General features: G+C 48.6%; 1 protein-coding gene across 1 annotated transcript; it reads left to right on the forward strand.

The window, feature by feature from the left end:
• The first annotated feature begins 26507 nt into the window (after positions 1 to 26507).
• On the forward strand, positions 26508 to 57374 carry LOC144179686 (homeobox protein BarH-like 1). The gene is made up of 3 exons (XM_077708134.1): positions 26508 to 26556; positions 31245 to 31651; positions 56426 to 57374. The coding sequence occupies exons 1-3, from the start codon at positions 26508 to 26510 to the stop codon at positions 56633 to 56635; spliced, it is 666 nt and encodes a 221-aa protein (XP_077564260.1). The 3' UTR covers positions 56636 to 57374.
• The last annotated feature ends 14715 nt before the right edge of the window (positions 57375 to 72089 follow it).

The following is a 72089-nucleotide window of genomic DNA, read 5'->3' on the forward strand; positions in this document are numbered from 1 at the left end:
TTATTGTTGCAAGCTGTAACTAAACAAAACGAAAATCTGGAATGGGTTGCGCGCCGCGTTTCGGCTGCCTCCGGTGATTGACGCGTTTCTCCCGGAGGTACGCAAAGAGGGAGGGGCGCCGCTGGCGGTTGGCCGAGAGCGACCAAAACATCTGCGCCGGCCGTATTAGGTGGGCATAGCAGGCGATTTTAGATTATCGCCGTTGTTGGAGACACGTCCAGTAGTCTGTCGCGAAATATTTACTGGCATAATTCGTTCCTTTCAACCATGCATGGCACTTAGCTTGCGCAAATCAAAACACAGTGACGAGCGGTTGCGCGTGGTTGATGCCGCTGGCTGGCGCTTGTTCGGAACCGCTGAATAGTCATGTTGATCACCGTGAAGAGTGAAAGCGAGCGGGTCGTGAAGTACCAACCCGTGCGGCTGAGGGACGAACAGGTTGTTCCGAGGGAGAAACTGCGCGGCTCGAGGTACGAACAGTGAAAGTTGCTCCCTTTTGCTACTTTTTTTTTTCTCGGGCTGCACAAGTGTGAAGATACATGCAGAGAGAGAGGGAGAGAGAAAGATACGTGTGTGTGTGTGTGTGTGTGTGTGTGAGAGAGAGAGAGAGAGAGTATGTGTGTCTGTGTGCGTACGTGCGTGCGTGCGTGCAGGCGCTCGGGCGCGCGTGTGTTTGTGTGTGTGTGTGTGTGTGTGTGTTTAAAACCTGATTCAAACAAAGTAACGTAATTTGGTTAAAGTCAAGTAAATAGTTTGTCCCCAAATATTGTGAACCTGTCCCGGTATTTAGCAAAAACCAATATGAATTAATTGAAATCGGACTCCAGGACGAAGGAAAAAGATGTTTGCGTTATATTCAACTTGAGACAAAGCGTGTCAAAACACTTTTAGTGGTCATCCTACAGAAGCTCGTCAACAGACAAATGTCAACAAAAATGAGGTAGACTTTCTATATACAACCGTCAACAGACAAATGTCAACGTGAATTAAGTAGACTTTCTACATACAACAGTCAACAGACGGGTGTCAACATACATTCAGTAGACTTTTTACAGACGACTGTCAATAGAATGTAAGAGTATGTAGGATAGCAATAAAGTTGGTAGGATGTCAACAGAACGTCTACAGAATGTAAAAAAGCATTTTTGTAAGGGTAATGCCAGGAAAAAAGGCCTCCCAGGCGAGACTTTTTTTATTGCACAACTAACCAAACGCCGCAGTGACAAGTTAACTTGGCTTCATTGCGCAGCTTCTCCAGACATTCGCGGAGCCATACTGTTACTATGCATTCCAGCACAACGCTTGTGCAATATATTAAAGAAACTCCTCCGCGACTATTAAAGCGAAGCTCTCTATATCTCACGGATGACGTATGCCGCGTTCGAAACGCCCTTGACGAAAGCCAACTTTCTCTGACCATGATGGCGATGATGATGATGATTGCCCAAGAAATAAACGCTTCCCGTGGTCGCAATCGAACCTGGGCCCCTCGCGTTATGAAGCCGACGTCTTTCCGATTGCGCCATTTCGGCACGGTGGAAGAAGTATAGGTTTTGAAAGGGGTGAATGGACGTACAAAATTATAGAAAAATTACGCACTTTGCGCTTAACGACGACGATGGTGAAAGGTCAAAGTCAAAGCCACTGCGATCAAAAGACCAGACTCCGTGCGAGTAAAAGTCAAAGCTCAACGAGCCAAGGTCCAAACTGCGTGCGTGTCAAGGTCCAAATTCAGACGACAAGCAGCAAGGAATCCCTCACGAGAAAGCTTCGCGTTCAACCATCGTCGTCGTCCAAGTCATCCTCAGGGCGACGTCGCCACCTACGATTCCGTTTCTTCTCTTCTTTTTGAGCCATTCAATAAAAGTGTTTGACTATTAATCTTTAAAGGACGCTGCGACACTTTTATCCAAATTTTCTTGAAATCTTAAATTCTTGCAGAACGTAGTCACCCAACACACCCAGTACTTAGATTAGGAGGTCGCAAAGTACTTCAGCCAAAAATTACTGCTCTTTGTTCACCAGACAACTTGGAAACTCGCTCAAAAGATTTTGCTCTCTTTCCCGGTCTTGACGTTCTTCGACGGCTCGAATTACATCATCAAGGCCATGCAGCAGCTGCTGGCCGGTTTTCCTTCAGTTGCAGCAACGAACGCTTTTCGATAGCAACTTTAAAAATAAATTCACAAAAATAAAGCAGAAATGGAAGGCGCATCTGTTGCGACGAGAAAATCACGCAGTGCCGCTTCGTGCTGGCGATAACTATAGCTTTCGCAGTGGTTCCAGACGCGAAGGAAGAAGTGAAATCGCTTATCGCAAGTGTTGCAGGGTCCCTTTAAAGGGACACTGAAGTGATATGTAAACATTGCGGGATTACTAGCGCAAATTGTAGTCCGGAGTCCCCAGGCCATGTTTCGACCACTCTAGGCGCGTTTACGCGATTTTATTTAGTAGAAAAACTAATTCGAAAATGCTGTCCTCCTCTCTTTACGCTCGCCCATTTTCTGTGGCGTTTTCGTGTGACGTCAGGAGGGGATGAGCTGGCAATTGGCTGCGCCACGGCTGCGCTACTGCACGGCTCCCCGGCCGACAGAGTCAGTCGGCCCAGCGTTTCGTCCGCCGGCCGCCGGCGGGTCGTCGCAATCAAGGAGGTTACAAAATTGCTTGGTCGCAATTCGTTCGCTTAGTTGAAACGAAGCCAGGACACGTTTGTGAATGGAGGAATGTGCCTTTCTTTACTTGGTTTGTTTGTACACTGTATCTAGCTCCAAGTCAAGGTCGCTTCACACAAGCACTGCACAAGCGCACATGCGACGCTTCGCTGACTGGTACGCTAGTAGGAAAATATAAGGCCTCTTGAAGGCGGGAGAAGAGTCAGCGAAGTCAATATAGGTACTAAGGAAATAAAATCAACTGATATTTTTACCGTACAGCGTAAAACTAGGGCGCGGGAAGCACTTTTTTGCGCTGGGCGAACAAGCACAGCGGTCAGCAGCACGACTACGCATCTGCGAACGCTTTTCCGTCTACGGAATGCAATTGCTAGACGTGAGCTACTGTGGAAACTCGGGCGACGCTTACTGCACGATCGCAGTACAACAAATAGTCACCTAAGCTGCTTGAAATGCCAAAACTAAATAAAAGTGTAAACCGGTTGTACAATATATACCCTATATTAGCCAAACCTCCGCGTCCCGCTCCGTGGCTCAGTGTTCTGGGGCGCTGGGTATGTCACCGCAAAAGTTTTGCAAGTCACGAGTTCGAATCCCCGCGGGTACGTGCTTTTTTTTTTTTGTAAGTTAACTTTTTTGTTTTCCGCCGATGTTTTCTATATTGAGTTTACCTTTTTTTGGGCCGCAACGTTCATGGCTACACGAACTAGTTCACAAAACGCGTGCAGGCTGGCACTGGCGCGCTAGCGAGTTCTCGTTGGCGTGCTGTTGCCATAAGCACCGACTGCTTGCAGGCAGTGGGCACAGGCCAGAATGAACAGACCCTTGGCCTGGTGCGAACACGCTTTTTACGATACAGGCATGAGGGAGGCAAGCTCCAAATATGGGGGAAAAGCGCATGGCATTTGAGCGTCTGCGGGGACGCGGAGGGCGTTCATGCACTGCGTAGGTCTCGGCTAGTGAATGCTACGACTACAAGCCGTCCTGGGAGGCTTATCTTGTGCATTTTACAGCCGACAACATGGCAGAAGCGCGGTACGATGATTACTGAGATATTGAGAATGCCCATCTAACAACGCCATTGGTTATGTTTTACAGAACCGAAACCGAAACTTGTTTGGTTGCTCACCTTGGGCATCGTCCAATCACGGTGCCCGCTCCTCCCAAAGTCACAGCTTTAGTTGGTGCGGCCGCCGCAAACCGCGCATGGTAGTTTTTCTTCTTTCGCGCTTTGTAAAATAATTACCGATTTGTCAACCGGATAAACGATGAAAAGTGTGCTAATTTGAGCCAGTCTACGCAGTGCAAGCAAAAACGGGAGCTTGACAAATTCACTTCAGTGTCCCTTTAATGTACCTGCCAGCCGTCGCCCGTGAGTGTCTACCAACCGCAAGGCTGCGGTAGCGCCATCCGCCACCGGGGGATGTCGGCACTGTACGCATGCTCACTCAGACTGTCGCTTGTTTCAGTTGTGGTAGATCAAGCCTACCAAGAAATGCGGGCGCCAAGTTCCCCCACCACCGTGCACTTCCTCCTTCTTGCCGTTACGCAAACCGGCGACCCGTTCCCCATCGGAGCACGGGGCTCCGTTAGAGCGCACGTTCCGGTGGCATCCGTTGTTTCTGATACGCCCATGCAACTGCGCTGCCGCCCACATTCGATTGTTGCATAGGGAAGGAGGCCTCCGCGTAATCCACCCTATTATGTCCGCCGGTGCCGCCCTTGGTGCAACAATGGTAGCGCGTGACCTTAATGGAGGTCAAGAGGAAGTGTGCAGCAGAGCGACGCCAAAATTGTCCATGCTGAGCGAAGCCACCTGCTTGGAAACAAAGGCCAGCAATATTTCTCGGCCAAACGCGTGCGTCAGTGCGTGTGCGCTTGCTCGAGCGCATCTTATTTCTTTCTCTCTTGCTTTCTGTTCATGTGTGCTGCATGTGTGTTGCGGTATGTGTGTGCGTGCGGGCCTCTATGGGAATGCAGCGTGGATGCAAATTTCAATGCGTTCTTGGTGCGAAGAAAAGAAGTTCAAGTTGAAACACATAACGGCTTCCACCATCAGCGTGTGCGAACTGGAGTAACTAAACTTTCGCATGTCAGTCACCGCCGAAAAAATAACCTGCCTTTATGTAGAGACACAGAAAAATACTGATTCGAAATTCTGCTTCCAGTCCACGTGTGTATTCGCCGAGCGCCAGTGTATTAACCCCTGTCGTATTGATGAAAACATTGCAAGGAATGCGCCTCCAGTTACCGGAGGTTGACCAAACCTGTTCATATGCGTCCAGGCCACTGGCACCCGTATATCTTACTGAATTAGCCGCAATGCATGATGGGCTGGCCTCAATACCACCTTTTGTCCAGGCGGGGCCGTACTCTCGACTACTCATTCGTACTGATTCTACGCAAGCCATTCCCGACATTCGTCGCGTGGCACAATCGACATCGTTCTCAGGTGCCATCCACCACTTGGCAAGAAGCACGGCACTGCAGATACGCATCCAATGAGTGCCCCGTTGAGCTGTACCTGGAAGATGCGAGGCAGCCTTCGCTGGTCGCCCGTCGACCGTCATGCGACCACTACCACCTTTACCCAAACACGTTTCCGGGAACCCAGCACGACAAAAGGAAAATCTTCGACGCACCGCAAATGCTCTCATACGCCCGTGTGGTTGAAATCTCCCTGGTGTCTTAACTCGCCAAGAGGAGGTCGCGCTGCGGACACTCCGCGTCGGGGTGGCCCTTACACCATCCGTGCCTGCCTCCTGGCCATTGCAGTGCCGCGGCCCACACGGCTCTACCTGCCCATTCTGCGACTCCGCCATACGCGATGTGAATGTGCGGCATCTGCTGTGGATTTGCCCGGGACTGCATCAAGTTCGCCTGCGGCAGATTCGTGCAACCGGTATTTACCTTTGAGAGTAGAGGGCAGCGCAATGAACGGGACGAAGCGGAGACGAGACAAACTCGTCCCGTTCACTGCGCTGCCCTCTGCTCTCGAAGTTACCGTATTTTCGCTCGTATAACCCGCCCCTGCATGTAATCCGCAACCCCACTTTCAGCCCGCCGCAAAAAATTACACCATCTTCCCGTGGGGAACCCTGATGAGGATGCGAAGCATCGTGGCGGTTCCGTGTGGTTCCATTGTGTTGCCGTTATGTTGAGTGATCTGGTTTTTACTAGCGCCAGAGGGAATTCCGCGTCCGGGTCCACACCGGTGGCAAAGGCACGCAAGTGCTGTTGTGTTACGGTGAGTAGGCGGTGGTTCTCGAGGCGCCGAAACTCGTCCATCATGTTCTTGTCGATGTTGTCTCTGTGGTAGAATCGGTAGTCTCCGTCAGCTTTGGTGAGGTAAAGGTTGTTGACATTGGTGCACCGGCTGAGAGCAACGTAGACGCCCTCCTCTTCGCACCTTTGTCTTCTTCTCCTTCTTCTTGTTTAGTGGTTCCCCTACGGGAAGATGACGACGGTGGTTGAACGCGAACCTATCTCGTGATGGATTCTTTGGTTAACCAATCCCTAGGGGCATCCTGCCACAATCAGCATCAGAGGCGCTGCGGACGGGGCTGGTTGAGCTGCAAGGCGCGTGGCGCTTCCCGCCACAGCTTTCCCACGGGAAATTCAGCATCCCCCTCTAAAGTTTGCAGTTCGTCGTTTCCGTTGACGTTCAGCTTCGCGTGCCTTCGTTGTATCAGTAGCTTCTTGACGTAGTTTGAATGAGTCAAGGACATAAGGCGCGTTCGTAGCGCTTGCTCCTGTCCCGGATTTGTAGCGTAGTGGGAAGAGCACCGCGTACCTCCCGTTGCGGCCAGAGAGTCGTGGGATCGAAACCGGGCGCCGCTAACTATTTCTTTTTTTATAGTGTAGTATCGCGGAGCTTTGGGTGTAAGGAGGAGAGTTGCGCATGCGCAGTGAGCGTGTGGACGGCGCCGCCGCCAACGACGCAGGACAAGGCGAGCCTAAGAAATGCTCTGCATTTAAAATAAAAAAAAAGTAATCCTCGCGTATTGGCCGCGCATTTGATGTTGCACCAAAGCTGCTGCTCAAGCAACACACCGCGTACTATATAGACAGGAAAAGCGTATATTTAGCAAGTAGAATACACTGACTGCAAGGCGAAAGTCACAATTCACCATCTTCCTTGTCCTTGTGTTTTGCGCAATCGCTGCCATGGAAGGCTTAGTCTGTGTTACCGCGTAGGAGCTTCACGGCCCAACGCGCGTTGCCGTGAAGCTGCACCAAAAGAGAAACCCCACGTATTATCCGCACCCCTACTTTACAACTGAAATTTTTGCGTTTTTGGTGTGGGTTATACGCGCGAAAATACCGTATGTACCTACCGGCTCAAGATCGATTCAACTCTTCTGAGGCATTTACCTTGGCCGCCCTCCTGAGCTACAACGCTGGGTGCATGGACCGTTTCACAGAGAGCGCCTGAACTTCATACACAAAATTAACTTCTTCGTTTATTTGTGATCGCGTTCATCTGTTATCATTCAAGAAGATAGCCGTCGTTGCTCTATTGCCGGGCGGGAGATATCAGTAGTACCTCACTCGAAGAAGTCGCCTAATGGATTCTATCTCTGGAGAGCTTGGGAGGGGTGCACACGAGCCATTAACTGGCTACGTAATCTTCATAGCTTAACAAGTAGACTTCTTTATATTGCAAATAGTAAATGCGTGTAATACGTTGCCCCTCGTATTTTCCTCATTCATCATGTGGATTCATTTCCCGAGTTGAAGCCAGTAAACGCCATTTTACATCCAAAGCAGTTCTGCAGAACTACTTTCTTCTGCCAATTTAGCTACGCAGATTGTCACGTGCACATTGAGATTTGATGTTTACCGTTTACACCTTTGGATAAGGTTGCAACAGTACGAGTTACGCAGCATCTTTAGTAAAACTGTCAGATATTCTTACATTTGCGCAGTATGTTCTTTGTGTTCATATTCGATATAGTGTCAAATGTTTTATACCTTGCAATCGAAAGAGGTTACAACAACCCGGGGTCGCTATACTTGTTATAAAAAAAAATAATGCACCGCGATGTGACTTGCGGTCGCATTGATAAAACATTTGAAGACATCTCAGTAAATTCTACCCTACCTGGCAGCATACGCTGTAGTGTATCACAACTGCTTTTGTGGTATGCACTACAATGGTATGCAACAGTATGCACTGCATAGCCGTTGGCTGGGGAAAAGGAAGAGGAGGAATAAGCATTTAATTGAGCAGTCAATGTTGTTGGGCTGACCGCCAGGTGGTCCCCACCTGGCGGTCAACGCAACAACAATTGCTCCTTAGCACTGGGAAGCACTGGGTCTTGGCGGCCTGAATCGCGCGGTCTACCAGACGTAGAAAAAATAATTTTTAATGCACTGTGAGCAAAGGAGGGGGGACAGAAGCGTGTATTTTCCATTGCGTATACAAAAAAAAAAACGCATAAGCAGGTATGCCGTGTGCAACCAACTTCGCCTGCACTCTGACCGCGCCTTCACTGACAATGTCTTCACTGGCGTTGCTGTACTCACGTTGGTAATGTCGGCATGAAAAAGCCCTCAGCTTCATCGAGGCGGTGCCGAGTAAGTCGTCAGCAGCAGACATGAAAGGAGGAGAGTTTTGTTGTCATGCGCCATCAGGAAAGGTTTAGTGATGGGTAAAAAGAAGGAAATTAAAGACTAAAAGCGGCAGTACCGCTGACGTAAGCCATGAGCAAGCATTGTGGGGATGTCCTTTCCGCCTCCGTGTCTTACGAAAGCCCCCAATAAAGCTGTAGAAAAAAAGCAAGAGAAGCTCCGAACGGTGCAGACGAAAGGTTCATGAGTACGCAGGTGATTCCCCTCTTGACGCTGTGTTGTGAATCCTCCCCGGCCCCTTACAGAATAATTGCCGGGCTGCGGCAATTTTAGCGACACACCGATGCTTCCGGACACTCTTTCTGTCCTTGACAGTGAACTGAAGGGAAATGTTCCAGTGAGCAGTGACGATAATTTGCTTGCTCTATGAGCTTTCCCCTTTGTTTACTGCTGTTATCAAGTTGTGAAAGAAACGCGCGAAAACTCCGCGAAGTTTAAATCAATTCGGAGCGCTTAATTGCAGCATGCCTCACTGCCTTAAAACCTTTAACAGACTATTTCACCGAAATTGTGGCATTTTGTGGCAGATTTGAATGAACGCCGGATATAAGAAAACGTCAGTTATCCTGAGGGCAAGAGACAAGAGGCAGAGCCAAATATATGGGCAGCATACAGCGTGGCGTCCGGAAAAAGAGATACGTCAGCCCACCATCGGTCACCTTATCAAAAAGAGAGATATAATTCCTATAGTAATAATAACTGAGCACGCATGCGCAACGTGGAACCCATGCACGGTGGTAATCCCACGTGTTTCAAGAAATTTCTGTTGTTTCAGATAAGCAGCGTTTAAATCAGTTAGTTGCTCTTCGTCCTGTGTTGTTCTTTCTGGTTCCTGTTCCTGACTGATTATAGGGTTTAACGCGCCGACGCAACACAGGCGATGAGGCGCGCCGTAGTGGAGGGCTCCGGATTAGTTTTGTCCACCTGGGGATCTTTAACGCGCACCGAAATCTCGTACACACGGGCGTTTTTGCTTTTCGCCTCCATCAGAAAAGCGGCCGCCGCGGCCGGGAATCGACCCCGCGACTTCGTGCTCAGCAGCGCAACGCCTTAGCCACTGAGCCACCGCGGCGGGTTGGTTCCTGTTCCAACTGTTCAAAGTTTAAGCACGTTCCACTCCAGCTATGCAGCCCCAACTAGCCCCTACTACTGATGCCCTGTTAACAGCCAATGACCACTTGCCGTTGGGAGTGTGGACCCCCCCCCCCCCCCCACACACACACACACACACTCAGTCGCTCGCTCGCTCCCTCCCTCCCTCCCTGCCTCCCTCACCCACCCACCCACCCACCCACTCTCTCTCTCTCTCTCCCTCCCTCCCTCACCAATCACACCCCCCCCCCCCCCCCACCAACCCACTCACCCACCCACCCACTCAGACAAAGAAGGTTTGCATCCCATCCCAGACAAAGAAGGTTTGCAGCGACGGATTTGAATTTAAAGGGATATTATTCTTAAATGCATATCTTCAAACCGTCCAACACTTTTGTCTGTCTTGAAGGCAAAAAATGGAAACGCCCGCGCTCCAAAATTTTAGCGCACGTCAATTATGCCCATGTAGTCTAAATTTCTAAATTACCGTCGCCCTCCCCTCGACGCCCCTCACAGGCCAGGTGTAGCTTAGGCGGGTTAAACCCAAAATAAGAAGATAAGATTTTACCCCTATCCTCTCATTCAACAACCCCCACCCCTTCTACACCTAATACACTTGCGGTGTCGCTGGTTATCAACTCAAAAAGGTTCAAAAAGACAAAAAAAAAAAAGAGCTACTTTATGCACATTAGCTAGGTCGTTTCCAGTTTGCCACGTCATAGCTACCTTAATTGCACCCTACAGCCGACTGAAATCACGTCAAGCATGTGCAGCTTGATCGAAAGAAAACGGCTCACCCCTAGCTAATTGGGCATGCGCTGAACAAGCTTCCTTTTGCAGCCCTTCGAAAGCCTTGCATCTAGCCCTCGGTATGCTCCTTTATCATGTGTGTGGATCTTGGGGCTGCACAGAAAAAAGAAAAACGAAACGGTAACTAGCTGTTGGTCATGTTCCCCAAATTGTTTCTGGGCACGCATCACGTCTTCCGCGCATATTACTTCAGCTTTAAAGCGTATGTGTAACCACGTTCGCATGCGAATTAGCGGCTGGGAGGCCGGGGAGAACTGGCGGAGGCAGAGGGGGGAGGGGTAGATAAAGTAAGGCCAGCGCCGTCGCCGGTCCAGGGTTTTCCTCGGGGGAATAAATCTTCGGTTGCCTCTGCGATGGGACAGCTGGCAGAGTTCAGCTCCTTGCCTCACCTTCTCCCACCGGTTGCTTAACGACGGAAGGAAAGCACCGCGAACAAAGAGGCCCGTGTGTGGGAAAAAGAGGGCCAGAAACAAAGAAGTGTGTGGGGGGGACTCCGCGCAGTTCATTGAGCTTATCTTCTGGAGATCAGTGAACGGGTTCCGGGAGAAATGGCTTTGAGTGCGAACAACATAGCCAACGAAGACGCATCGGTACACACCGCGTTTTGTCCGAAGGAAGCTCCTCTGAAGTTGCACTGCTATAGCAAAGAGGACCACGTGGGGCTAAGTTTCGTGGCTTGTTTGTTTTACTGCCAGGGTGTGCCTTGCAAAATTTCATGACCGCCACCCCCCTCCCTTATAGCGAAGGTATAGGAAAAGTTTTACGTCCCATAAGGTATATACAAATCTTTATCGAGGGCAATTGGGAACAAGTTGCTCAATTGTAACTTGACGGGCCCGAAAACCCATACAGCAGCAGGACAGCGGGCTAAAACAATCGTATTAAACGTAAAAAAAGGAGAAAAAAAAGAGAAAAACACAACATTGGAAAATCCAAAGGCATACAGACAGCGGTAGGTATCAAGCACAAGGTCACGGACAGCACTGTGTCCGTGTTTCTCTTGACCGTCTTTCGTTTCCGTACGTTCCAGCTGAAGGTTTTACAGCGATCATGAACCAACTCTCCCAATCCCAAGCAATAAAAAATAAGGGAGCGATAATACTTTCAAAGAGCAGGTCACCCAAAAAAGACAAAAAAAAAAGAATGACAGACACATAACGGTGATACAGTCACCGACAACGCTGTAGTGGATGGTAGAGCAAGTAAAAATAATGAAAACTACGTGATGAAACAACCAAGAAATCACCAGAAGTGACGAAACGCACTTCGAACCTCACGTTTGATATAAGCGTGGTACTCCTGCTGTATTAACGGGCGGAGGAAGGGGGGGGGGGGGGTGCGCATTATGTAGCATTGGAACCGACAGAACTGTGAAGGCGTGCAGTTTCAGAACCATGAGTACACGCTTTCTCAGCAGCCTTAATTGTGCCTACCGATAAGGCGTAATGCGAAAATGCACACGCAACCGACATCGCATGAAAGTCGGGCATCTTTTGTTTTCATTTTTTCATCTTCAGAATAGTGAGAGCCACTTCATTCCGAATTCGATTCTAGACGTTTTTTTTTTGTTTTTTTTTTGTTTTTTCATGTAGAGGGAAAATTTTCATTTTCATGGGTCCCCTATGTTTAGGTGCCCGGAATCGCTTTCGCATGCTGGGCGAGGTCTTCCCGCAAGTTCTTCTCTGCGAGCACTAAAACTATGCTTAAAGGAGCCATGAAGAGAAAATACAACTTCGTTTAATTTGAAAGAACGAGGATTCAGTATCTCACTCAGCTCCATTAGAGCCACAAAAGATGTTTTTTAACAAAAAAAAAGCAAGAAGTATTTAAAAACTTTCAAATTTTGCGCCACAGTGACGTGTTATGAGCAAGAATGACGTCATACGGGCCAACAATAACACATAATTTTTAAGTGCGTTAACTGCACGTTAGCATTCAAGTGATGCGGTAAAATGGAACTAGAGGCCCCATTACAGACGTCCAGTCATGTGTCGTCGCGACAGCTCTCTTAGGCGGCCGCCGAACGTACAAACAAGGTTCCGTGACGTCATAGAAAAGTTGCGGGAAATTGGCTAGGGGGTCGCGACTGCTTCAAACGTTTTCTTCAATATCTACGTTATTTGTTCGAAGATTGCGATGATATTGGTATCATTGTTATCGGGACTAAGCAGTCTTTCTAATAAACCCAACTTGTATTTTGTCTTCATGGCTCCTTTAAGTGTACTCCGCACATAACTGGGAAGCGAAAATTCATATTTGGCTCAGTCGATAAAAAAAAAAGTCTTTCGCTAAATTTCAATGACACCATTTCAAGCAAAGATAAGTTTTAAATGGACATGCGTTAACAAGACAAATTTATATATCTACATCCATTCCATTCTTTCCACTTCACTTACAGAAGGTCAGAAACAGTGGCACTCTACGTAGCTGTAGCTGACTGCATGTTTGTGAGAGCAATGTTTTGGAAGCGGCTGGGGCCTTCTTTATTGAGCCAAGTCTATCATTGGAATCAAGCTGGAATTCGAAAAGTGCTCTTACTGCATTCGAGAAACATTTCATCTACAGAAAGGGCAATGTTTTAGCAGTTATGTTGTTGGTACCACAAAGAGAACATTAGCGAGTGTTAAAAATTGCTGAATTAAATTACAAAGAAACCATTTCACCCAACATTACATCTATGGCATTGCATACACTTAACAATACTCGAGAAGGTTCAAGAGAGCTAAATTCAGTTTTAAGGACAGCATTCCGCTCAACGTTGTCGTTCAGGTCATAAATACATGTTGCAGGGAAGTAATTTGAAGTTCATTCATGTCGGTTTTGTTAAGCACATGCCGCGCGCATTCTATGTTGTAGCCATTTCACCATTTGGCTACAAAAGAACCTTTCGAAAGCATAATCGTTGTCTTCTTCCTGTTATTTGTGATAATTACTGGCAATTGAACTCGACACGTAACAAACGACATCATGCGTTTCCGCTTGCACGCCATAGTCCGTTTTACAGTGAGCTGGTTCTTAGTTAAGCACAGTGTGGTGAAATATGAAGAAATTGCCACGAATTTTAAAGTGTATACATTTATTAGTTCATCAATGTCGATGTCAGAGTAGTGATGGGGGTCTAGAACAGCCTATTTCTAACTGAGCTCTTGGTTCCAGCACAGGTAATCAGACGCGAATGTCACGTTAATGTGTTAGCCCTGTTCAGCTATAACTGCGTAGTCCGCAGTGCGCATTTAGACGCAAGGACACTCGTGTAGGGCGACCCGGATCTTCGTAGACGTATTTGGTATCGCGACGCGGCAGAAAGGAGCCACCATGGGCGTCAGAGGATGCGAATCTCACACTACAACACCACAAGCTACGCTGCTTCCTCCCAAGACGAAAAAAAAAAAAGCCGTGAAGCCTCTGGAAGGGGGTTTCCTTGCCGTCACCGCAATACCGGGAAGATACCGAAGGTAGCATGTCCGCAAGCCAACGCTGACCACTCTTTTCCCGGCACCTCAGCAGCGGTCACCCAGCATTGTCCTCAGCGACTGCCCTCGAGGGGAGAGATTGGTTACCTGCACGCATACAGATGTCGAACGCTTCGTTAACCTTAACCCCCTTCGCTCTGTCCGAGGCGTCGTCCGTGCGCGTCCTAAGAATCACCCAGATGCGTAATGGCTCGAAACGGGGGATCCCCTGCTTGATTGCAGCTGTCGGCTCTCCGCACTCAAACGCAGTTGCCGCCTGCGAACGCCTTTACCGTCCACCCCTCACTACCGTCCGTCCTCCTCGGCGCTTTTCACCACACATGCAATCATTGACAGCCTTTCCGATAAAGCGTACGTTCTTCGAGGGAAGCCGGACGTCGCCAGCCGAGAGGCGCGTTTTTTGGCTCGCTCTTTTCCCCCGCCGCCGCCCTCGCGGTCACTCCCTCTGGCAGCGCCTGGCAGAGCCTTTCAAGAGGTCGATGCGGCACCGCGCCGTGGCGGTTGCTTCCAGGCCGGCGGTCTGTTATATCCACATGGCAATGAACCCGCAAATGCCGGCCGGGAATACCGGACTGCGGTATGCACCAACTTCAGGACTCGGGGCTGCACCGGGGAGGATCGATGACCGCCGGAGGAGACCACCGGCTACCGCGGTCAAGGCGGGTGCTCTGATTCACGCAGCGTGCGTCACGCAAACAAGGAGAACGCGCCCTCAGCTTTCCGGGCACAGCGTTACGAGGAAGACTGGCACGAAGCCGGTAGCATTTTTTACTTAATGAACAATTCAAGCAATAAATTTTCTTCACAGAGGAAAAGAGTGCGTTCTCAGTGAACCGTGACCTGAACGAATATCAACGAAACACCAAGAGATAGTTTGCCTTCATTGTAGCTAAGCGGTTATTGGGATTGGTGCTGCTCAAAAGGCAACAGAAAAAATATCGCATATTGAATAGTGTTTTTTATTTATAGATATCGTGTTTGCAGCAATGTTTTTTTACACCGGGAAGCATGGATTGTGAACCTTTTGTGTCTCCGAGCTCCTTTGGTAATTAATGCGCGGACATTCGCTATATAGAAGATAATGAATAAACCTTGGAAAAACTATGTTTTACTATATAAATTCAATTTAAGGGCGCTCAAATCTGGGGCAACCCAAATGACGTCCCAGAATCGTATCCAAAATGCAGAAACTTTGAGGTGAACAGGAACTTGAATATCGGTTTCGTTCGTTCACTAGTTGAAGTAATTTTGCTAAGCCAATAAAGGCCCAAGCATTATTTCACTGATACAAAAACACCCGTCAGAAATATTTTGAAAATCTGCAATGACCCAGCGAGGAGTGCTTAATGAGGGAGTATATAATGTGTTCACACACACGAACTGTAGATGTATATTATATATTGTAACGTGGCGGCATATGACACGAACCATGGGGCGATGAAGCGATGTATTTACACGACTATTTACAGGCAGCCATTCTGAGCCCGGGCTCGCTGCGCCCCGCACCCATCTTCTTCCTTGTCGTCCTTAGTGGTGGACGATGCCGGCGCGGGTATTGTCCCGTCCCGTGGCATCACCTCCCCGGTCGATGAAGACCGTCCCGGTCGACGCAGAGGCAAATTGGCGATTGAATGCGGATGAGATGAAAAATGCAGTGACGAATCACTTGCCGCCACGGATGAGGATGACGACGTTGATGATGCCGGGCCCAGCAAGAGCAATGGCATCAGCCGTGACGAAGCACCGAAGGTCCTCGAGCCACGTCGGACGGAAGGGCGGGGGAACACATCGTCGGCGTGTCTGGGTCGGCTCGTCTCGGCTGGTCTTCGTTCGGGTCTTGCGGGCTGGGGACACGGGGCGGGGGAAATCGTCTTGGTCTGGTCTCGTCTGGGCTGGGGCGGCCCGGCGCAGCTTCGTTGTCCTTGGCGGCTGCGTCCACGCCGATGCGATGCGATGCTGGGGCCAGGATGGGGATGACGAACCCGCACACTCCACCAAATGTAACGTGGCGGCATATGACACGAACCATGGGGCGATGAAGCGATGTATTTACACGACTATTTACAGGCAGCCATTCTGAGCCCGGGCTCGCTGCGCCCCGCACCCATCTTCTTCCTTGTCGTCCTTAGTGGTGGACGATGCCGGCGCGGGTATTGTCCCGTCCCGTGGCATCACCAGCTATTCCAACGATAGGACCCACCAATTCGTGCCTGGTTACCAGCAGCGTGACGTTTCCGGCAGTTCCCTGACCACCCGTTTTGGCCGTTCCCCGTCCCCACAACGTCGCCAGTCTCGTTCGCCTCAACCCCGCCGCCCCTCTCCGCCTGCTTCTTACGCCGCTACCTCCCCGGGAAACTAGCTCATGCAGCTCCCGGAGGTGATGCTGCATTTCCGACCTGGCCCGAAAATCCTCTCTTCACTAATACGACGAAACACAATCTCTTGGAAATTGATATTGATGGTATTCGTGTGGACGCCCTGATAGACACCGGTGCGAACATTTCAGTTATGAGCTCGCCCCTTCGCCGCCGCCTGCACAAAGTTATGACGCCTGCTCCCTCCAACATTGTACGAGTCGCCGACGGCCGGACACCCACCGTAGCAGGTCTCTGCACAGCTCGAGTTGGCATCGCAGGACACAAAATACCAGTTCAATTCACCGTCTTGGACGCATGCCCTCATGACATTATTCTGGGCCTCGACTTTCTTACTGACCACGCCGCCCTCATAGACTGCGCCTCCGGCATCCTCCGTCTTGACCTGCCGATTGCGCCTGTTGCCGACATTGAACCTTATCACCGTCTATGCTCTGCCGAACACCTACGATTAGCTCCAAAAGCCATAACCTACGTTCCTTTGTCCCCGTGCCCACCTGTCCCGGACGGCGAGTACATGGTTTCCCCTCTTACTGACGTTCTCCTACAGCACAACGTGGCGCTTCCTCATACAGTCGTCACGGTCGCACAAAATCAAATAAGTTTGCCGTTTTTGAATATTGGTCGTTCCTACCAAGTTCTTCCACAGGGAATGTCACTGGCCACTGTTTGTCCGCTCGATGGATGCCAGCTCTCTTCTGTGTCCCCTGATGTCTCAAGTCCTCCCGACGGTCCGAAAGATCATCCACCGACATCCGATGACTTAACAAAGATGATGTCGTCGGACCTTTCCGCCTCACAAGCTCGCCAACTGCACGAGCTACTGGCATCCTACCGGGACATCTTTGATTTGGACGACCGTCCGTTAGGCCAGACTTCGGAGGTAACGCATCGCATCAACACCGGCGATGCGGCCCCTATACACCGGCGACCATATCGGGTGTCTCAAACGGAACGGGCAGTCATTCAAACCGAGGTAGAGAAAATGCTGAACAAGGACGTCATTGAACCTTCTTCAAGTCCGTGGGCATCACCAGTCGTCTTGGTGAAAAAGAAAGATGGTTCGTGGCGCTTCTGCGTTGACTACCGGCATTTGAATAAAATCACTAAGAAGGACGTTTACCCGCTCCCTCGAATAGATGATGCCCTCGATTGCCTTCACGGTGCGTCCTATTTCTCGTCGATCGACCTACGATCTGGCTATTGGCAGATTGCTGTTGACGCCATGGATCGCGAAAAGACCGCTTTCGTTACGCCGGACGGCTTGTACCAATTCAAGGTCATGCCGTTCGGTCTTTGTAATGCACCTGCGACCTTCGAAAGGATGATCGACTCACTTTTGCGCGGTTTCAAGTGGTCGACGTGCATCTGCTACTTGGATGACGTCATCGTGTTTGCCCCAACATTCGAGACACATCTTCAACGTCTGTCGGACATCCTTGCGGTCTTCCGCCGTGCCGGGCTCCAGCTCAACGCGTCCAAATGCCATTTCGGCGGCCAACAACTTAAGATCCTGGGACATGTAGTGGACGCTGCTGGTGTGCGACCTGACCCTGACAAGGTGCGCGCCGTCAAAGAGTTTCCTGTCCCTCGATCTGCGAAGGACGTTCGCAGCTTTGTTGGCCTATGCTCTTACTTCCGCCGCTTCATCGAGAACTTCGCTGACATAGCCCGCCCGCTCACGGATCTTCTGAAGACCGATACCTCGTTCTCGTGGGGCTCCGCACAAGCCACGGCTTTTTCCTCGCTCATTAACCGTCTGACCAGTTGTCCGATTTTGGCCCATTTCGATGATACGGCACCGACAGAAGTTCGTACTGATGCAAGTGGGCATGGCATAGGAGCTGTCTTGATCCAGCGACAACCAGGTGGTACCAGAGTGATAGCGTATGCCAGTCGCCTTTTGAACCACGCCGAACGCAACTATTCTATCACTGAGCGTGAATGCCTCGCACTTGTATGGGCTGTCAGCAAGTTCCGTCCGTACTTGTACGGCAAAACATTCGCTGTAGTTACGGATCACCATGCGTTATGCTGGCTTTCCACTCTGAAGGACCCCACTGGACGACTTGGTCGTTGGGCATTACGGCTACAGGAATACGACTATTCGGTCGTCTACAAGTCTGGTCGCATGCACAGGGACGCGGACTGCCTGTCTCGTCACCCTGTTGACCCCCCTGACCCTCGAGACAATGACGACGACCCCGGCGTATTCGCTCTGTCGGATTTGCTCAACATTGCAGACCATCAGCGCCGTGATCCGTCGCTTTACAAGATCATCCAACGCCTCAGCTCCAAGCCGGCCGACCCTTCTACGCGTGAATTTATGCTTCGTGATGGCATCTTGTTCCGCCGAAACTTTCGCGAGGACGGTCCTGACGAGCTACTTGCACTGCCTCAGCATCTCCGCTCTGACGTCCTCCGCGAGCTTCACGACGCGCCCACAGCTGGTCACCTTGGCGTGGCTCGGACTTACGACCGCGTGCGTCGGCGCTTTTACTGGCCGGGCCTATACCGGTCCGTGAGGCGATACGTCACGGCTTGTGATCTATGCCAACGCCGAAAAACACCTCGTTTGCTTCCAGCCGGCACCCTTCAACCAATTGATGTTCCCACAGAACCATTCTACCGTGTAGGAGTGGACCTTCTCGGCCCTTTCCCCTTGTCCCGGTCGGGCAACAAGTGGATTGCTGTCGCCACGGATTATGCTACGCGTTACGCTATCACGCGTGCCCTCCCCACCAGCTGTGCCACAGACGTAGCCGACTTCCTCCTACATGATGTAATCTTGCACCACGGGGCCCCTCGTCAACTGCTTACGGACCGTGGGCGGTACTTCTTGTCCCAAGTTATTGATAACCTCCTCCGTTCCTGCCGTACGAAGCACAACCTTACAACCGCCTATCATCCGCAAACAAACGGACTGACTGAACGCTTCAACAAGACGCTCACGGATATGCTGGCCATGTACGTGTCCGCCGACCACCGCGACTGGGACGTACCACTACCCTACGTTACGTTTGCGTATAATTCTTCTCGCCTCGACGCTGCCGGCTACTCCCCTTTCTTTCTTCTTTTTGGGCGAGAGCCTGCCTTACCATTGGACACCGTGTTGCCTAACTCGGGGACATTCACAACCGAATACGCACGAGACGCGGTAGCGCACGCTGATTTGGCCCGACAGGTTGCCCGCGCCAGGATATCTACTGCACAAACTGCCCAGAAAGACCGCTATGACCAGCACCATCGCGATGTGTACTTCGCCCCTGGCACTTTGGTACTCCTGTGGACCCCATCACGCCACGTCGGCCTGTCTGAAAAACTGCTGTGTTGTTTCACGGGCCCTTACCGCATCCTACGCATGGTAACTCCCGTGACCTACGAAATTGGACCCCTCACGCCTTCGCCGTCATCTCATTCAACGTCGCAACTTGTGCACGTCTCCCGTCTGAAGCCGTACCACTCCCGCGATCCAGGCTGCCTCTAACCTTGTTCCATTGTTTGCACCGGGTCGGCGCTCTCGCCGCCGGAGGTTATGTCACGGGCCTTGGCAGATTGGCAATCCAAGTGCTAAGCTATGGCCAACCTCTCCTTCAGGGATATGCGCCACTGCCAAGCTGGTACTCAGCCTTGGGTGACGACGACGACGCTGCTTGCCTTGCGGACGTGCGCGCTGTTCCGGGGACATTCGATCTGCTTTGCCCACCGGCTTGTATTTGACTGTAATACATTTTATTACGAGCAGTGCCTTCATTGCCACGTCACAATATGTAATTCAGAGAAAGGAACACATACTGTACTTAGGCAGAGGCTGGGGGACATAAACTGCGGCGAACAGTCCAGAAAATGGTCCCAATTATGGCATATCTTCTGTGCACATTTACACTCAACCCTCAAAAGCATGTCAATTCTTCGGGCCTGCATTCAGCACCCACTTCCCAGATAATTACGCGATGCACCTTTCAGGCGACCGCCTTACATGGCCCGTTCTGCGATAATGTATCGCCGGCGCTGTCGGCCTTGTCGAAGTGGATATACGATGGTACCGAAAATCCCATTGGCTGATTGGCCTAGTGGATTGGCCAGAAACAGTACAGCTGCCATCACAAGCTCGCGGCCGGTTCACCAATTATCATTTGGATGCGACGGCAACATACTCACCCCACATTCTCACGTATCCACTCACAAAGAGGCCAGTGACCATTACAGTTTCCGTCAGGCGCTCATGGTAAATTAACTGATTTTCATTGGCTTCGGCATCAAGACCCGACATTCTCGCAGGCTCACTCGGGAGAATCGGTCAATGGCGATGACCACCGCCTCCAGAAATTCACGGTCGCTTCCAATGGACCTACCCATCACCTGAAGCACACATATAAAGCTGTGGCCGCCTATAACACACATATGTATTTGTAAGTGTCTATCTGAGTTGTTTCTTGAATTTGATAGCTATCAAAATTTAGGGAGAATGCGCAGTAGACATAGCCACTTTCTGCGGTGTTACTGGCCACTGATCTGGCCAACTATAAGGAGGAATTCGCAATCCCGATAGCGAGCTGCAACACTCGCTTTTGCTTTATTACGCCGTTGGCGCGGCGGTGGTTTACTATACAGCCCTTTACAATGCAACTTCTTTTTTGTGTGTGTGTGAACGCAAACAAATAAATGCGGGAGAAAGCCGACTGACCGCCTTCCTGGAATTGTGGCTTATCCTAACAAGCACCGCGCTGTGACTTCACGTAGTCACCAGCCCTAAGCGGTCAGCCAACCCCGTCGCTCTTGTTTCTCGATGCGCGGGGTCTTCCTCTTTGTGAATCCTCTCCCACAGGTATTTGCCTCCAGAAAGCCTGGAAGTTTATTGCCCACTGTGACGCACGGACTCTAACTGTTCGTTGCTCTTTTGCGGTTTAGAGTGGTCACATGCCAATGCGAATGCGGCGGTGAGGTAAGTATGAAGTGGGGATGAAACCATACTGCCTTTGCAGATGGCGATGCTTCACTGCGCAACAGACAGTGTGGGAATAGAAATACAAAGCTTACACCGATTTTGCCAACAGTTGTCTTCACCTCCAAACATAAGTGCATTGCCGAAAAGGCTTTTTTTAGGTTCACTATAATACATATCAGGATACAGAGACCTCGCGACCCTTTTTTTATTTTTTATGAATAGTTCCATACGCTGAACACAAGTCCCTGAGTTTTCGTTCAGCGTGGACGGGAGTACTGGGGGATTAAACATAGCCAGCTTCGCTGCAAACGCCAACAGCCGCAGCCCGTAAGGGGCTTCGCCCCTAACAAAACAGAACTCCCGCTCGGGTGGCTTCAGGCACAGCCCGAAACAAAAGATAAAGAAAATGATGCGAGCTCTCCCAGGAAAAGGAGCCCGAGCCCTTCGAAGGCGGGAAAATTTAATTGCATTGAACAAAGCTCTGTTCAATTCGTCAAGATAGTAGTGAGACAGGGAGGGGAATGGCGTGAAAGGTGGTAGCAAAGAGAAAAGAAGGGCGCCACAGCTCCTGTGGTGAACCACTGCTCTACACTTCCGACATATTTCACGTTCAGTGCTTTAATTCTTTTTAGTTTTTATACATGAAGTTGTCGTAATTTTCTTGTGAGTGATGACAGCACCTGTTATAAAATTGCAGACCATTTGCAAAAAAGCTAATTACTTTAAATCACTTGTGCTGTCTCGTCAACGCCTCACTCTTCAAGTATGTATGTATGTGTTTATTAACCATTAGGAAGAGAGGAAGGTCCAGCAGCACGCGTAAATTGTCTCGCCTAGGGGCGGACACCGGAACACCTGCTGGTGTAGGGGAGGTGGGATAGGGAGGAAAGAGCACATAGGAATAGGGGGATAGGAGAGAAGGTTGACATGGTACATATATACAACACAAAGGGGATGTTAACAAGGATCATATATAGAACACAAAGGAAAAAAAAGGAGTTAAACAATTGTGCAAAGTAGCGATACAGAGACAAACACTATACTTATAAACTAAACGTGAATATACAGAAGACAATGGTGTGACACACGTGTAAAAGGGACACACACACGCACGCACGCACGCACCCGCACACATACGCATGCACACACACACACACACACACACGCAGAAAAGCTGCGTGAGCAGCAGCACTCAACTGCAACCTGGGAAGTTACATGATGTTGTAGCGGAGTGCGCGGTGGAGCCCAGAGGCACCCAGGTATGCACCCAGGGCCTCGGGCACTTTGTCCCGCTCCCTAGGACGGCCCGGAGGCCAAAGCAGTTCCTCGAGTGACCACACTCCTCGAAGCACGGCCTGCAGCTCCGCCCGCCCTGACGCAAACTTGGAGCACTCGTACACTACGTGCGGCAGGGACTGCATGAGCGCTCGGCAGGGCAGTCAGGGCTGCTCACCCGCCCCAGTCGGTGTTTCTGCTCTGCCGTCCACGCGTCCCCCACGCGGATGCGCAGGACGGCCGAGCGCAGTCCACGAGGCAGGCGTGAGGCCCGCACAGACGGTGGGCCCCCTCTGACACCCAACCGCGTGTCTGAATGCCTCGATGCCTGCTCTTCAAGCTTCATGTTGTTTATTTCAATTTAGTAGTGCGAGTCGTTAGCAAACCCGAATGACAAATTAGAGCAAGCAGTAACCAGTTTAACGGATCACAACGCAGCGAAATACGCGATTTTTACGAATAGTATCTGCTTCCCAAGCATGTTTAAAGCTTTAAGGTCGTTTGCTCGAACGTGTACACACCCGCTAGTTAAGTCAGTCTAGGGAAGCTCCAAGCGAGTGTCTCGGAAATTGCACGTTCCGCCGCGCGCGCGCAGCGACGGGGAACGGCGGTTCTCGGTTCTTTTTTAAATTAGTTTCCCTCCGTCTGACGTTAAAAGTGCCGCAGTTCCTCACCCGCGTCGGTTGCAAGATGCTGTAGACAATACCATGCAATTTTACTCGAACAGCACAGCTTCGCTTTCCATCTAAAGCCACTCCGCGGCTGAGGCGGCTGCTGGGAACCAAATTGCAAGATGTAGTGTCGCTTAATAGCGAAGTAACTGCTAGTTCTCGGTGTTAACGCGCACGTGTTAACTTCTCCATTACGCGTTTTCCTTGCGGTGGAAAACTGTTAGCGGGTTTACACTGGCTTCCTTGTGCAGCCCGTCAGACACTCTCACGTGAGAGAGACTTTCCCAATGTGCAGGTATAGCTCATGAGCCGTGGAGATTCCCTTTACGTCAGCGCCACAAGATCGTTCGCGGAGCCTCGACATACTATCAAGGCACGTTTCCGGACTGCCCCGTGCATTCAGCTTGCTGGCTGGCAGAAATCAGTGCCTTAACTGTTAGCCCGAGTAGGTTAAAGGCTTTCGAGAAGCCAGTATTAGGTTTCGGAATAAATGTCGTGCTGACCTGAGCATTTGTCACGGAACCACAACGAAATCGTGAACTCGTGCTAATGGTGCACTATAACCAGCAGCAAAGCACAAAATAGCATTAAATATATGGCACCTCGGTAGTATGGACTACAAAAAAATGCAGACTGCGTAGTATTGCATTTTTTACCATATAAAGCTGAAATTATTTAGCTTGCGGCTTGTTTACAACTCGAAACTTATAAGCAGGCATAAATTTATCAAATGACATTAGTATGTGTAATTTTACGTGAATGTGTAATTTTGTATGTGTGATTCAACGCAGAAATATGGGCTAGTTGGTGAAACGACTTCGACTTGGTAAAACGCTCGACAAGACGGGGACGAAAGAAGCGAAACTTACGCAGGACTAGCGCTCGTACTCTGTAATTGGCCTTTTTCGTGTCCCCGTTTAGTGGTAGCCAGTGCCAGTGGCGTTGGCTGCTATTTTCAAGCACAGGAAACAAAAATTCCTTAACATAAATACCCCAGAAAGTGGAGGGGAAAATAGCCCCACCGGTAGCGTAGTGGTCATCACACCAGACCGGTTTTCTGGAGGTCGTGGGTTCGGATCGCACCCGGCGGGCATTTTTTCTCCTTTTTCGTTCTGTCTTTCCCAATTCTTTATCTGTTTCAATGACCTACAATATCCTCCCGTTGTCCGAGGCTTTCTTGACTGCCAACCATTATTTCTGTCTTATTTCAACGAGCCCCCATTTCCTATTCTGATTCTCTCTCTCACTCTCTCTCTCTCTCTCTCTCTCTCTCTCTCTCTCTATATATATATATATATATATATATATATATATATATATATATATATATATATATATATATATATATATATATATATATATATATATATATATATATATATATATATATATATACAGAAAGATAGGTCAGCAGTCTACAACGCCAAAGGAGGCATAGGGGTGTGGTTAGGCTCTTCTTTTTCACAACGGTTAATGAAGTAAACATTTTTTTTAATATACAGAAGAAAGAAAGGAAGAAAAACACGCGCCCAGAGTGGGGACCGAACCCACGCCTTTCGATTACATGTCGAATGCCTTACCAATTCGGCTATCTGGGCGACTGTGTTCTCCTTCACTTTCTGGGCTATTTATATTTACTAGAAGTGTATCTGACGCTTGAGGGTGGTAGCCAGCGCCACTCTGACTACACGGGGAGAAGGGGACCTTCTTTCCAACCCCCGGGGCGTGACTCAAACGTCTACAGCCTGTCATGAGCGGGTAACTGGCGGGAAGCCCTCTTATGCTACCCAGGCATCAAGGCTGCCAGAACTGAGACCCTCGCTAGGCTTTCGCAGAATAATATAGTAAGGAAATGAGGGGCTCGTTGAGGAAATACAGAAAGATAGGTCAGCAGTTACCCGCCAGTTACCCGCTCATGACAGGCTGTAGACGTTTGAGTCACGCCCCGGGGGTTGGAAAGAAGGTCCCCTTCTCCCCGTGTAGTCAGAGTGGCGCTGGCTACCACCCTCAAGCGTCAGATACACTTCTAGTAAATATAAATAGCCCACAAAGTGAAGGAGAACACAGTCGCCCAGATAGCCGAATTGGTAAGGCATTCGACATGTAATCGAAAGGCGTGGGTTCGGTCCCCACTCTGGGCGCGTGTTTTTCTTCCTTTCTTTCTTCTGTATATTGAAAAAAAAAATGTTTACTTCATTAACCGTTGTGAAAAAGAAAAGAGCCTAACCACACCCCTATGCCTCCTTTGGCGTTGTAGACTGCTGACCTATCTTTCTGTATTTCCTCAACGAGCCCCTCATTTCCTTACTATATATATATATATATATATATATATATATATATATATATATATATATATTAATATAATATATATATATATATATATATATATATATATATATATATATATATATATATATATATATATATAGAGAGAGAGAGAGAGAGAGAGAGAGAGAGAGAGAGAGAGAGAGAGAGAGAGAACATAGCTCTTTATTAGAAAAGAAACTGGAAGAAAGTCAAGTATGGTTCAGCCTAACCCATATGCTGCAAGGAGAAGTGGTACAGCAGCGTATTCCGGGAATGTTATACGCAGACGACATTGTTCTTTTAGCTGATAACCAGACCGATATGCAATGGCTAATAAATTATAGCGGCCAGGAACCCACCGCCCTTGGGTTAAATTTTAGCGCAGAAAAATCAGGAATAATGGTTTTCAATGACACTACCACTGATGCGGTGTTTATCCAGCATGTCGAATTACCCAGAGTCAAGGAATATATATATTTAGGAGTGTGGATAAACGAAGGGGATAACTACTTAAGAACTCACGAGGAGCAATTTAAGGGTAAGGGAAAGCGAAACGCAGCTATAATGAAGTATAGAGCTCTGTGGGGTATAACAAATATGAAGTAGTGAGAAGAATGTGGAAATGAGTAATGGTTTCGGGTCTCACATTTACGAATGCTGTACTCTGCTTAAAATCAGACGTTCTATCAGGCCTTCAAGTGAACCAGAGAACGGTAGGCCGTTTGGCCTTAGGCGCGCATAAAAAACAACTAACGAAGCAGTACAGGGAGATATGGGCTGGGCGTCCTTTGAAGTTAGAGAAGCACAGAGTAAAATATGTTTTGAGATGAGGTTGAGAGCAATGGATCAACGAAGGTGGGCAGCTAAGGTTTTTAGGTACGCGGTGGTTAAGGAAGACTAGAAGGGTAACGATGAACTACGGAAAGAACAGTGGAGAATTCAAAACAGCCAAGGTAACCAAAAAAGAGGCAAGGCAGATTGAAACGAATAAATGGAGAGCAAAAATGGAAGCTGAAACGTCGTTAGAGATGTACAAGGCTGAGAAATTGAACATCAGAAAGTAAAATTTCTACGATAATTTCCAGGGCAGTGCTTTGCCTTTTGAGGCTAGAGCAGGCTGCCTGCGAACTAATAGCTTTGTGGGGAAGTTTTCACAAAATGATGGGGTATGCGTGGTCTGCGGAAAAGAAACAGAAACTATGCGGCACATAGTGTTAGAATGCGAGGGATCCATCCAAATCTACATGATGGAAATATTCGGCTTCCACAAGCCCTACGATTTAAGGGTAGCACAAAGTACGTCAACTTCAAGGCTGTCGAGGCGACGAAAAGAAGATTAGAATGCTGGTGGACGAAAAGCAGAGAGGGGAATATTGCATAGGACAGTTACCACCTGTAACAGAAAAAAAGTATTTTGTGCCTAATAAGCTTTTTGTGCCTGGCCTAAACAGCGCTAGTATTAAAGGGGCCCTGAAAGGCGTTTTGAGCACACTAAATTGACTAGCGCAATCGTTAGATTGGGTCGTCAACATCATCTGTGCCAAGTATTACTCTTTTACGCGCAGCGGTTAGCTCACACTTTTGTTGCAAAGTTTGTCGCTTTTTTCTCACCCTTTCCTTCGTGTTTTTGGACGCCGCCATCTTCACATGTCTACATCATCGATTCCCAGATGTTCGTCATGAGCTAGACATCCTGCTATTGGGCGGCTTTTTCACGCACTTCCGGCAAAGAGATGAGGCGTCTGCTCAGCGTCGGCTCGCCGGCTGATCTGCCAGCGGAGTGCCGGAGTGCTTGGACATTTTACGACAAACGAAACAAGTGTAAACAAACGCTTAACCGTTTGTATTGAATGCAACAGGGCCATAACACGACATGAATATTCTCTTACTTGAGTACGTTCCATAAAGAAAGCGTTGAAGCCCCGTGGCACTTCTTTCTTGCAATCGCAGAGAACGCCCTGAGCCGAATGCCCGGGTTTGACGCATACATTTTATTCAACTTCCAAACAATCCAGAGATGCGTTTCGACGTCACAACATGCGTTGCAAGTCCGAACCGCGATTGACAGGCGATGGGTTGCCTCCTCCTGCCCCTCGTAATTTCGGCACTCACCTCGCGCGCGGTTTGCGGGGACGAACAGCAAGTCACTTAACTCTGGCGCACAAGCCGAGATGGCTTTTAGCCACGCACACTGCACATACACCATGAGAGGTTGAGTCGTACGCCGCTTGAGAAAGATAATCCAGACCATGGGAAGCACTATCCACCCGCAGAAGCACAACGTCGCATTTCATCGCGAAACAAAGGCGCCCACAACACACACACCATCGCCTCCTGTAATGCCAAACGCATCTCGCACTTCCAAATGGGAGTGAGTAGTATGCCTGCAGTCATTGGCGTGCGCAGAGTTCTCGATTAGGGGGAGCAAAGTCTTACCGCTGCGCCCCCCCCCCCCTCCCTCCTCCTCCTCCTCCTTTACAGCAACTCCAGACCTCTTCCCACTGAAGGCCTAGCGGTCCGAACGCAGTGCAAAGAGGGATGGTTATAAAATTTTTATTCAATGCGATGGACTTGCAACACATACAAAATATTTCAGAGCAGAAATTTTTACTTTAATGTGTTACATTGGCAAAATATGGGCCAATTTGGCGCCCCCCTTCAGATAATTAGGGGGGGCGGCCGCCCCCCCTGCCCCCCCTGTGCGCACGCCTATGCCTGCAGTGCCCATATGCCGCGAGGTGGGGCCCCAAGCTGAACCGGGATCATGCAACCGTAACTGACTTCTAGAGCGGTTTGTGCCTTGTTGCCAGGGCAACCGATGTTTGATTCGTTTCACCTGCACCGCGTGAACCAGTTCAGGCGGTGCCGCACTTCGCCATTCGTTTCAGCGGTGCAGCTCGCGGCACCTGAACCGCGCCGTTCGATTCACCGGTGGTGCCGACGGGTGCAGGACGGGTTCATGGCTTTGCCTGCACTCCTTGCGGAGGAGGTGCAGAGCAGGCGAAAAATGTGCAGGTCTGGTTCCGCCGATGGCGGAACCCGCTTTGCACCGCTGTGAACTGGTTCAAGAGGTGCAGGCTAAATCGAATAGACCCATTGTCAAAGAAATGGTGCTCGCCAGTATTAACTCTATGGTGCTCGCTGCAGTGCTAGAAAGCTCAGAGCCGCGGCGGAGCATATTTTGCCAACGTTGCCGCTCTCCACCACGCGTCGCCCCAAGCTGAACTGGCGTTTTGTGCACGGGTTCTGTATCGGTTTAAAATGTCTTTTTCACATGCCGCCGCCAGGAATTACCACCGCCACAAAATAAGACCCGGCACCAGCGGGGCCACATCTGATACGGCGCTTTTTGGATAAACAGTGCGCTGTGCATCCAAGGGAGCGAGCGCAGGATCCTCCCCGTGCGGCTGCGAGTTCACCGCCGATAAAGAGTCGCGTGCCGCCGATAGCAAAGTTCTGCAGCAACGTACACCGCGAAAGGGCAAGGCCAGGCCGCCGCACACATGGGGCCAGATTTTTCGTTCGCTGTTCCAGCCTTGAGCAGAGTGCGGGCTTGCCCGTAGCAGACGGCTGTGTGAGCAGCGCAATAGCGGAAGTACGTCACCGCCGAGGAGCACGGCAGCATGGGAGGGAAGCCTCGCTCGCCGTCAACAGCGGAGAGTAAGTTGAAAGGAGGAGGAAACGCGGCGCGACGATAATGCGCGGTTTTTGATTTACGATTTCTCAGCTAATACTCATCGCTTCAACAAAATTCTTGCGGGAGGAGATTGCTAATACATTGCTTTATTTGGTTACATGTACATCCACGCATCGGCGGAAGGTATTTCAGGACCCCTTTAAACCAAGAGTATAAAACATAGGTATATTAGTACTTTTTGGTAAGATGACATGTCATCCGCTACAAAGGGGAAACCAATAGCAATCATCATCATCATCAGAAGAAGAAGAAGAAGAAGAAGAAAGCAGAGAGGTCTGCTGGCATGTATTCGCCTACGTGCTACTCTGCGGGAATGGGGTGAAGAGAATAAAGGCCCTAAAGGAAGCAGGGCGAAAGAGAGGGAGAAAAAGGAAGAGGTAAAAAATAAGGTAACATGGAGTGTTCTGTGGGTCACGTAAAGGTCCAGGTGGTTTCACAGGATGATGATGCATAGTTCTACATTGTCTCTGCGACGCCGACGTCGTGTAAATAATCAAACACTGCATCTAATACCTTTCGCTATTGAGATGACCATGTTCCAAGAAGAGCTTTCAATAATAAAGGTCCGTTGTTGAGGCACTCGATCTTCTTGGCGAGGTGGTTCCTTTCCTGGTTTTATGCCAGACAATCTAATAAAATGTGTTCAACAGTTTCTGGCAAACCACAGTTATTACCATAAGGGTTTGTGGTTTTACCGATGCGATGTCGGTAGGAGTTCGTAAGTGCTGCGTTGAGGCGCAACCGATGATACAGCGCCTCAAGACGACGTGGGATTCGCTCTGGGAGCCTCATTCTCAGGTCAGAGTCTATATGGTACAGAAAAGGGTGATGAGTTTCGGGAAAGTACCAGAGGCGGTTTCGTTCCTCTAAGGCAAGCTGCTTCGCTAGCGCTGCATCGTCGTGCTTTGTGAAGAAAATTTTCCTTACATTGCGCAGTTATAACTTTCTGCTAGCGGCCTCATCTGCTTTCTCGTTGCCGAGAAGGCCACAATGTGCGGGTATCCATTGTTAAGTCACACGATGTCCAGCGACGTAGGCTAGATCGTGCAGTGTTATGCTTTTGCTGCCTAGCATTACTATTCTCGTAGTAACTGCGTGCCAGTTTATAAAAGTGGATCTGCAACACTGCAGATGAACGCGTTAACTCTTTCCTCCGTGCCTGGAATCATTGTCAAAGCAGCACTGCGTGATTTGCTCCTCGCCGCAGAACTATCTGCCTGTCTTTTCTGCTTTGCTTTGTGGCAATAACCGCTACACAGCTGTAATGACGTAAATCGAGCGGTTAGAGAACGCCGAGTCTCTGGAAATAGAGAAAAATCTTTTGAGAAGGTTTCGAACTTATCTGATGGGCATAGAGCAGTAATTTTTGGATAAGGTACTTTGTGACCCCCTATACAAAGCACTGGATGGGTTTGTTGACTACGTTCTGAAGGCTTTTAGGATTTAGAAACAAGGTGAAAAACGTGTTGTACGGTCACTTTAAGTGCAATTTTTAAACGCTAAGATGAGTATCACGTTTGATACACCGGTGTTGTACGCATTGAAGAGTCGCTCGAACTACGTATTCTTGTAACAAAAGAATAACAATTGCTTGTGAAGTAAGAGCCGAGACGACATCTCACGGTGGATTAGTTTCAGTGGGTCAGTTTCTAGAGCTACACTGAACCCGAGTACAAGGTTTGATCCCTATATGGGGTGGCTACTTTTCAGATCAAAACGCAAAAACGAAATCTCGGTGTTTGAGAATCTTTAAAAGCACGCTAAATGCCCGCAGTCTAAACTAATTTGTATAGCCCTCCACTGAAGTATTCCTGAAAGCTCATTTTTAGTGTCCGCGCGAAGAACACCATTACGAACAGTTTTTTTCTCTTTTTTAGGCAACAAAATGTCAAGGCACGTAGTTCAGGCTTGGACTATGTGTCTCTTGTCAGGTTGTGAGTTCATGGCAAAGATCAAGTAAAATGAGCAAGTAAAATGCACAATTTTTGATGTTTCCGATCCCGTACGGCATCCTTGTTCACAATGAGGCTAGGCAAGACGTCGTCGTTGTTTTTATGCTCTCCGAAACGCCAAAAATTCTGTATTTGACTTGGTCATTGACCGCAACTTCGTTGTGAAGATTTCAAAGCATTTCTTCCCGTTCACATTTGAGTCCCAGGTTGTTCTTCTGTACAGCGCTAGTGACGATGTAGGTGTAAGTGTTTCATTACAAAGTTTAAAAAGACGTTGAGCTGATGTACCGCGGAGAGCAGAACGACGTGACCAGGCTTTCGTGTCTCCGTCCCAGCCGGGTACCCGGACCTCAGCGCAGCCTACTTGCCGACCGGCCAGAGTGCGGGCTGGCCGCCGTCCGCCTACCCTCTGGGCTCCTCAGCGGTACTGTCTTCGGTGGACGGCCTGGCCTCCCCGCAGCAGCCGCATCACCCGGCCTCCGGCGTGGCCCCGGCGTCCCTGAGCCCCGGCGCCTCGGGCGAGGAGCCCCTGGCGGCGGGGCTGCAGGGCCGCGAGCTGCGCAGGGCTCGCCGCAACCGGACCGTGTTCACCGAGGGCCAGCTGATGGGCCTCGAGCGGCGCTTCGACTCGCAGAAGTACCTGTCCACGCCAGACCGCGCAGACCTGGCCAGGCTGCTGGGACTCACGCAGCTCCAGGTCAAGACCTGGTACCAGAACAGGCGCATGAAGTGGAAGAAACAGGCAAGCACCAGTTGGAGGCGTCTCTCTCAGTGCACGTGTGCACACGTTTGCTTGTCGAAGGCTAACGCGTAGCTCCCGATCCTGTATGAGGACCGGAAGCTACGCGATTCCTCTCCTCCCGCCAGCAGGAAGCTGGAATAGCCGAACAAATGGCCGCCATTACGACAAAATCGAGCACTCAAGGAATGCGCGACGCAACGAGAAGCCATGTTGCTGAGGCAGAAGCAAACGCCGATAGTCATTAAAGTGGTGCTGACTGAGTCGCTCATGTGGGTCGTATTTGTCAGGGAAAATAGGGCATGATAAAATTAAACGAGACATCTATTTCTCTGTTGCTGCTGTACGGAAGGAGATATGATGCATGGGAAAAAGTTGCGAACAACGCAGCTTGAAGGCCCCTTACGTCCTATCCGATGGCTGATGTACACTTCCCTTCATACACTGTCCAAACCACAAACTGTCATACCTACTTAATATACCCTTCCCTCAGAAGGATAAAGACAGATCAGGTAAGCACACTCGCACCAAAACAGACAAAATAAACACAGGCATAAAAAATCACAGCATAAAGTATAAAAAGTGGAGCATAAAAATACAGCATAAAGAATTAGCGGTACGTACAAAATTCTACTATACATGCAGTCTCATGCAGTCTCAGCACGATGATTCAGAACAAGTCGAAAAGGCAAGGAACATTGCTAAGTTTCTTTTTGTTCGAAGTTTTTTTCGAAACCGATATTATTGCCTTCGAGAAGATTTAAATACAATTGTAAAATATAGCACAATAATTGTAAGCAGCGGTTTTTCGGGAAAATGGCAGTGACCCCACCAGGTGCTGGCGTGCATTATAAGCAGTTGCATGACGTGCTAGTTCAAGCATAAAAATTGGTGGTTCATTGTTTCTTGATATCGCATTCTTAGAGATGTATCAATCTAAAGGCGCATAATGCAGTAATTTTGATTACATTACATTTAGTCAAATGCTGTTCCGTGTGCGCAATTGGTACAGCCGCAATTTTTTTTTAGTAGTATCGCGGGAACGTCGACCTACGTGTGGGTCAGTGCCTTATCACGGTAGAAAGCGGCGAAACGAGCGAGAATAGATCGCACAGTTCGCGTGCACAGAATTGTCCCGCCAGTGCAAGCGTCGTCTGCTAGGCTGATGCCACAATCACTACACAATCCCTTCCCACTGGTAATCAACCAGCTATCTTCATTGCCTGGGGGCGGCATAAATTTATCGTGCGTCTTGTTCACGGCAGTGGAGATAGGCGGCTGATTACAACAGGAAAGGAATTGATTGTGTCGCACTTGCGGGAACACCCTGGCAGACGACGGTTGCACTGATCAGATGGGACCATTCTGCACATGCGAACTGTGCGATCTATTCTCGTTTATTTCGCCGCTTTCTACCGTGATAAGGCACTGACCCACCGGCAGGTCGACGCTCCCGCGTTATTAATAAACAATTCGGTTGCTGGACATTCACAATTAGTCTAAGAACTCTTTTTTGTGCCATCAATAACTTTATTTTATCTTGTTTTGCTGTTGTTAGCCATACAGCATGCCAATATGTTATGGCTGCAAGTAGAAAAACATTGTATATCACTAGCTTCCCTCGCCTTGGGAGAAAGTACCTAGTATGTTTACATGTGACACCGCTTATTTTATTCATTTTAGTGCGTGCGTTGTTGATTTGTAAGTCCCAACTGAGCGTTTCTGAAAAGTCTACGCCTAAGGACATGGTGTTGTAAGCGATGTCAACGATTATATTTCCATACACAAGTTGTGCAGCATCACGTATGATTTTGGTTTTCACTCGAAATGTTACAGCTTTTGTTTCGTTCGTATTTATTTTTAACTAGCTTTTCCCCCATCATTGTCGAAGATATTCCAGAAATGAATTGTCGTATAATGACAATGACAATGCTACCTCTGTCATCTCGGAAACTAGCACGGTAATTTTACCCGCATATGCTATAAGGTTACCTGGTAGTGAAACAAAAAAAAATGTCATTTATATAAAAAGAACAACAAAGGACCTAAAATACTGCCTTGTGGCACCCCAGGCACGATCGGTTGCATGTCTGAGAAAATGTAATAATGAGTTACTGTTTGACGGTGGCGCATGATGTCTCTCCGTTCATTGTGTTATTGCTTTCCGAAGGCCGTTCACGCGGTATTTAGGTTCTACATTTCATTCTAATCATCACAATCAAAATAGGGGAGCATTGCATACTTGGAGCTCTTCTGTAGCGATAAAGCAAAATTCCTCGAGGCACTAAAGTCTGCTTATGTGCTTTCAAGGCGTGTTTTACATTAATAGAGAACAATAGAGAGGATGGGGCTAAGCACCGCCTGTACATAGCCATTGGCTGTGACGCATTCCTTAGCGTGTGCTTCTAATTAAGAAACAACAAATGAGAGCATGCTCCTGGACAACGCCTGGGGTGTGGCAGGACATACCGTACCATTATGGGGTCTCTGGAGCGTCTACATCGGTGGCGGCCGCAACCTCGGCAGCAGCGAGAGGTGGCCGTCCACGCCAGTGCACCGCAAATAACCCGCAGCAAAACTCGATAACTTTACTCGCAAAACTCTATTCATTAGGGACGAAAAGTTGGTCTAGTTGGTTATTAGATACAGCGCTAATACAATGTCCTTGGTAGCCATTTATTAGCACTTGTTAAAGGCGTTGACATTGGTTGGGGCACCACCGGCAAAGATTTCCAGTGTGTAGACAACCAACCGTTATGCCTACGCATTATTGGGCATAACAACATGTGGGATTCAGCTGGTTGGCACTCCATGATCAACACTTTTAAGCGCTAAAAATTTGGACGAAGGACAAGGACAGACGCCTATTGGCGCCTGTTTTCGTCCTTTATGCCCTTCGTCTAAATTTTTTCGTGCTTAAAGGTGTTTCTCATGGATTATGTGGCAGGCTGTTGATTTCTGACGTTGATAAGTGGCGTATTCCACTGAGCGAATAGAAGAAATCTGTGGCGGGAGCAAGCGACACTCAGCCTGGCGGGCACGCACGCACACGCACGTACGCTCAATCACACGCACAAACCCCCACCCACACACGCGCTTACGCATGCACGCGCCCACGTGCACACACCTTAATTTCCACCGCCGACCAAATTCTTCACAGCGCACTGTGCGCGTAAGTCGAATGCATGTTCAAAAACCCTTTTGAACTAAAATCTTCATCCTTCTGCAGTGGGCAAGTATACAGACATTGCCTTACCGTAGGCGAGCATAACGCAAGTATTTATTTGAAGCCAGCGTGTATAGGGCCGACCCTCTCCGTAAGTGTTTGAGCATTCGACATCGCTTTCGCCTAATGCGCCATACCTGACAGGACTAACGTCAATTTGTCGCCTTTTACGGCATAAGCATTCTATTCATTCTGTAAAACACGGAACGCACATGCCCCGAGTGCATGCGGATGCAAGATACGTCGTTCACCGGGGCTTCGCGCTCAAGGTTCTTGCCAGCTTGTCTACTGCGGGCGCCGAGCGACTGGGGTTTTCCCCCCTTGCCCGCGATACACAGGCCCCGGCGGAAGTCACACCACGCGAGGGGATGTTGACTGGAGAGTGGGGAGGAAATGTGCCCGGAAGCAGGAACACACCGATTGTTTCTACACCCCGCGAAGCCGCTGGTTGAGTATACATGCGCATGTCAGGGCAGTCTTGCACGCAGACCTATTTCCCAATTGCGGTAATTTCCCATCGCCAAATCTGGGTTTCTTTGTCCGTCAAACAGTGAACCCTCGGGCTTGTACAAATATTGCAAACAATTCTTCCTCACGGAGGACTGCAGACGATCTATATCGACCGTTATCTGGAAGCATAAGGTAGCCTGTGCAATGTGTATTGTGTACACGCAAATAGTGGGCCAGCATCTTTTGTCGCATTTTGAAAGCATGCAAGCAGGAGGGGACGTCTGAGTTTGCTAGGGCAAATATTCACGAAGGATGAGCTTCAAGGCATGCAGCATGCCTTCTGCGTCGATTCATGGACAAATGCAACGCGAACACGAAAATATGAACCAAAACACATGAATAGCGCGATTTCTTTCCACGCAAGTCAAAATGACGCGTGGCTTAGTTACAAAAACAACGTTGGGAAATGTGGCTTTCCAAAAATACCAATAAATGTGCACCTCCATAAATAAATAAATTGGACCTCCACGAAGAGTATTTTTCAATTTTGCACCTTCTGGTTCATATTTTTCTGTTCGCATTTTATTTGTCTGTGACTGTATGTCCTTCCCAAGATGTAAGAATCTGGCGTCATGCCTCTGCCTGGAAGCAACCACGCCCGAAATTCAACAGGAATTTATGGCCAGACATACAAAAGTGCCCGCTCGCGAAAAATATTGGGGACGGGTCGCCGTCTCTTATGGCGCAAGGCGGGCCAATGGTGGTATGAAAACGAGATGATAATTGAAAATCGCGAACATATCTGGTTTTATGAATCCGGAATAATTATCTTTTTTTACCGCTACACGGAAATACCTCAGAGGACATTTTCTTCCTGTTTTGTGGCTCATTATCTCTTTTTTTAGTTTTTTGTTAAAACAAGAAGCTAAAAGTCACAAAATCACGCAATTACGAAATTGCGATTCAGTCGAATTTACAAGATTTACTCATTTCACCGCTCCTAAGTCTGTTTTGAGACAAACGGGCACAAAGGAGTGGGCTTTTCTTTATATATATACAAACGTAAATCTACTTTGCCTGCTTAACTGTGCCGCTTGTGTTTCACGTGTCTAAAGTATTCAGCATTCATCCCGATTAGCAGCGTGGGTAGTTGTGGGCTAAAACAATTCATGTCAGAAAATAAGCAGGTTGGCCGAGTGATTTCAATATTGTTGAAATGGGTGCACGTGTACGTTTGTGCAAGTGCGTTGATTGTAGAAACGCACACACTTCAAAATAACGCATTCACTTTAACGTCTATGAGGCCGACAAATAACTACAGTCTGAAGAAATCGCAAGATTACTTGCGGCGTCATCCATTTGTAAGGTCTCCTCGTGTTTAAAAATGTGCAGGCGATTAAATTGTAGGTGCAACCTTGATCTTCCTGCCTGCGGTGGTTTTAGAATGGAACGTATGACCGGGAAATTTTAACTTTGACTGAATTTCTCCATAAGAGCAACCCATACCTTCTTTTGACACTACTTTTGTGAATCAAAGGTAATTCGTCTGTATCTTAAACGAAGTATTATCGTTGTTTAGGAGAACATGCCTTTTTACTACAAATGTAATATGTCTCAAAGCTTCAAATGAAATGAAATGAAATGAAACTTGTATTTTCATTTCATTACGAAAGATGTGAACCAGCCACAAAGCGATACCGCTGCAAGCAGCTTGACAAGAAGGATGGCGCCGAGTTCGCACCAATGATCGGTGCGTCCACCAACCGAAAGCAAAGCTTATACCACTTGTACACCCAGTACGCATCCTTATTCGCTTGGTAAATGAAATACGGATCAGAAATCCCTTACTTCGACCCTTGTTTTTTGCGGCCAGGTGTGCATAGAGACTAAATACGGATGGAAGAATTCAGAGTTAAAGTTCCACTGAAAAACAAAAACGGCCGACGTGCGCGATCTCTAGGACACCAAAAGACTGCCCGGCAGCCGATATTCCCGCGGCGGCAGTTTTCCTTGTTTTCGGAACTTTCCCAGTTTTCTGAGAACTGCGCCAAACGCGTTTCTCTCCAACGTTATATTTTCGTGCCCCCAACAAAACAAGGTCACGATATGCGCTACCTAATTCTGTGCCCTTGACACCCGCCCTCGTAAAACAAAACCGGTTCCCCCTTGACCCTTCAGTGAAATAAATTAAAGTGCCCGTGCATAATGGAGACACAGGTTGCGTATACTACGCACCGAAGAATTCAGTGTTCGGAACCTTCTCTTTTATTTTGAGTGCCTCTGCTCTATGATTAACCTTTAGTAAAGTCATTAAATCTCGATGTTTGATGGAGCGGAATGGGCCAGTTGCAATAAAGGCTGTTGTCGGAGGCTGCTCTTGGCTGCGACGTTCCGTTTATTCTGCATATGGACGGTCACCATTGAAGTCATAAACTGTTTAAAATGTGATACGGACCTTCGAAGCTCTGTACACTTGCGAATAATTGAGGGAGCGAGGACTGTCTAATGGCGGCCGTGTTTTTGTTGACAGTTCAGAAAAATACACGGACGCCTCACCATGTACAGCTTCGCTGTAAAAAAAAAAAAATATTTTAGCACTTCACTTTTGATCAGTACTGTATCCTTTAATTTATTTTCCCGTTTGTTGTCGCGCCGCCTCACGTGCTGCCTCACAGACTGGTCCAAAGTGCGACGCGTAGAAGTTTCATTATAGGAAAGGAATGCTACGAAATGGAACTCGTCTGCTGATGTAAAAGAGTAATCCCAGTATTAACAAGGAGCTACGTTCACAACCTAGTCGCAGTAACACATTTACTTGCACACGCAAAAAAAAAAAAAAAAAAAAACTGGCGAAGATTGCACTAAGTCGCGCAAGGCTTGAGCCATAGCGCAGCTGCAGGATTTCTTTCTACGTGAGCACTTGTTTATGTACTATCGCGATAAACTGAAATACGAACAACGGAGTGCGTGGCTTTCAGTGCATGCCGCGCATCCGGGCGACGGGCCGCGCATGCGCAGTGCGAACACGTCACGAGAGTTGGTGTCCAACGTTGATATGGAAACACTGTCGTTCTGCGTGTGAGCGTTTTGGTTTGTCTTCCCACCGCGTTCGGCGCCCGCTCACGCAAGCGTTATCTAACTTTGTTGCCGCGATGAGTGAAAATGGAGCACGCAGCTAAATTCCTTTATTTTTTATTTCGTTCTGTGCACCCAACGGACGATGCAAATACGATGGCCTTTCCATATCAAGATTGGTCACGAACTATCGTAACTTGTTCGCACTGCGTATACGTCGTCAGGATGCGCGGCATGTACTGAAAGCCACGCGCTCCGTTATTCGTATTTCAATTGATCACGATAGTACATGTTATATACATGTTCCGTCGTCGCTTTGCACTGGGCTCGTAGTAGTCATCGTCATATGTATCGATATTGCCGCGTTCATCATGCCAAGCATTACATGCGCGGTAGGCGCAGTGGCGGCGCGTTCGTGTACGACGCATGCGCAGCGTTGTCGCGTCGAGTTTCCGTGGAGCAGGTGTTGCGCAAGCTGTGGTGTTGTTGGCTGCTATGCAACGCTAGGTGTTCCTCAATGTTTGTGCTGCTTACTTATTTATTTATTTTTGCTAAAGCCACTGCGCGAGCAGGGGACGCTCACGGCCGTCGCCAGGCACGCGCCCACGAGCGCTCCGCATTTGCTTGGTATGTTTAACGCGTTATGCGCCACACATTACGGCCAGCTACAACAGATCCGCTGTTAAAAATTTGTAAATGACGGCTGCTTTTCAATTCGGAGACTTCTCCTCATATATTGCGTGCAGCACTGTTTTCCCGTTTAGCCTAGGCAATGGTGACAGCTGGAAGTAGCAGGGCGTGTGCGAAACATAGCCGCTGACAAAAAAAAATGCAGGAGAAACGCGACAAGGTTCTTTCATGCGCATATACAAAGTGATCCTTTCTCGTTTATTTCTTTGCCACCTGCATCTTCCTGCATTTATAAGGCCAGGCGAGTTTAAAGCAGGCACTATGTTTTTATTCGAGCTTTCCTTCGTCCCTCCCTCTCGTGTACGGCGCGATTGAGCTGCCAGACGGAATGTTGGTTGGCCGTGTTTCCCGAAGGCTGTAAGGCTCACAACTTGCTTCAGTGCAGGCAACCAGCCAGCTTTAAACTGCCACTATCGCACAAATCCCGCCTTTCTGAGAATCCTGTATCAGGAAAAAACACACGCTGTTATTCGGGCTGCCGACATATATTGCGTGGTACCATAGCGCGGTTCAGTGCGTCGTTTGAGACAGGCGACTAAATGAATTCAGGCACCGCCTAGGAGCCAAAAATATGCGCAGAGATAAGAGTTAGGATTCAAAGTTTGTGGAGGTTTCTTCGAACTCATTCGATTTCACAGCGAGTTTTCAAAACCGAAACAGGTGCAACTGCCCTCTAGATGGCATAGACGGTAGCTTCGAAGTACGTAACGTCACAATCTACCATTTCAAAAATTTCCGTGTTTGCCCCTAAGCGGCCGTTATGCCTTACACGAAAAAAAAATCCCTGGTTTTATGAGGAGTCAATAATTCGTCGTAGGAGTTTTTATAAGTGTCGGAGCGGGCACAGAAAGTTGATGGGGAAACTAAGGGAGGGTAACCGAAGTAAAAGGAGGTACATAATGCTGGATCAAGATCACACATCTCAGTGGCTAAGGTGTTGCGCTGCTGAGCGCGAGGTCGCAAGTTCGATTCGCGGCCACTTTTCTGATGGAGGCGAGAAGCAAATACGCCCGTGTGTACGGGATTTCAGCGCACGTTAAAGATACCCAGGTGGTCAAAATTAACCCGGAGCCCTCCACTACGGCGCGCCTCATCGCCTGCGTTGCGTCGGCGCGTTAAAACCCCGCAATCAATCAATCAATCAATGGGATCACACATGGTTAGTGTCCCTCCTCCGAGTTACAGAAAAGATAAGGCAGCGATGGGGGATGTACACTTGACACTTGACTTTAGAGGGGAACATGCCTTGTTTCGCGAGCGCATATTATGCGCCAGAATCCCTTCTAGAAATCAACGCAAAAGATCTGTTACTCTTGGTGAAGCTGAGCGTATAGAGCGTATAGAGCGCTTGTTCGCTTGCTCGCTTGCAGGGTATAACGCGCCGACGCAACGCAGGCGATGAGGCACGCCGTGGTGCAGGGCTCCGGATTAATTTTTACCACCTGGACATCTTTAACGTGCGCCGAAATCTCGTACACACGGGTATATTTTTGCTTTTCGCCTCCATCAGAAAAGTGGCCGCCGCGGCCGGGGTGTCGAAACACTCTTTATCACCATGCCACCCAGAACAAACATGCACTTCACAATGCACTTGAAGGTTGTCCTGCTTCTGCTTCCGCCTTCAAGAGCAAAAGCTCTCCACGGCACATTCCAGAGACTTCTACGGGGACAGAACACTCCGGTGCTGTCCCAAAAATACCTGCGTAATAACAGTGGCTGTGAACAAGCTGAAAAACTATCACCGCTGGAAATGTTCATAATGTCAATATTTCTTGACACAGCAGAAGCCTTGTGAACACCTGACGCGAAACATGTGTGCCTAACAGAAGTTAGTAAAGTCATCTTAATTAAAAATGAAAATTATGTTCAAAACATGCTTAGTTAAACAAAAGTCACTGGCTGCCAACTGCTTCGTACTTCTGCTAGAACAAGCTATATGCTTTTAATAATAGCGAGCCTGAATTAAGACGGAGCAAAGCCTTTCCAAACTTGTACCGCTGGGGGCAAGGTGTGAACGGTGCTTAATCCGCAGCACCTTTGGGCACGCTTGAGGCAAAACGCAAGTATACCCTCATTTTATGCCTAACCCAGCATCCAAAGCACAACCCAGTCGCAGATTTTATGCTCTCGACGACATTCTATTTTCTGCTAAATCGTCTCAGTTCCACATTAGCATAATTATTTTAGATTTGTGCAGCAAGACACAGAAATAAGAAAGTCCGTTGTTCAGAGCAAAGTAGTTCTGAAGTCTTCGACTAAGGATGCTCAATCCTCTGGGATAATAAAGTTTTTCAATCAATCAATCAATCAATCAATCAATCAATCAATCAATCAATCAATCAATCAATCAATCAATCAATCAATCAATCAATCAATCAATCAATCAATCAATCAATCAATCAATCAATCAATCAATCAATCAATCAATCAATCAATCAATCAATCAATCAATCAATCAATCAATCAATCAATCAATCAATCAATCAATCAATCAATCAATCAATCAATCAATCAATCAATCAATCAATCAATCAATCAATCAATCAATCAATCAATCAATCAATCAATCAATCAATCAATCAATCAATCAATCAATCAATCAATCAATCAATCAATCAATCAATCAATCAATCAATCAATCAATCAATCAATCAATCAATCAATCAATCAATTCCTTGAGAATGTTATTGTTTTGAACTGAAGGCTACGTATACCAGCGGCAACAGGTGATGTTTTGGAAGCGTCGCCGCTTTGGGACGTCGTTCCGAGAAGCGCGATCCTATTGCGTCCTCGCGAGCGTGGTACGATCTAGGAACCCCGTGCTTTAAAAAAAGAAAACGGATAGACGCAATGACCGTGCCTGACTCGCGTCTACTATGAAGCCTGCTATCAGCAATCGCTAGTCAACACACGTACTGTGCGGCCTAGGGCGACTGGCCAGAAAGGCGTGTTTTGCTGGGACGTTCCCACAGCACAGCACCGGGTGACACTGTCGCTCCTGTACAGGCTGCCAGTTATTTTTCTGGTGCTACTGATGCAACCCCAAGAAGGCAACACTCGTTCAGACGAGTCGTTTTACGACACCCTCGATGGGAGCTGGAGGGGACGAGGGATGGGATGGGTAAAGTGGATTCCGTTCACAACACAAATCCGTCGCGAAACGGGAATCCCTCTGCTGGCGCAAATACCACTGCTTCCATCGGAATGATATTTTGCCTGCTAATATTACTGTGTAGCAGTCATTGTCCAGTAACCTTAGTATTGAGCAGTTCAGCGTGAAAATTCTACCAAAGAGAAGTCTTGTCTTGTTGACAGCTTAGGTTACTTGAGCGCTTGCTATTGGTTTATTTTCGAAACGATCACATTTGCCGGAAATGGGCCCAGCGGTCAGTGAAGTGCACGCTGCCATTCATTTCTGCCCACTAAAAAGCCGTTAAAGAGGGGTACGTGTTGCTCTCTATTGAAACATCTGTTGCGCAGGTCTTGTGCCCACATGGCGGCAAGCATTCATGTGGACGAAGTTCGGATGTTACTGCAGCTGTGTATCGTGAGCGTCTGCTCAATAATTTCGCGGAAGTGCTGTTCTTAGATAACCGCAAGGCTTAAAAGAGCAAACGCCAACCCGAAGAACTGCCATGGATGGAACCACGGTTACTCCGCATGCTCACAAACTGTCGCATGAATTAAGAAAGCGGTTGTTCGTGTTCATTAGGTTTTCTGTGCACCAAACAAAATTCATGCAAATTCATGGACAGAAAAAGAAAACAAAACAACAAGATACACGCGAACCGTTAGGGTAATTAACTGCAGTATCGTTATTTTGTGTAAACTGAAATTTTGTGTAAGGTAACACACGTGCTGCTAGGAATCTGGCACAGGCAGTAACCGTGCGTTGCATTGTCACCCCGCAAGGGCAAATAATGCGTCTGCTCGCCATCCTTAGATTTGCTGAAAACTTCGCATTTTGCCTCTAACACAAATTTATCGCTACAGTCTTGGTACCCTGTTTTTTCAAAATTCTTGATCATAAACTCGTACTAGACATCTTTCCGGTTCTCTTAATTACTAATACGAATAACACGCGTTTTTCGAACCAAAACTATATTTTGCTACCTAACGTTCAAACCAATTACGGTAAACACACAATACAATTTTGTGCTATATCATTTTGGAATTCCTTGCCTACCAATATAAAAACAAAATCATTCTACAACTTTAAAACTTTACGTAGAAACTACCTGCTTGAAGTCTAATCTTTCCTTTTTGTTTGTAATATGCTTGCTTAGTTTTTTGGTGCTTCTATCTTGTTTACATTTCGGTTGTCTTTAATTTGTCGCATATTGTGACAGTTATATCTATGATTTTGTGTAGTTTATGATTATCTACATAGCTGTGTCTAGTGATATAGTTATGTACATGTTTTTTTTCTTTTACTGTGTCCCTCGTAATCTCTATTTTGTGTATTTCAATGAAGGTCCCGCTTAAGGCTTCGGCCTGGTACCTTCCTCTGTACTACAACCCAAGTGTAAACTACAGCAATAAACTTGAACTTGAACTTGAAAAGTTAGATTAAGTACCTAATCCAAAACGCAGGTCCTTCTGCCATGATTTCTTTTTTTTTTCTGCATTTTTTTTCACTCAGCATTCATATGTTAGCTAGCCCATGTGTGCATTTAAGCCCCTTTTCCGCAACAAACTTGCAGTTGGGAGTCAGTACAGCATCGTGTTGTCTTTCTCAGTCCTGTTTGCGCGCTGTTCAACGTAAAGCAACTCACTGTGACGGCTACTTCTCGTGCTGCTCTCCTCCGCCATTTGTCGGAGCTTTTTTTATCTTCTTTTGCCCGTGTAATCATGGCTATTGAATTAACAGCAGGATCAAATATTAGTGACAGCCATTTTTTATAATCATCTCAAAATGGCTCCCCAGGCGGGACGAAAGCTTGCGCGCATCTCTGGAATATCCTTGTGCGGGTTTTACCAAATGTGTCTCGCATTGCCTCGCATAGGCAGCATTGTGCCTGCACTGCGAAGCACACTCAGCAGACCGTCGTGGCACGATCATTACAGCTCGTCGCCGACGATCATCTCTCCACGTGCGCAACTTACGGACGGGGCTGGCAATGTATCTCTGTTTCTCTACCTTAAGGTCGTGCGTTACGCACGTCGCGGGGCGTGCATAAAGAATGCATCAAAATCAGAAATAATAATCCAAAGAACGAGAGAGAGAGAGAGAGAGAGAGAGAGAGAGAGAGAGAGAGAGAGAGAGAGAGAGAGAGAGAGAGAGAGAGAGAGAGAGAGAGAGAGAGAGAGAATAAACTTTAATTAAATCGAGAAAAGCTTCAGAGAGGCGTCTGCATTCCAGGATGTCTTGCGCATGTGATCGAATCAAACAATAATAAACCAAATATGTACTGGAACGAGAGGTAGAGACGAAAAGCGAGTGGTTACTGCAGGGAATATAGAAACGCGATACGCTGTCAGTGGTCAGCAAGTAAACAAAAGCGCACCCGCCAAAATTTAAATAGCCCACACGTTTGCGATGCTGATGTGGTCCTATTGCGCAATGTAATCGCGCTACCAGGCCTTCACGGGGCCGATGCGATCGTGCACACGACAACACGGGTGAGACGAGAGTTTCCGCGTTTCCCCAAGGTTTGTTTACAAATGAGGGACTTGTCGCAAGCCATGGTCGGCGCGCGTGGCACGGCCGTCCTGTTAGCCAAGCGCACGTGATTTCGTACGAGAGGACCTCGACAAATGTCGGGTTTTTTCTGGGGCTACGTGGAGGTCAGGAGTGCGCACCGCCTCCGGCTATGTATAGCCAGCGCAGACCTACGAATCGACGCCGACAACAATAGACCGAAACAGCCTAACTGTATACCCTCCGGTGATGGTGCCTCAATGCGAGTGCGCAACAGCCGAAGATCGACAAGCACCGGCACTGGCGTCGTCATTACAGCTCGGAGAAAAGCTCGACCAGTGCCGCGATTCAGACTTGCGATCACTGGAAGAACTATTCCACGCAAGACAGACGGCGCCCTAGGGGGCTCTAGTAGGCATGTTCCTAAGTTTACTTCTTTGATGATTTCCGTTGGGCTCATGATAAGCACCGACTCTATTGCCAGACGTAGTGCATGAGCGCGAAACGCGTATGCGTGAGGGCTCTAATGTGGCGGGGTGAGTTTTTGACTGTTTCTGTAAGGCAGCTTGAATTAGCCAATAGACGCTTTGCGGCGTCGAAACACTTGAATTTGTTGAACATGCCAAGAAGGGTTAATGTCTGACGCAAGCCGTCGAATAGCGAGAGATTTGGCCGTCAGCGTTAGTTCTCCGTCAGAAACAAATCTTTGTAATAGGCACTTGTGAGCTACCTAATGCACTCCTCCCACCGTTTGCACGGGGTTGAGCTTATGGCCTCGTAACAATCATCTGTCCCTTTTATTTTTTCACTTGGAAGGAATTTAATGACGGTTTGCGCTACCTAATTAACTGCCTCACAATTAAGGGAGTTGTTTTTCAGACTAAAATTTTATTTTGCAGTTCTCAAGGTATGGGATTAACGTGCCGAAGCATTTTGTAGTCTCATCCACGACAGAAAAGAACATAGTACCCACCGCGGTGGCTCAGTCGCGCTGCTCAGAACGAGGTCGCGGGTTCGATTCCCGGCCGCGGCGGCCGCTTTTCTGATGGAGGCGAAAAGCAAAAACGCCCATGTGTACGACATTTCGGCGCACGTTAAAGATCCCCAGGTGGTCAAAATTAATCCGGAGCCCTCCACTACGGCGCGCCTCGTCGCCTGCGTTGCGTCGGCGCGTTAAACCCTACAATCAATCAATCAATCAATTAATCAATCAATCAATCAATCAATCAATCAATCAATCAATCAATCAATCAATCAATCAATCAATCAATCAATCAATCAGAAAACAACATAGTTTCGATTGGGGGCTTTGAATGATTTGAGCCATGGGGCATTATTTAAGTACAAATATGGTCTCAGCACACAAGATTTAGTTTTGCTTTGTATTTTAATAAAATGCCATCCCTGCCGACTTTGCTCAGGTGGCCAATTCACACTCAGTTCTCGTGTTAAAGCAGCCTAGCCCATTTCTATTGCTGTTGGCGCCATCGGTACAAGGTGCCGCCGGTGATACTCGCAAAAAAAGGTATAGCAATATATATAGCGGTTATCAAATGTGCTATAGTTCTTACGTACGGAAAAACTTTTTGTTTGGAGCAAGACGCTCGTCGTATTTTATGACAAAACAAAGTGGAGTACCGGATTTAACCCAAACACGTGCGCACTCATGCACGCACAATCACGTAGACGCGCGTGCAGAGAAGCCAAAAAATACGCCTTTTGGGTTCGTCCTTGAGAAGCTTTACGGTATGAGTTCACAGGGCAACGAGATTTCACATGCGATATGTCTTGAAACCACAGCGTAGAAACTATGCTTGCCCAGGCTAATTGCAAGAATGAGCGGCAAAGCGTATACAAGTTTAGAGAGACCCTTGCCTCCGTATGGCCTGATGTCACAGTGTTACAGCTTGGTTGCTTTGGACGTCACAAAAACGTGAGTTGTGAGATGTCCAACCCAAACACTGCAAATTCTTAAAGACCACGATTGATTCCGAGGATGGTGATCACTGCCGCGAAGCCGCAGCGCGTTCGTGGCTGGTCAGAGGACAGCTAAAGAAAGCGGTCTGTAAACTTAACTTGACGTGCGTAAGAGCAGTCAGGTTCTATGGGAAAAGTACTTTAAGTTTTTAAAAGCGTGAACGCTGACATGATATGCGCTAAATCAGCTGAGCCTTTGTTTTCGATGTGATGCCGTTGTCGTATAGCGAACAAAAATGTCCACCTTAATATCTTACCGTATATTACAGATACCATTCTCAATACGAGTATATTGGTGGTGCATTTTCTTCTTTATTTCGAATTCCAAACCACTCTCTTAACCTGTGGTTGCTTTCAAATAAGAAGCGATGGAAAGTGCTGGTTGGTATGAGTGCATTACGACATTAACATACGCTAGTTAAAGAATACAAAACACCCAGAAACACAGACAGATGTGTGTCATGCTACGGGATGTGTCCATTTTAGAGCGGTTTCTGGTAGGACGGCAAAAGAAACGAAAGATTACCGACGCGGTCTACGAAAAGAAGACGACCACCGACGAAGAAGTGAATGAGCAACGCGATGAAGGTTCAGCGGGTGACGGATCTTGGCAGGACGCACACTCCCGCCGCCGTCGGCGATCCCGGCAGACCTACCGCAAGGTAGATGCGGAACGCACAAAGCTTCAACGGGCAACGGTAATCATCCACCCGAAAGATCACCGCTCCGTAACTGCCATCGCAAAGGTCACGCTTCATAAGATAATTCAAACCACGGCACCGGACGCCAAGGTAGCGGACTACGCAACATGTAAAACCAACGCCCAGTCCAACACTGTTACAGTGACCACGTACGACGAACTTCACGCCGACAACTTGTGCAAGGTAACCACCCTTCAAGTTACGGACGGTAAACCATTTGAAGTTGAAAATTCTTCGTCTTTATGGCCATAATGTTTCAATGGGCGCCGTCACAATGGATCCCCCTAATGATACCAACGAGGAACTTCGTAGTGTGCTGCGATGTCAAACTGCTCATGTGCTCGAGGCAGGGCGGATGGGCGAAAGCGGAAGGGCGCTCCTCACATTTGATTCACCTGTACTGCCGAAGCGAATCAAATACTACAGCGAATTATACAAGGTTACTCCATACATTGCACGCATACTGATCTGCTACCGTTGCCATGTAGAAGGCCATATGCAAAAGTACTGCCCCAATGACGAAATATGCAGTCGTGTGGCACCGGTCACACCGAAAAAGAATGTGACAGAAAAGATAAGCACTGCGTCACGTGTAAGGGGAACGGTCACCTGGCGACAGAAGCCACTTGCCCGGAAAAAGACAAGCGCTTGAAAGAAAATGAAGACCGACTCGGCGGAGAGACTGTCGCAAATGCAGCAGATCCGTCACACGATATATGCGGACGACATCACGATATGGACGACGGGGGGAACCGTCGGGCACATGGAGGACTCGTTACAAGAGGCAATCGCCACGGTCGAAGACTGCCTCCGGGGCACGGGACTGCGCTGCTCGCCACAAAAGTCCGAGCTCCTGATCCTGCCACCGACCGGATACTGGAGAAAATCCGTCGGAGGGGAGGCCGAGAAAATCGTGCTTCGAACAACAGACGGTACAGAAGTCCCGCACGTTAAGGGCCTCAGAGTCTTGGGTATGCACCTAGACTCTGGGGGCGACAATCACACGGCCCTGGAACGACTCCTGACGAAGATTGGGGTGGCCACCCGTCTCGTCAAACAGGTATCCACGAAGCACAGCGGCATGCGGGAGGCAAACCTCCTACGCCTCCTGCAGTCGTTTGTGCTGAGCCACGTCGCGTACGTAGGAGCCTTCCACGCGTGGCGGAGACACGAAAGAGACAAGATCAATGCGGCGATCAGGAGCTCCTACAAGGCGGCGCTGGGACTGCTGCAATGTACCAGTAACGCGGCCCTGGCAAAGTTGGGCATACATAACTCCCTGGAGGAAATCGGGGAGGCCCAACGGGCGGCGCAGATTGCCCGCCTCGGAACGACCGCGACGGGAAGAATGATACTGCAGAGCGTCGGGGCGAGTCCAACGACGACCGGGGAAGATCGCGAGGACCTGCCCGCAGAGCTAGCAAGATCACTGAGGGTGCCGCCGCTCCCGCGGAACGTGCATCCGGAACGAAACGAAGAGAGAAGACTCGCGAGGGCGAGAGCCCTGGCGGAGGCGCACAAGGAAGACCAGCGGGCGGCCTACGTCGACGCGGCGGCGTACGGCGGTAAGCCGGGACGCTACGCAATCGTGGCGGTCAGGGCGTCCGACGGGGAGATGGTGGCAGCCGGCAGCGTCCGGGCGGCCACGAGCGAACAGGCAGAAGAGGCAGCCATAGCGCTGGCGCTAAGAAACTGCCCAGAGATGACTACAATACTCAGCGACTCCCGAGCCGCCGTGGCAGGCTACAGCCGCGGTCGCGTCGGAAGACCGGCTGCGAGAATCCTCCCGAGAGGAAAGGAGACCGTAACAACGCTGAGGTGGTTCCCGGCCCACGTCGGAGCCCTCCCCGGCGGTACGCCCAACCGCAACGAGGGCGCGGACGCCGTCGCGCGAGAAATCGTGCACCGCGCGACGCCCCCCCGTGCCCAAGCCCTGCGGACGGAAGACAACATGGAGCCCCTAGCCGGCTACAGTGAGATACTGGCGTGGTACAAGGAGGGACGCCGCGAGCTTCCCGGCCCTCATCGGGGGCTGGGGAGGCACGAGGGCGTGCTCTTCAGACAGCTACAAGTCGGGACAGTGTTGACGCCGGCACTGGCCCGGCACATGTGCTCGGACATTCCCGGCGACGGTGTGTGCTGTGTGTGCGGGGTGGAACTGGCCACCCTGGCCCACATACTTTGGAACTGTGACGAACCTGTGCGGGGTGTGCGGGGCCCCGGCCCGCTACCACCGGACATCGAGAAGTGCATCCGCTCGACGGATGAGGGCGACCAACTATACGCGATCCAGCGGCTCGAGGAAGCCCTGGGCCGGCAGAAGCGAACGGGAGACCCTCCTGCTGGGGGAGCGCTCCCTAGTAGCCGAAGCCAAGGCCTGGGTACCCCTTGAGGCCCAGGGTAGGCGGGGGCGGTGAAGCCCTGCGTGGTGAATCCCGCCCCCCTCGCAGGATTTATTAATAAAGGTCATTTTCTCTCTCTCTCTCTCTCGAACGCCGCTGTCGAAACCGCTCTCGTAGAAGAACCGCCAATTCCAAAATGGCACCGCAGGGCTCCCAAGATCTTGACAGCTACCCCGTACTCTCCGAAACGATGGTGTCTACAATGCCCAAAGCAGTCAGCTTCGCGAGCGACACAGATAGCTACGCCTTCAAGGCTTCCATGGGCATCCATGCCAACATAGAAGGGGAAATCGCTGCTCTACGAAAAACGATAAAGGAAGCGTTTCGGCGTCTCACACGGCTCCTGTCCCAGCAAGTATCTATACAAACACCTCACCAAACCCGGGACAACGGAGCCTACAGGACGACCCCCTTCAGCTGGTGCGTGCAAACGAACAACGACCTTCGTCAAAACCACGACGTTCTACCCCAAACCGACCTGCTTCCAAGACAACAGGTTCGAAATCATGGCATAGCCATGACACGTCATTGTCATCACAGCCTGCAGCCCCTGAAACAAATATAAAAAACAGACACGGTGAAGCAATAGGGAATGAACGATTGAATTCTGAGGTGCCAGCGACTGTACAAAGCGTGTCAACCACCATCCAGAAACATGGTCAAGTGCTTAAAGATCTTGCCCAGCAGCACGCACTGGCAACAGAAGCACTTGACAGTTTGGGAAACAAATTTGAAATGATTATGACGCAGCTGGGCACGCTGACTTCGGAAGTCGGACATCTTAAATCGACCCTGGAACGCCGGTAACGGCGACGTTCATACGCTAGCCTTTCTTGTTCACCTCGAAGCCGCCAGGATGACCGCAGCCAATAGAGTCCTGCAATGGAACTGCCGTAGCCTCCGAGCTAATGGCGCTGAATTGAGCGAAAGGTTACGGACCATGCATTCACCACCCCTGGTACTTCTACTTCAAGAAACCAGGGGTACAACCCCCAGTATAGATGGATACCGCGCTTACTTCCAGCCAAGCATTCTTCGTGATGGAAAACTTGAACCCACAGCACAAGCGGCAATTTTTTTCAGCAGAAATATTCGGCACTGTCAGCTGGATACTTCAGCATACTGCATGGCCTTCCAGGAAGTCGTAGCAGTACGCATTGACTTGAACTCGCCACAAAAGATAATTTTAGTGTCCCTATACTTACGTCCCAAAACGGGACGCTCCAACAGGGGTGATTTCGCTTGGATGACGCATCTACGCTCCCTTTTTCCCGGTGACGCCATCCTCATTGGAGGGGACTTTAACGCTCCTGACGTTATCTGGGGATACCCTCGAAACACCCCCAAGGAAGCTCAGCTGGAGCATGAAGCCCAAGCAGCCAACCTTACCTTGGTTAACGATGTTGACATTCCCACTAGGACGGCACTGCACTCTTGTCAAAAGGGTACCACACCGGATCTCACGTGAACATCACATATCCAAAAGTTTAACTGCGCGAAAGACAAATGCAAGAAAGGACACAGACGAGCGCAGTTCTATCTGTGTCCTTTCTTGTATTTGTCTTTCGCGCAGTTAAACTTTTGAAAATGAACCCCTTCCAACTCACCCAGCTGTCTCTCATTCTAATGAACATCACATAATCTCTGTTCTTCGTGGTCCTGTGAAAATTACCCATGGGGCAGTGACCATTATCCTACATGGGTCTCGCTAAAACACGGGCCGAAAAAGCGTGAACGCAAAGTCCGATGCACGGATTGGAATCTTTTTCGACAGCATCTAGCCGACCCCTCTCCCACCTCTAGTGAGATCAGTGCACTCGTGGAGGCTATGCAGCAAGCGATGATTCTTGCAACTCAAGAAATAGACCTTCCCGAAGAACTTCCCACCCCAGACAAACACATGTTAAACTTATAGGAGACACGAGAACAACTTCATGTGCAATATCTTGCCAATGGCTGCAGATATAGAGATCTCTTGAAAGTGCGCCATAAAACTGCACAGATAAGACGGCATGCTAAAATGGTCGCAAGAAACCGCTGGCAAACGTGCATCGTTCAGCAACAAGACGGGACTACGTTCATCTTTCACAGCGTAAAAAACACGGGACACAAGTAAGAAATGGACACCACATACCTTGTGGAATACCTCCAAGGCTTTGCAGGGAAAGACAAAGACTCCCAATCTCGTTCGCACAATTGCACTCAAGCAAAACAAATCGATCATGGAAATCACGCACGAGGCCGCACAAGCCTTCTTCCCACAACCCGCTTCACCCCCTCCTGACTCTGTCTATGCTCTGGACCTTGATGTGGATGAAACTAACCATCTAGAGAGTCCGTTCATGATGGCCGAATTAGTCCGGGCTTTGGATCAAGTCCGGGTCAGAAGTTCACCTGGGAAAGACGGTATTACATGGACAACTCTTCGAAACCTCTCCGAGGACAGTAAACAAGCCCTCCTTAAATCGATAAACCACATATGGGTCACTGGCCACTTGCCACCACACCTTAAGCATGCCGTCATCACGCCGATTCCTAAAGCAGGCAAAGATCCGAGTACACTAACTTGAGCCCAGTTTCTTTAACCCCTACCATATGCAAACTCATTGAAAGAATGTGTGTCAATCGTCTGAACCACCATCTGGAATAGTCCACCAGCTTCTTTCACCCTGCACAAACCGGGTTCCGCCCAAACATGGGCACCTCTGACAGCCTTTTTCTACTTCGAAGGATTTGGGCAAACATAAAATGAATATACCGCACAATTTGGTCGCGGTAATTTGAAGAAGGCATTCGATACCGTCACTCATGAAGCCATTCTGAGTGCTCTTGAAGATGCCTACCCTGAGAAATGAATGGTCAACTTAATCAAAAGCTTCCTATGTGGCCGTACATACGAGGTAAATAATGGGAACTCAACCTCAGGAGTGTGCAGCAATAATGTCGGCGTACCACAAGGATCGGTAATTTCCCCGATCCTAGCTATTCAACGTGGCCATGAGACGAATTGCCACAGCGCTTGAGAAGGATTCCACTTTTACAATATACGCGGACGATGTAACACTGTGGACAGAATCAGGCGATTACGAAAATACTGAACGGGCATGTGAGGAACTCCAGAATGCACTTCTAATAGTTGAACAGACAACTGGCCCCACTGGCATGCAAGTCTCACCTGAAAAAACACACTTTCTGATGGTAGGGGGCTACTCAATCGAAAAAGAAAAGGTGGCCCTCACACTGCAGGGTGGCACCTTAACACATCCCTCTGACGGTTGGATCCGAATCCTTGGCATACCTATACATACGCAAGGTGGAGGCACAACATGGCTTGACCAATTGACACCAACGTGGAAGAAACTACTACTGATCAAGCGCATCTCTAACAAGTTTGTGGGCGCCACAAACGACGTTGCACGTACACTAGTGCAGACAGTTCTGGTATCGAAGGCATGTTACGGAGCCATTCACTACCGCCTTACTTAAGTGCAGATGAGCAAATTGGAAAGTTTGTACCTGCAGGCCCTGAGGGTAATCACCGGGCTACCCCATCATACTAAAATAGAGAGCTATACCGGTACAGCCACCGTCCTCCGCTCCATAAAATTGTAACTCACCGGACACAAACGGATCACGACAGGCACCTACTCACAGCCCAAGGTCAACGTCTGTTGGAACTCAACGACCGCTCCTTCAAAGCTACAGCGTTCGAACCAGCCATACCTCCATGGGGAGATGTACTGGTTACCCACTCGAAGCCGTTACCAACAAAGACCCACAAGACTAGCCACACCCATCAACGAAAGACACAAGCGACTTTCACGTGTAATGTACAATCAATAGGCGCTACTAGTTACACAGATGGGTCCATGGACGAAACTCGCCTCCTCATAGCACTTGCTGCAACCGACATAAGCCGAACGAGCACGCAGTGTTTCTCAATTAATGATCTCATTTCCACTACTGAACTCGAACTGCAAGCCATCCTCCTAGGTGCCCACACGATCCCAGACGTTATAGCTGAAAATACAACTCGAGTTATAATCTTCACGGATAGCCTCGAAGCCATCAAAGCGTTACGCACTCCACCACGACGACACACTACGCCTCATTGTATAAAAGAACTCTGCGGAACCTTCCAACGTGTCCATAACATCGATATACGAGTGCAGTGGATACCTGGCCACACAGGTAACCCCGGGAATGAGGAGGCACATAGACTCACGAGGGAGACAATTCTCAACTACCCCTCGGAGTCTACAGCGCCTGCTCTTTCACATAAGCCTTCCCCTGAGGAACGCAGGAAGACACTTCGACAAGAAAGGAAGAAAGAACTCAAAGCAACGATTCCCGAGCTACAGCAACCGATACCCCGCAACATCCCACGAGCTGCACAAGTTGTTCTAACAAAGGCCCGCACGGGTTACGCCCTTACGGAAGACATCCTAGCTCGCTGGGAACACTACCGCCAACACAAGAACGCACAAGTTCCACCAGACCGGCTTCTGTGCTCCCTGTGCCACCCACATAGACCGACAATCAGCCACTTGCTGTGGTCATGTAGGGTCCTGGAAGGAATCCGAGCAAGGCACAATCCCCCTGGCGTCACATTTATGGAGTATTGGCTCTATCCAATGAATAACGCCAACGACGTGCTACTTGGACTGTGGGCCTTCGTGAAGGAGGCCCGCTTCGTCAATAGAACTTAAGCTTTATCGACCCTGAACCCCTTCCCCTATTTCCCCCAACAGGCCAGAGTGCCATCCTTTCTATAATAAATTTATTCATTCATCAGTCATTGTTTCCTAGATGCTTTCAGTAAAGTTGCCTGATGAAAAAGAAATTCATAGTGCCATAATGGGCATTATAAGTCCAGCAGGCCTGCGAAAGTCACGTTATGACTGGTTTCGAACTGCTTAAAAGAATTTTTATTCGACAAAAATTTTCTTTCGTTGCTGCTTCAGGTAGCGCCCACTGAAGAATATATACAAGAAGATTTATATACAACTTACCACACTTACGTTTGAATACGCCTGTTAAGCAAAGCGGAAAAAAAGAACGCGCTGGAGCAAGGCCAGTATCGCGTGATTCCGCTACAGGAACGCGAAGAGATATCCGTGGGAATCCCAGCCATCCGCGCACACGCACTCGTAATGTATATGCACGCACGTGCGATAGCGCTTAGCAGCACCGACGCTCAGCACTGTTCATAGCACCGCAGGAAGCAGTGCTGAGGCGGCTTTTCTTTCATCGGGTTTCCCGACAACAACTAGTGTTGCTCTTTCCTGCCCTGGCGGCTAAGGCGTGTGGCGGAGGCCACGGTTTCTACCCTAGGCTGCCATAGTTCGGTTGCAGGCGAGCTAGTAAAGCTTTCGTTTGACGCGGAACTTGATGCCTGCTAATAGAGCGCACTCCGTCTTAGCTGAGTCGGAGCACTGCGTTACAGTAGCCGACCGTTTTTCGAACTAAAAAAATTCGGATTTTCTGGATATTCCGGACTCTCCCAGGGAGCGGCCAGTTGTCGCATAAGAGTAACGCATATGAACAATGGATACTTCGGACAAAATACAGCCAAAAGTTCGATCTTTCGGATAAAATTTTTCGCGACTGAGACACGGTAGAGTGTACTAGCCACGGTGCGAGTCCAGGACGCCACCATTTTGAATCCTAAGCCACCTGGCTAGCTTCGGATTGGATAGGAATTGGCTTGACTCCCACCGTGGTAACAAGCTTTGATCTTAGAGGCCATAATTTTGCCTGTAGACTGCGGCGGAAGCAATTTCAAAAGACGGGAACGGGTCATACGTGGAGGGTTGCAAGGCAAGGGACCATTCGCGACTTCTTCAGTCCTATTCAAATGAAAGACCGCTCGTTTTTGCGATTCGCGGATTTTTTCGGACTCCTCTTTTATTCGGACTATTTTTCGTTCCATTCCACGTCCGAAAAGTCGGTTGGCTACGGTATATGATTCGTGGCTTGCACGTTGTTTGAGTAGTTAGACTTGCGATTTTAGGGGCGAAGCACCTTAAGGCCAAGGCTTGTCCGGCGTCCGCGTCCGTGCTCACGGCACAGCACCGTGTAAATCGAAACAACTGTGAAGAAAAGGTACACAAAAGGTTAACAAGAACAAAATAAAAGGTTCACAAAAGGTTAGAGAGAGAGAGAGAGAGAGAGAGAGAGAGAGAGAGAGAGAGAGAGAGAGAGTGCGCTCCTGGAGAGCCGTGCTGCGCATGCGCGAGGATCATTGGATTGGATTGTATTGTATTAAATTGAATTGTATTGGACTGTATTGGATTGGAAATCGTTTTAGCAGCAGTAAGCATTCTCACGGGTGATTTACGGTAAGAACGATCCCAGTCTTTCGCCCACTCGTCATGATTCACTTCGTGGAGATGCATGATATTTTAATAATTGCTCTGGGTGTTGCAGCGCTGACGTTGTGTAGAAAAATAACTCGGTGACTTAAGCAATACTGCAGTGCACCTGCGGCGATCATCGCGCTGTCACTGCCCACCCAGCTTAAGGCTTTGTTCTCGTGTGCGCTAGACGAAGCTTTTGTTGGCAGCACGTGCCCGCTGCATACACGACCGGTCTTGTCTCCTCCTTGTTACGCAGGTGATGCAGGGCGGATGCGCTGTGCCGCCCACGAAGCCCAAAGGCCGCCCCAAGAAGAACTCCATCCCGTCCCTCGCCCAGTGCCAGCAGGCGCAGCGGCAGCAGCTCGCCATGGCCGCGCGCCAGCAGTCCGGAACCGCCGAGCCGGCCGTCGTGCAGATCGGGCCGATCTCGCCCTTCGACGCGCGCGGCGCCACCACGGGCTACTAACGAGAGCCGGCACTCTTCTTCTCTCCCCTCTCGTCGGCTGGAGCCTCCACCAAAACTTCGATGCCAAAGCTTCTTGATACTCAAGAAAGTCGTACACCCCTCCTATAAATCTCGAGGGTTTTCGTTTTCATCAGTAAGCGAAGTTGTCTAAGATTAAACTAGTAGTTAGTGAGAATGGTCATTGGTGGGATTTCGCTCCCAATAAGCCTATTTCATTTAATAAGGCAAAACATTCGGTTATCTTAGTTGTAAAGAAGAGAGTTGCGGGATTCGAAGTTGTGACGAAGGCTGTACCGGTGAGCAGGCAGACCATAGACAGATAATTGGGCTGGAACCAAAGAACCTGTGCATTTATGCACTTATCACAATATTTGTAGGCAGAAATAAGTTTAGTACATGCGCTTATAGAGCTCTCCTACGCTTTGGGCCGTCTTTGCGTTAAGTCGTTGATGCAATTTTGCTAAGGACGTGTCCTGACTAAAACACGAATCCTAATTGGAGTTTTGGTTAAAGCAAACCTTGTTCTAATTTTTTTTTATTGGAGAACGTCATGATTTGCAATTTATGGCTCAAGTGACCATCCAGATAAACATGTTTAACGCACTGATGAGAGGTATAAGTCAAATTGAAGATACTGCCCAGGAAGCACCTTCATCACCACCTCAGAAGATAAAAAGCGGTCGCTGGTGTTTGCCATTGATTTATCATTTTATCGTTTCGTTGGGATAAAGTTTGTGTGGCCACGCTATAATGATTGATGTACGTTTATACAGGTACTTCTTAAATCAAACCTTCCTGGACAGGTGACACGGCAAACGTCGCACGTGGTGTTTAGGTGGTAATCATTGAAAAGTTTAGCTGTCAATTTCTTCGCTTGGCAACACTAGAAACGGCCACGGACATGGCCGAAGCACTACGTACATGGCGCGGGTTGTGCCACTGCGCCCGCACGCCGAATAAAAAAAAAAACACCGGCGTGCGTCGTCTGCTCCGTTTCAACCTGATTCTCAACGGTGGTGTCAACAGAGGTGTTATTAATCGCACTCACATTGGACTCGAGGCATGAATTTTCGTTCGGTGGGGTAAAGTTTAGAACGTTCAACACAATTCAAACAAACAAACAAACAAATCATGTGCTTAGCACGGACAAGTACCGCCATCCCGTGGAGCCCGGCATAACCAGTAACGGCGCACTCACATGGTTGCTTGCATGCGTGCCTCGCCAGTGAATACAAGCTATAAACAATACGATTCCCACACCATGGTGTTGCCGACGAGAGCAGCGGTCTTTTAATGCTGGTTTCGACGCCATACATGCAGTCGAGTACTTGTTCCTGGCAACCGACAACGTTTTATTAGTCAGTTCGGTAAAAAGGGTATTTATTTATTTATTTATTTATTTGCTTGCGCCGCCAATTATGGTAGCATTTTCATGTCCAATATTCGGGGACATCCTATAACTTTCATAACTGCTCAACTGTTTTTCAGCGTTCTGCTAAGTTCTTCCTCACAGTTGGCATTCAGACAAAACTTTGCTCTGAGTTCATTATCCAGTTTCAGATGCAGTGACACCAGGTTCCAGGGAGACGGAAACTGTCAGCCGACTGTTTGCACAAACATTTTACAGCACTTTTGCAACGTTCTTCTGCCAAACAGTATTCAGAATGTTGTCTGTGTGCCCGGGCCCCACCGGGTTAGTGAGAGGAGGGCGCTATTCCCCAAAACGCTGGGCATATAATGCTGACACGTCGTAATGTCGAATTCTCGCAGACAACCGCAATAAACGGCGGGGCATAATTACCGTCTATCCTGCGTTGCGGTTGTATCCTTGTGGTAGGTTTGTATTTTTGGTCTTTCAGCATTTTTTTTTCGGTGTGTGCTCATGTGCGTGCGTGCTGTCTTTCTTCTGCTCAAAGGTGGGTAATTATTCTGACTCAGAAGCCTGACAACAGGGCAGTGATCACTCTCCTCGCTCTCCCTATTAAATTATTGTTGTTTTTCTTTTCGGTTCCCCTGCGTTGTGAATTCGTGGACTCCGCCTCAATTCTTCATGCACGGAGAAGAGGCTTACGTGCGTAGCACAATGGGCATCTTGGACTGCCCCTCGCAATTTTCGAGGAATAGCTAAACGCATTCAAAGGGGTCAAACAACAGCTGTCCGAGTTCGGGAGGAGTAAGGCAGCCTTCGTGCAGATAGCCCAGATAACAAGAAAGCAACGAGGCAGAATGAGGCGCTAATTGTGAGCAGCACGAAACACCTGGTAATAAGTTTTATAATTTACTCTGCGAGGTATGCCTCGTACAGAAGACACAACAGGACGAGCGATGTCTCTCGTTTCATCTTCTGCGCCCCGTCTGCTCTGCGAAGTTATAACAAAGGTACCTGCAAGCAGTGAAACGTATGGTTAGTATAGTCATTACGAGCAGCTGGGCCTAAATGGTCGCAAAACAGCTAACCAGCACGTTTCATGGATTTATTCGCGATTATGCCCGGCGAATACGGCCAGATTTTTTTAAGGGATTAGTTAAAGCTGCCGTCCTGTCTGGCCGATGCTGTAGTGTCGACTGCTGAAGCCTCGTGTTGTTTAAGCGATGCATGAGTTCGGCCACCAGACGACAAAGCTTTGTGAACCATGTTTTTCCTTTTACTTGTCAAGTTAACCTCTTAGGCAACATGATAAATTTTATGCAACCTAGACTATATAATTCTGGAAGGCCAGAAATCTCCACCCTCCCAGTGTCTCTTTTTTTCTTATCAAGCATGCACTTCGCACGCTTTGCTCATTAACTGGGATGGTTTAAAACTCATCTCAACTTTGCATGGTCAAGATATTTAGGATGATAAGGGGTACCAAGATACATTTTAACAGAAACCACAACACCGCACCAAACCCTAAAACCTTGACCGCCGGCTTGGACTCCGTTTTAGACGCCCGTAATTAAGCTTTAATTTATTCCTGCTCCAAGCGAGCCGAGAGCACCTTTCAGATCGAGATTGGTTCCGTCCCATAGCTCAGCCATCCTCTTCTATGTTTTTTCTCATATCTCTTCCGCATTTGCGAAGGAAAGTTTGACATCCACCTTACTACAGCCGTACGGCTACAGAAGAAAGCTATACAGCTTTCTCAGAAACTTCGCAGTTGAAGAAAAATGCGTCCTGGTCCAGGATGCGAACCCAGGACCACCGCTTAACCGGACCACTCGTTCTACTAACTGAGCTAACCAGGAGGCTGGCCGTTTGTAGCGCGAGAGCTAATTGATCAATTCGCTCGCGCTACAACCAGGAGCCTACCCGTTTGTAGCGCGAGAGCCATTTGTATCCGCGCTAGCCGTTTGTAGCGGGAGCGAATCGACCAATTCGCTCTCGCGCTGCAAACGGCTAGCCTCCTGGTTAGCTCAGTTGGTAGAGCGACTGCTCCGGTTAAGCGGTGGTCCGGGGTTCGAATCGTGGACCAGGGCGAATTTTTCTTCAGCTGCGAAGTTTCTGAGAAAGCTGTATAGCTTTCCTTAGTAGCCCCACGGCTGAATTGAGGTGGATGTCAAACTTTCCTTCAGACACAAAACCCACCTTGGGGATTTCCCATAAATCAACACTCTTCCCCATCTCTTCCACTCGTCTTCCTTCTCCTGCTGGCTCGGAGCTAACACCCATTTCCTCAAGTTTCTCCTCTTTGTCTCCTTCCTGTTCATGTCGTGTATTTTCATGGGTATGGGATCCCCGCGCACATTTGGCTATGTGGTAGCGCGTGCCTGATGTTGCAAACAAACCAATGTTACCGTGCAGGCCACATTGGTGCACCTAGTTGGGTCTAGAAAGCACTCTAGCACGCAAGAAGGAGCACGCAACATCTCGTCAGCAGAAAGACAGCAAAAAGAAACGGAGAGCGCGAAACAATTATCAATAGAGCGAAAATGTGAAACACAGACTATACTATGTGATATTCATATGGTAATGCGAGTATCACGTGAATTCCAAAACAAAAGAGAGGCTTGGCAGGGGAATAAGGAGAGGAAGGCGGAGGGGACGTTGCGTAGGGGAAGACAACACTATGCAACGGAGACAAACCGTGCCCAGCCCTTTCCGCGTGATACATTTGGCCCCGTTCCCAGGGCGGCAGGTCAGGGGTGTTTACTATTGTCTACATTGTTTGCTCTCAGCCAAATCTTGCATTTTTTATTCTTTCCTTATGACGTCAATATAGTACGCATGGACTAACGTAAATAAGTCATCAGTCTCAAAGTGAGTAAGCAGCGCGTAGCGTTTACCTGCCCATTCGTAAAGTTACTCTGAAAGACGTCCTTGGTAGAGCAGTTAGCTACTCAAAAAAACGTAATTTATGTTGAGTGCTTGCGTAAAAAATCCTTTCCATTTGTCCATGTTAGAGCAGTTAGCTGCTAAAAAAGAAGGGATAATTGATGTTGTGCTTGCGTAAAAAATCAGTCTCATTTGTCTTTTAAAAGATAAGAATGTTTTGTTTATATATAATGCAGTCCTTGTTCATATTTTCTAGTAATTACAAAGATCTACCCGCTCAAAAACTTGTTTCAACTCTCATAGTAATGAAACTTGCTTCGTAAAGATTGTTTTCGCCTTAAACTGCTTTAATGTGACTTTTTTTGTCTTACTATCAGCTCCACCATGCCTTTCCTACTTACGTTGACTCTTCTGCATAATGCGTGTACTTGCGGGGAAGCCTTCTTGGCAGGGAGCTCTCGGGTAGGATTGCCGATGACACGAAACCATGCTAGCCTCTCATATATAATTATAATAATAAATATGCTTATTAATGTATGACTTTCTCAATATGCATGTAGAGAGCACGTTGATTTCTCGCATCTATTTTAAAAAATACTGGCATATTCCCTGGTTGTGTTAACATAGTCATGTAGCAAGCGCACTGTTGGGACCTGGGTGTTAGGGCACCAAATCGGTGGTAGTTCCATACGCGTAAAAGTGGAGAACCAATATGAAGTTGTTTGATCCCTCTTGCAGCAAGCTGTGCGTGAAATGATAAAATTTATATAGTCAATGGTAGTTAAATATCCAGCGGGGAGAATTGTTAAAAAAAGAAGAGTTTCACCGAACTCCCGCATTGGTGAAAATTTCCCGTGAAAGTACCACCGATCGGATGTCAGTTACCCCTAAACTTAAACATTATTATATTCCGCGAATTTTGTTAACCGTATTATAAAATCAGTTGGTGGTGGTGGTGGTGGTGGTGATGTTTATTGACGGGTGGACCTAGCCTTGCGTGGTATGCCGGCAATTGCTCACCCGATCAGCACCTTTTTACCGCTATGCGCGGGAATTCACCATGCCTCGCTGAGGCTTGTGACACGTAAAAATTGCAGGATCAAACGAAAGATGTCCCTCCTCGTGATCCAATGGCCTTCCGGGAAAATTAAATCGTTCAAAGAGGCATGCGGAGCGGGCATCCTTCGCAGTTCTTTAAACAAAGCTAACCGCTCCTCCGCATGCTCTCGGCAGTCCATAATAAAATGACTGATGTCGCCTGTAGCACCACACGTTCCACACAGAGGTGAAGCGATAATGTTCAGCTTATGGAGCCACGCTGGTGTCCGCGCTGAGTTGGTCCGGATGCGGAACAGTAAGGTTGCCTCTGTCCTCTTCATTCCTTTTGTGACACAAGGTCGATGTTGTGGTCGCCAAAGAGAGCGGAAATGATCTTGTATGATTGTTTTTAAAATGCGCCGTTCATCTGGAGCCATCTTCAGAAGACGAGTGCACGATGTCGCTTCACGAGCCAACTGGTCCGCAGCCTCGTTTTCAAGCACTCCTACATGGGAAGGGACCCACTGGAAGCGAACGCAAAATCCGTTTTCCATTATCTGCTGACGCAGGGAGCGTTGGCAAATTTTATCTGCGGGAAATCCAAGCTGCAAGAGTTGTAGGGCCGACTTGGAATCCGTTAGAATTACCGCATGCTGCACCCGAAGCGATTTGATCTTTTTCAAGGCCGCCTCGATCGCTATGCACTCTGCCGTTGTTGATGACATCAACTGGTCAATGCGAGCCGCCCAGGAAACGTTCATGCCGGGAATCACAAAGGCCGCTGCGCTGGTATCGGCTTCTCTGTCGACAGATCCGTCCGTGAACACATGAACACAATCTCTGTACGACCGGTCCAAGTGCTCAAGTGCTAACATTCTCGCTTCCGCCACTGGTGTATATCTCTTCGAGCGGATGCCCGGGATGGTGAGCTGACACTCCAAACTCTCGAAAGACCACGGTGGCTCCAAGCGATGTTGGTTCTTCCGCCGTTGCGGGTAGAGAATGCTCAGAGTGTTGAGCGCCGCGTATATGCGAGATTCCACCCTTAGGCGGAGACGCCTGAGCAAGGCCTTTCCGGCTGCGGACTCTCCCAGCCGGACAAGCTGCAAGAGCAACCGCTGAGACGCCATCAAACGAAGAGGTGGAAAATGGGACTCTTCCAGGACTTTTTTGTTTTCCGCCGCCTGGGGAACTCCTAGGGATATCTTAACGCCCTGTCGGTGCAGCGCTTCCAGACGAGCATACTGGGACTCCGAGGGAGACAAAACAGGTAGCTGGTAAAGAACCCGATTCAAGATGAGCGCCGAGTGGAGCCTAAGCATAGAAGATGGGTGACTCCCCCAGTTAGATCCAGCAATTCGTCGAAGCACATTTAAGCGGGGCACCACGGACGTGGCAAGAGAATCCACGACCTGCCTCCAGAATAATTTATAGTCGATGGTGACGCCGAGAAACTTCACACGAGTAGCTTGCCGGATTGGCAAGCCACCTAAAGTTAACTTGAGGCGCGTCGCTTTCAGATCATGCTTCATAAAATCAGTTGTGTTTTCGTGTGAGTTAATACTCAACTTTCTAACTTTGTGAAGAGAAAAAGAAAACGCGGTGAGCAGTATCGGCAGCGAAGTCGAAGATGGAGGCCGAAGAAGAAAAAGTGTTGAGGACTTGGAAATTATTGCTTCCAGTATTAAAGGGACACTGAAGTGAATTTGTCAAGCTCCCGTTTTTGCTTGCACTGTGTAGACTGGCTCAAATTAACACACTATTCATCGTTTATCCGGTTGACAAATCGGTAATTATTTTACAAAGCGCGAAAGAAGAAAAACTACCATGCGCGGTTTGCGGCGGCCGCACCAACTAAAGGCTCTGACGTCAGGAGGGGGGGCACCGTGATTGGACGATGCCCAAGGTTAGCAATCAAACAAGTTTCGGTTTCGGTTTCGGTTCTGTAAAACAACATGCTTGACATCCGATGGCGTTGTTGGATGGCCATTCTCGATATCTCAGTAATCGCCGTACCGCGCTTCTGCCATGTTGTCGGCGGTCAAATGTCTAAGATAAACCTCCCAGGGCGGCTTGGAATCGTAGAAATCACTAGACGAGGCCTACGCAGTGGATGAACGCCCTCCGCGTCACCGCAGACTCTCAAATGCCATGCGCTTTTCCCGCATATTCGGAGCTTGCCTCACTCATGTCTGCTCGTAAAAAGCTAGTTCGCACCAGGCCAAGGGTGTGCTGATTGAGGCCTGGGCCCACTGCCCGCAAGCAGTCGGTGCTTGTGGCAACAGCACGCCAACGATAACTCGCTAGCGCGTCATTGCCAGTATGCGCGCGTTCTGCGATCTCGCTCGTGGAGCAGTGAACGTTACGGGCCAAAAAGGGTGAACTCAGTCCAGAAAACATCGGCCGCATACGAAAAAATCAACTTACAAAAAAAAAACATGTACTCTCGGGGATTCGAACCTGCGACTTTCAAAACAGTAATCCCAGCGCCTCAAACCAGTAGGCCACGAGACGGCACTGACAAGGCTGGATATATAAGGTCTATAACGTATAACCAGTTTACACCTTTATTTATTTTAAGCATTTCAAGTACTTTATGTGACTATTTGTTGTATAGCGCTCCTGCAGTAAGCGTCCCCCAAACTTCCACAATATCTCACGTCTAGCAATTGCATTTCTTTGACGGAAAAGCGTTCGCAGATGTGCGGTCGTGCTGCTGACCGCTGTGCTTGTTTACCCAGCGCAAAAAATGCTTCCTGCTCCCTAGTTTTGCGCTGTACGGTAAAGGTTTCAGTTGATGTTATTTTCTTAGTACCTATATTGACTTCGCTGACTCTTCTCCCGCCTTCAATTGGCCTTAGATTTTCCTACTAGCGTAAAGTCAGCGAAGCGTCGCATGTGCACTTGTGCAGCGCTTGTGTGGAGCGACCCGGACACTGAGTTTGACACAGTGTACAAACTAACAAAGTAAAGAAAGGCACATTCTTTCATTCACAAAGGTGTTGTGGCTTAGTTTAAATTGAGCGAGCGAATAGCGACGACCCGTCGGCGGCCGGCGGACGAAACGCTGGGCCGACTGACTCGATCGGTAGGTCGGCTGGTCGGCGAACCGTGCAGTAGCGCAGCCATTTTCCAGCTCATCTCCTGCTGACGTCACACGAAAACGCCACAGAAAATGGGCGAGCGTAAAGAGAGGAGGACAGCATTTTCGAATTGATTTTTCTACTAAATAAATTCGCGTAAACGTGGCCAGAGTGGTCGAAACAAGGCCTACGGACTCCGAACTACAATTTGCGCTAGTAATCCCGCAATGTTTACAAATCACTTCAGAGCAAATAAAAAAAAATACGAAGAATGGTGTGGCAATTGACTTTGTTCTGAGGGGATGGTACACAGTGACGGAAGCGGGATGTGTGTCTTTCCCAACAGCCTTGTTGCTTCGCACGCATCTGGAAATGCCCCACTGTCGCAATGCTCACAGCGCGCGGCCGGGGCACGGCTCCGCGGGCGTCAATGCGGGACATTTTTTTAGACAGTAACGAAACACCTCCGCCGTTGTCGCTGAAACCCACTGTGTCCGGGGAGCTGCTTGTTCAGTAGCATTCCCCCATATTCTGACTGAATCCCACGCCCATCTCGCAGTGTTGCTGCAACTGCTCTTGGCTGCGGAGTCAACTCATTCTAATGATTCGGCAACTGCAAGCAGTTGGAAGCTGTTTCAATGCGCACTCAGGAATACTGCGTGAGAAAAAGGCAGAAGAAAATAACAATCCGGCTAAACGTACTGCAGACAAGTAAGGCTTAGCGAAAAAAATTAATCGACGAGCAATGTGTACAACCGGGCGTGTTGGCTCTTAATTTCAAGAAAGTAAAACCGGCCAGTAATGACGCGACACGAGTACAGAGGAAGCAGAACGATTCGGGACAAACAATCGACTTTGCTGAAACGCAAAAAAACGCAAGCTGCGCATGGCCGGTACTGAAACACAAATATTTTGTTTATCGGTTTGTACGTGACCCCAAGATTCTTTGATTGATTGTAGGGTTTAACGCGCCGACGCAACGAAGGCGATGAGGCGCGCCGTAGTGGAGGGCTACGGATTAATTTTGTTCACCTGGGGATCTTTAACGTGCGCCGAAATCACGTACACACGGGCGTTTTTTGCTTTTCGCCTCCATCAGAAAAGCGGCCGCCGCGGCCGGGAATCGACCCCGCGACTTCGTGCTCAGCAGCGCAACGCCTTAGCCACTGAGCCACCGCGGCGGGTTGGTTCCTGTTCCAACTGCTCAAAGTTTAAGCACGTTCCACTCCAGCTATGCAGCCCCAACTAGCCCCTACTACTGATGCCCTGTTAACAGCCAATGACCACTTGCCGTTGGGAGTGTGGACCCCCCCCCCCCCCACACACACACACACACACACACACTCAGTCGCTCGCTCGCTCCCTCCCTCCCTCCCTGCCTCCCTCACCCACCCACCCACCCACCCACCCACCCACTCTCTCTCTCTCTCTCCCTCCCTCCCTCACCAAACACCCCCCCCCCCCCCCCCCCCACCAACCCACTCACCCACCCACCCACTCAGACAAAGAAGGTTTGCATCCCATCCCAGACAAAGAAGGTTTGCAGCGACGGATTTGAATTTAAAGGGATATTATTCTTAAATGCATATCTTCAAACCGTCCAACACTTTTGTCTGTCTTGAAGGCAAAAAATGGAAACGCCCGCGCTCCAAAATTTTAGCGCACGTCAATTATGCCCATGTAGTCTAAATTTCTAAATTACCGTCGCCCACCCCTCGACGCCCCTCACAGGCCAGGTGTAGCTTAAGCGGGTTAAACCCAAAATAAGAAGATAAGATTTTACCCCTATCCTCTCATTCAACAACCCCCACCCCTTCTACACCTAATACACTTGCGGTGTCGCTGGTTATCAACTCAAAAAGGTTCAAAAAGACAAAAAAAAAAGAGCTACTTTATGCACATTAGCTAGGTCGTTTCCAGTTTGCCACGTCATAGCTACCTTAATTGCACCCTACAGCCGACTGAATCGAACCCGTGACCTCGAACCCGGGAATCGAACCCGTGACATCGTGCTCAGCAGCGCAACGCATTAGCCACTGAGCCACCGCGGCAGGTGACCCCAAGATTCTCAACAATGCACAAAAAAAAAAAAACTCAGGTAAACTAATAGAAGCATGCGACTAGGTCTAAATGACGTGGTCGCACGTTTGTATACGCTCTGGCTTCTGCAAGTGTAAATCTTCTCATTTTTAAAGACGATAGTCTTTCTTGGGCTCCTTAAACCCAGAAATTTTGGTCTGTTTGTATGTCTGTCTGTCTGTCCGTCTGTCTGTCTGTGACTCGATTCAGCCACCCGGCCAAAGTAAAACAATGCGTGCGCAATAGTCTTATATAGTCACAGCTAAATCTACCCGTCTAAGTCCGGTGTAATGTTCATACTTGTCAACATTGTTGAAGATTAACAAGACGATACGCAAATATAAGACAACAAATTAGTACAGAAGTGATATTTGCAGTGTTCCTTTATAAAAATCATACATGCTTGACTTTTGCGAAATTAAATACTTCATCAACTGCAGAAAAAAAATTCACCCCACCGTCGCCTGCTGTCGCCCGCGCCACTATAGCTTCTGGCGCCATTTTAAAAAATCAACCGGCGACAGTTACGAAAGGTTCCACTAGATAGGTTTCACTTTCTGCTTGCAACGCACGTGGAGTAGGGAAACGCGGTTCTATAAACGTTGAAGTAGGGCGTCTTGATTCACGCGCGTCTTCGCCGTACGGCAGCGTTGGCATCGAGACACCCGGTTTAGAGCAGTGGACGCGGGAAATTTAAAATAATTTAAGCAAACCTTTGTTGTCTTTACCTTGGGAGGAGTGCGACGCAAGAGGAAAAACATGAGAGGTGAGCGGTAAAGCGAAGGGAGGCATTTACCTGGCAAAAGCCGATAAAGACTATCGTCTTTTGACGACATTTGCAACGAAAGGAGCAGATACGCGGCCAATTTTTCAGTTGAGCCACTCCACATTTTCACGACGTAAATAAAGAAATTTAGACTTGGGCTGAAGTGTTCTATGATAATATATGCGACGGTCCGACGATAGCTAAACGTCACGCTTTGAGGCCTAGCGTTGTCAACCTAGGCGCACATTGGGGTACGTAAGACTTGTTTCGGAGGGGACCGGACACCGAAAACAAAGTTTGCCGTGGATGAAGGCGGTTAAACCAAGTTTGTAAGGCGATAGCTTTGTTTTCCCGATGAGGGCGCGCAACAAACGCGCACACAGTTGCACCGCAAAACAGAGCATGTGCGCTGCTCGGCGCAGTCGTCGGTATTGGCGTGAACGCTTTGATGCATACAGCGGCTCCTTGTATAATTTTTTTGGTTTCACGTGCCCTTACCCCTATCCCTTTATCCGCACCCCTCCACTTGGAATGAACGAGCGATTAGTCGCTTTTACTGCAGAACAGCACGATGCGCTGGCTTGACCTTGGCTGAGCTTGCAGGTCAGATAGCCGCTACGAAGATCGAGCCGTTTTCTGGGTTTGTACCTGGAGTAATAGAGCTTTCACCCTAAAAATTGGGAGGGAGAATATGGAAAGGAGTGAAAACATAAAATTGAAAAACAAAAGAAATAACGAAGAGTTGGATTTAAAATAAAAACTTGCGATGGCTTTGGGTGCACTCTGCTTAACTTTGCGATTGCGTTAAAAGATTTCTTTGGGTCAGGGGCGTAGGCTGATTGTTTTATAGATGCCCACGCCGATTGCGCGTAAGTTTAATGGTTGTATCACTTGCAACAGAAAAATTGTTATCAAATAGCCGGTAGTGGTTAATCGGCAGAATCAGTGCTATTACCTCTCCCCCCCCCCCCCCCCCCCCCTACTATACACGACAATTTTGCGGGGTACCGCAGGTTCCTCGGTCTCCACTTGCGTACATTACCGGCTTCACGTGCAAAACGTCTCACGTTGTTTGGTACGTCGTTAATCGACGCAATGGCAAGGCTGAGTGTAGGCTTAACAACCTACCCAGTCAGGTGGACTAGCCAGTGACGGCGACAGCAGCGGTTGAAAGCTCACGGCCGGTTAATCGATTCCTGCTTGGCTGTGACGCCAACACTCATTCAAGAGGATTCGCCAGTGACAATGACAGCTGCCGCAGAAATCTCCCGGCCGCGTATTTACAAACGCTTCGCTGCACAGCGCCTTACGTGACATGCGTATTCGCGCGATACACAATGTAATTAAACGTGGTCATAGGCTGCTTCCGAACTTAAAGCGAGCTAAGACATACCAAATCACTACTTATAACAAAAACAACACAAAGAAATGAGTTCTGCCGCCATAAAACAAAATAATTGAGTAAACCCGCTGAGGTTCGAACCCAGGCAGTCAGTGCAAGTACCCACAACTCTACCTCGAGGTCACAGAGTCCGAACGACGGGATCATTTTCGCAGCAGCTCAATGGAATAGCATTCGCAGTGACACCACACAGGTCGCCTGGGGTGCTGTGCAGCGAAGCGATTGGAAACACGCCTCCCGGCCAAATCACCCTTCACATATCCACTCAGGCGGATCGTCCAGGGACGATTACAGCGGACAGAGAGGATCATGGCCGACTCACCAATTCCTATTTGCAACGGCTTCAACATACCCACCCACACATAGGCTTTAACAAGTCAACGAGAATTAAGAATGCTCGTGCGTTCACAAATCAGAAGAGAAAGCTTAGACGCCCTGTAACTTTTTTTCTTACTATATTACTAAGTCTATTTACAGCCGAGTTTGATCAGTGGTAATGCTGCCAAGATAAACGTAGTTTCCGAATAATTCGAACAGTGAAATCTTCCTTTCGTACCCGACTGCGTGCATTCAATTTCGCATCTAATCTGTGATATTCGCGCGGCATGTCTATCTGAGGCCAGTGGAAAGATCGTACGCACACGGAAACAAAAAAAGGAAATGTTTCTGGTATCACTTCCAGCGCCGCAGGAAAGACGTACACCACACCATACAGCCGACAAGGAAACAAAACGTTTAAGGAAGAAACGGGCGGCATCTGGGCACTCATCCTGGCCGTAAAATCCTGTCGCGTAAAACACTCATTCTCGGTGGGATGGCCACGGTCGCCGCAGCCGCTTCGGCTTCCGCGCGGGAAACGAGCTTCGCCGCCGCTCCCTCATGGTAACGGGTACGGTCTACCTAGGGGAGAGTAAGCAAATTCCACATCTCTGGGACTTCCCTCGAGAGGTGGCGTGAGGGCAGATGTAACAAAAAAGAATGGCCGAAATGCCACGTGCACGCAGCTAGGTTATGCAAATCACATTCTGTAATCGCGAAACGCCTCACACATCCCGTTAACGTACGTGGGCTGTCAGCGTCTTGCAGTGTCGCCATCGACTAGGGGAGCAGAAAAAAAAAGAACAGACAGGCGATTGTAAAAAAAAGCAGGTGCCATACACGGGGGACTATATCATCACCATCTTCATTATCAACATCTTGGTGTCCACTGGAACGAAGGCCCCCTTTACTGATTAAGAGATTTCGGACGAAGGCCGGCCAGAGCCTTCTCATGGCGATAGTACTGTGTGTGTATGGTTGCGCCTATCTAGTGTAGCCTCACTTCACATCCGATTACGTCATTTATCTCGGGTCTGTCCAAGCCTGAAAATATAATGGGAGGCGGAACCTGTACAAATTTTCAAGATATCCAGGGATAGACAAAAGAACACCCTCCATCGATGCACAGAGGTATGGAACATCTACAGAGCGCCCTCTAAGAATTGAAATGCCTGCCAAAAACAGCTATCAATATTGAAAACACACAGGGCTAAGGATGCTTTAATTTATCCTCTAAACAGAGTGGAGGGGAAGGGGTGGATCCCTTCAGCCACATTTCACTGCTGTTGAAAGATGCGCGAAATACAAGCAATGCGCAAACGGATACGAAATGCCAGTGGCGAGCTTTTTCCGTGGTAACTCTCCTAAGTGCCAGTTAAACCAGGCGTCCCCACCCCCCTTAGAGGCTACTTCTCTTTATTCGTGTTTCGCATTGTTTAGGCCATAAACATGCAGCTGGTGCCCTTTCAAACAAAACATATACACACGTGACAATCCCACGTCATCACCCATAAGTACGCCTCTTTTCTGCTCCAAGTGCGTTTTTGTTGCAGAAGTCACGTTCAGGGCGCGGTTTCCTCACAAGCCCATTCCACTATCGGCTGCAGCTTTCTCTGTCGTTGCGTGGGACAGTAGCGCTCTATGAAAATGGAAAGTCAAATAACGCGTCACACAATTAAGAAGCGTTCTATCGAAGTAATAAGTCTTGTGGGTGGGGGCTCAAGTCAATTTAATTTTGTTGCGTTTGCATATAGTTCGAAAGATGAAATGCTGCTCTCTCCGGCACCATACAACCCAAAAGCGGCGTAACTGTCGAGGCTAGAAGTTATGAGTCGCTTATCCCTCTTACAGACAGTTTTGACAAGTGAGAAATCTCGTAGAGGTATACACGTCACTATAACAGCCCGACGTTGCGCAACGTCGCGTCTGCCACTTTCTCGCTCGCTCTCCGCAACGTTTTTTGGCATTAAAAAAGTCATGACTATTCCATAGTGAGGATGACTAGTGGAGCTGTACAGTCGTTGACACTTAGTTACGATGAACATAATAGCAATTCAGGTACGCCGCGAGATCGATTTGGCCGGATTGGTGTTGCATCGCAAGATAAACGTCACATTTTATGGGAGACGAGTCCATGTTTTCAATCAAACGCGTTTTTGAGTTTCTTACCGACGTAAAATTTTTACACCTCATTTCTTATTATGCAAGTGGATAACCTGGCCCTTTACACCAATCATCTCCATTACTTGTGTTTCACTTCGTTTATTTTTACTAAAATGCTCTACTTTTACTTTCATCTCACTCATGAAATGACGTTCGTTTGGCGCTCATTGCCCTTAGTTACCCTTGCGCCATTAAAATCTAAGTATCATCATCATCAAACATAACCACTCCCGTATACGGTCCCGTTGTAATCGCCACTGCGACCATAGAGGTAAGACCATCGGATCTAAAGCCCAGGCCAAGGGCAGTCGGAGGACTCCCACGCATTTCTGCAGAGTTCTGATGCGACA

The sequence above is a fragment of the Haemaphysalis longicornis genome, unplaced genomic scaffold (assembly GCF_048455015.1).
Source record: "Haemaphysalis longicornis isolate Haplotype H1 unplaced genomic scaffold, Haemaphysalis longicornis Haplotype H1 scaffold_4, whole genome shotgun sequence".
NCBI lineage: Eukaryota > Metazoa > Arthropoda > Arachnida > Ixodida > Ixodidae > Haemaphysalis > Haemaphysalis longicornis.

Bases quoted from the DNA above. Each gene is read 5' to 3' on its own strand.
- LOC144179686 (XM_077708134.1), top strand. From the start codon at position 26,508: ATGGAAATATTCGGCTTCCACAAGCCCTACGATTTAAGGGTAGCACAA. The intron at 26,557-31,244 runs GTACGTCAACTT...TCTCCGTCCCAG, and splicing joins CGATTTAAGGGTAGCACAAA to CCGGGTACCCGGACCTCAGC. The intron at 31,652-56,425 runs GCAAGCACCAGT...CTTGTTACGCAG, and splicing joins GCATGAAGTGGAAGAAACAG to GTGATGCAGGGCGGATGCGC.